The 72089-nt window shown below is 37.8% G+C and overlaps 3 long non-coding RNA genes across 3 annotated transcripts in view; all 3 read right to left on the reverse strand.

Annotated features, from left to right (window-relative positions):
- Positions 1-9981: 9981 nt before the first annotated feature.
- On the reverse strand, positions 9982-30880 carry LOC136560872 (uncharacterized). The gene is made up of 4 exons (XR_010784211.1): positions 30783-30880; positions 25138-25225; positions 23884-23978; positions 9982-10165 (listed from the first exon to the last, which is right to left on the reverse strand). It is a non-coding gene; the product is annotated as an uncharacterized lncRNA (long non-coding RNA).
- A 2399-nt stretch (positions 30881-33279) lies between these two features.
- On the reverse strand, positions 33280-36975 carry LOC136560873 (uncharacterized). Its single transcript, XR_010784212.1, has 3 exons — positions 36763-36975; positions 33499-33559; positions 33280-33389 (listed from the first exon to the last, which is right to left on the reverse strand). It is a non-coding gene; the product is annotated as an uncharacterized lncRNA (long non-coding RNA).
- A 23910-nt stretch (positions 36976-60885) lies between these two features.
- Positions 60886-72089, reverse strand: part of LOC136560898 (uncharacterized) — a 14354-nt gene continuing 3150 nt past the window's right edge. The window contains exons 2-4 of the long non-coding RNA XR_010784217.1: positions 68207-68357; positions 66767-66850; positions 60886-61020 (exon numbers count right to left, since the gene is read on the reverse strand). This is a non-coding gene — a long non-coding RNA (uncharacterized lncRNA). The remainder of the gene's footprint in view (positions 61021-66766; positions 66851-68206; positions 68358-72089) is intronic.

Below are 72089 nucleotides of genomic sequence, written 5' to 3' on the forward strand. Positions count from 1 at the left end.
GGACAACTGAAAAAGATTTTTTTTCCCTAATAAAACTTGTGCCAAGTAACACTGGTTTTAATGGTGTAATCTCATTTCTTTAAAAAATGTAGTGCCTCCTCTGAACATTTTTTTCTGAATAAAAATGTTTTATCTTTTCCTTAAAAATTGCTGTATTTTAAAGAACATCTTTTCCCCCAGCACCTGCTTAATCTTTTGTTCCACAGATAATTTCTCATTACCCAGGTGTCCTCTTATGGACCCACAGAAAGATTGGGCCTAGTTTAAGTGTGAAATAATCCTGTTGCTTCTATCTGAGAATGAATGAGCCCAGGATTAGATCAGATAAAACACACTTGAGATAAAGTGCACAAGGTGGATTATATGAGAAAAGAGGATTTAGTGAAGAACATATCCACAACTTTTTGTTAACATAGAGAATGGTAGCTTTTGTAAGCAACATTTATGGAAACTCAACTGGAGGTTTAAAAGCTATGTCTTTTGTTGTACATTTCTCTGCATACATTTGCTTTGTAGCTGGTAGCTTTAACTTTGGAAGCCATGCTGGGCCTTGACTCATGCTCATTTTGCTTAATGAAAAGCTAAGGATGTACTTTTACTCATAGATTCTTGTTTTGTTTTCTTTGAAGTTTATTAAGCTATCCAGAAAGATGGGAGGTTCATTAGGTTGTTATTATCACGGCCGCAAATTAAGCATCTGTTCCCTGGGGAGTTATAACCTTCAAGTGGATATCAGAGCCATACTTATTACAATATTTACTTAATTACCAAGTTAGTGCTCTTGTCATATAAAATACAAACATGGACTCTGCTGTCCATATTAGCCATATACTCTCCACCTGTTAAATTTTCAAGATACACTCATTTCATTGAAGTACTCTTTTAAAATATGTACCAATTTTTTTTGGAAAACAATTATTGAAAAAGTTAAACCAAAAATGATGAAGCACAGTTATGAATTTAAGGTATCATCAAGAATATTCAAAAATGCTAAGGTATCTGACAGTACGAATGACTTTCCTTTCCCATCTAGAAAAAATGTAGTTTCCAGTACCAACAAATGAATCAAAACATTAGCAAATCATGATTTGCCAAAGCATCTCAAAAGTCAACATCAAGATATGTTTTGTCAAGTAGTTGGTTGGATATCACTGGACTTGATAGTACCACTCAGACAAATACAAAGCTGGAGCACAAATCTTTAATGAAAACTCTGGGAATTTCACCTAAGAGGCAAATTGCCAGCACTAATATCTGAAAGTCATTCTTCATCATAATTTTGTGGGTTTTTTTCCTCCTCTTCAGTGCTTCAATTAACTAATGTTGTAAATTACAGAATTACCAGATCTTCCCTCTTTAGTTTTCTGACAGTGTCAAGCTTTATAAGCTCAAAAATATTATTCCCTCTTCTCAGGCATGACTTGTGTGGACAGATAGGACTCTTGGGAGGATGTCAACACCACATGACAATGTCTCTATGTTTTGAAAACTCATGTCCATTTTTACTTCAGAAATGGCATTTGGACTTTATAGGGTTGCTTTGTTTTTACTCTGACAAACCCATCATTGTCTTGCCATCTACTACATAATACAAAATATTCACATTATTCATATTTTTCACAAATAACTGTTGGTCTGTTAGCAATGCACTGTGTGACATGGTGCATTCTTGCCCTTTTCACTGTAAAGAAACCCTGTAATTATTTAACTTTGATGAACCTTTTCCTGGAGATCTTTGTGTCTACCCCAGCTATAGAGGGAATGTAGGCTTCTAAATCCAGGTCCCTTCAAATCACATGGCATGGGAACACCTTCCATTGTTTCTATAAACTCTAGTAATATAAGTACCCTCCTTAAATGAAGGTTTATAAAATCCCCAGTTTTGAAGAACTAATGGTTACATCCAAGTCTGGAATCTTTCTTCATTCTCCCATAAGAAAGAAAGGCCAACTTAACTAAGCAGCCACCTACCAATGAACAAGAATTCTGAAATACAAATCATTCCTGGCTTGCTTTGAATTTTTCAGCAAACATGTTAAATATTTCAGCTCAATAAAAAAGGGATTTTCCAGCCTAAGTACTTCAAGAAAACTTGCAATTGTTTATTAGTAGTTCCTTATATACCATTTTGTAGTGAAATACTGAGATTCTGAGGTCCAGGGTAAGTGATGAAAAAGTTGTACTGTCTCTCTTTAGTAGAAAATATCATAGAAATAAATCTTTTCCTATGAAACTCTGTATACTAAATATAAACTCAAGTGCTTAAGTTCTTGCTGTGCATTTTTGGTAAGTTTATACTAATTAACAAAGAATCTTGAAGTTTTTCCTAAGAAAAATAAAAAGAAATATCAGTGCCTTAAAATATGATGATATGAACATTTTGGTGACCACTGAATCTCAATTACTATAGATGAGTGTAAAATTCAAGCTATCATCCAACACAATCCCAACTCAGCCTCTACATATCTTAATTTTGGTCTTTTTTTTGAACTTGACTTCTTGAAAATTCATAGCTCATACTCTTTGCAAAGATGGACTTAATTTGTTTTTCATTTAGTTCTGTTAAAAAAGATCACAAAACATTAAAAAAATCCAACTTTGCAAAAGCATTAAAAATTTGCTAATAATTTGAGTCTTTTTTGGAAGGATGAAATAATTTGAAAAATTTAAATTAACTGATTAGTTTCCATCTTGTCATCTAACAATAATTAAAAGCAAAAAACCCAACAATATCAGTTATAACTTCATCCATAAGGGACTCCTTTACAATTTTGCAGAGGGCAGACCGCACTAATGTTATTTATAGTTATATAAATGTCAACAGAATATGACTCTTACTTTGAAGTGTCTGGAGTTTCTCAAATGCACTAAAATACTGGAAAAATAGAACAACATTTTACATAATGTGTAATAATTTGGAAAAATAATAATGAGAATATTATCTGATGAATTTTTTTCCTCTACATTTCTTTAAAAATAGATTTGTGATTAAAAATAATTCTCTGTAGTTTTATCCACAGAGCAGTTTAAGCTTTTTTATCACTGTTAATGAAAATATGGTTATACTTTCTATGAAAAGTATATTTCTCAATATGATGTGCTGTAAACAACATGTCTTTAGGCTATTTTTGACCTTTAACCAATGGGAAAGGTCTGTCTAGTTGATCTCATCTAACTACACAGCAGGTACAAGGAATTAAAATAATTTAGGTTAAGTCCTGGTACAATATCAAGTATCAGACAATGTTTTCCAAAAGGAAATACTTAACAAGTTTGCAATTCACTATGATATTAATCTTATGAAAGAGGTAAAAGAGAAAAAAAATTTGAGCGTGTTCAACAGTGTGGAATCCCAAGTAAAAATCTATGATATCATTGTTTGTAAAAGTTGGCAAAGAAGATTGTTATAAGCAAATTAAAAGAAAACAATCTACTCTGGATCAACACTGTGTCAGACTTCTTGTAAGGTCACACAAAAAAAGCAAACATTAAATATGGGGCTCCAAAAGCCCTAAGATATTTGCCAGGGTTTCAAACTGAGCTGTGTTTTTCAGTGGGAGAGCACAGTACATAAGAGCTTAACAATAAAGATTTTTTTTTACTTGAGTTTTTTACACTCAATTTAATTAGGTCCTTAACAGCACATGCATAATCTAAGGGGAGATCATTGCTTTTGGTAACTTTACAGGCCCCAATTTCATAATTCTGGCTCTACTTCTTTGCTGAGATGGAGCCTGACCCTTCTCCAAGGACTGGGAACTCAGGATAAATACATTATTTTGTTAGCAAGTGGGAAAACCAGCAAAAGTATTCAGGAAGTTATGGTGCTATCATGTGAGGAATGGGTGTTCCAGAGGTTTTGTGAGAATAAGCCAGTTATTTGCTCTGAATTCTTGCAAATCCTATTCTAGAAACAAGAGGACAGTCCAGAGGGAATGGGATCCAGAGGGATCATCAACTTCCAGTGTCCAAATCTAATCTATATATATATTCAGCTGCTGTTCATTAAAAAGGTACAAGGACAAATCCTTTAAAATGTGCAATTAGGATAAAAGTTTTCAGACACCTTAGTTCCTCCTTCTGGTGTGATGTGGGAGAACCATGATCCCCATAAATACCCAGGTTTCATCAATTGACCAAAACTGAAATAGAGCTTAAATTTTGTATAGTTTTGAACATTTCTGCTCATCACAAAAAACCCAAAAAACTCCTGGAATTTTTCCTTGTTGCCTTTAACCATTTTCTTCTTCTGATGTTTTTTCTTGGATAAGAATCACCTTAGGCAGCCTAAATATTTATTTGAAACTTTTTTTAAAGGAGATACCTTGTACTGTGATTGTTTATTGGTGTATATCCTTAGAGAATATTCAAATGCTTAAAACTGGAAATGGAGCATAATGCAAGGCACTATAGAGCAGATGCTAAGCTTGAAGTGCTTTTAGGAATACATATACCACATTTTAATTTCAACTCCTATTATTATACTAACTAGTCACAAAATGGCTTCCTATTTATGCAATGTGTTATCTGTAATGTCACTTAAATTGAATAGATGAGTGCCTTCTAATAATGTATGTTTACTTCATGAACTTGTGGGCAATTACATTGTAATTATGTCTTTTGTAGGTCCTTTTTTGCTGACACATAGTGCACCAGTGCATTTTAAGTGTAATTGCAGTTCTCCCTACCATTTAGGAAAGCTGAACATTGTTAAAGGTTTGTAAATTACCTACACTTAGACCATAGCAAGCAGGCAAATTAAATGGCAGTGTCAGTAATATTACAATGTAAATTGGTGCCAAGTATAATCCAAGGTAGAAGCATTTTTACAGAATAATGTTTACGTAGCACCTCAAATGCAACAGAAAACATAGATACTCCCAAACTTGTAAAATTACATCATTTTTATCCCTGAGAAAAGACATAGAGGATACAATTTACATAGCTATCAACTATCCAAAGAATCAAATACATATTTACAGAAATTTTGTTCTACTGGGCTACACAGTCATCCTACAGAAGAGAAAGGTATGCCCAAATGCCAGTATGTCAGAATGCCATTCTTCCATGCATTGGGAATAATGCTTCACCAGAGAAGCAAGAAAATATATTCCCAGCAGCCTGAAAAGCTCTGGAGAGAATCAGGGAAGGAGGGAAGAAGAGAGGGAGACCCTCCTTGCAGTGAAAAGTGGATCTTTCCTGCTCGTTTTTCACAAGACCTTGAACTCACCAGAAGGAAGCAACCAACCTCATTGACCACGCTCATTCCTCCTTTTTTCCTTAGGGTAAAGGTATATGCAGGAACATGGGGCAGTGTGTCCTCATCATGCTTTCAGCTTCTCAACCAACCCATGGAGTAGATCCCCAAGTGAACTTGAGTTTGGAACCCCACAGTTGATCACGATCCTCACAGAAGGAGGGAACGTTAAAGCCAAGCAAAGAGAGGAATCCTTTATCCCTGTCCTTATTCCTGCTAAGCAGTGAGCTGAATCTCCCAGGCAACTAGAAGAGCAAAGGTAGGAAAAACCCATCCCTTGTCGATGGCATGAGGCCTTATCTTCCACAGCTGGGACTCCAGGACTGTTTGATTGGTGCTTGGAATTATAAAATCAGGTTAATACATTTTCAGCCTGATGCTTTAAACCTGTTGTCTGTGTGCCGTATTATTATTCACCTCAACATCTGGATCACAAGATGGCATTTCACTTTAATTTTTTAACCACCTTGAGGGTAAAAGAGAAATTTCAAAACAGAGAATATTTTTATTTGCCCAAATTTTTCAATGCTCATGAGGCACAATTACAAAAGTACAACTTTTTTTACTACAGACTTGATATATTGGTGCTTTTTTTCAAGAACTGAAATTTGGAATGTTGATGCTGTTTTTGCTATAGGAATTTAAACTATCATTTGCATGGACATGTCACTACAGAATTTTTTTTAAGTAGATTTATGTCGCCCTATGGGGCTTAAGGGGATAGTGATTATTATACACTGAGAAATGTGCATTTAGCTTACAAAACCAATGTCCCACAGAGGTGACCACTCTAGAAAGACCAGCAACATCACTTAAGTAAATTAAATTTGAAGTACTGTCCTGTCACTTCATGCCTCTAGGCCAATCACTCACTGGTGGAAACATCCTAGTTTTGGATTAAACCAGCTCAACCATGCAAACTGTAGCCACTGCATGGGAATGAGCATCTGGGATTGACAGATCACAGATCATGGCAATAGAGGCCACAAGTCCAATGACATAATTTTTATTTAGAGCAAAATCCTAGTGGCATTTTGGTAGAATTCAATCTTCAGTAAATATTTATCAGAATAAACCCAGGGGGATGTATGCTGATCTCATTTGCCTTCCTTGCAACTTGGAAGTAGCAATGGAATTCTACTCATGAAAATCAGAGTGATTTCCTATGGCTGAATGCAAAAATTGGTATGATAAAATGAAAACAATCACATTGCCAGGCTCAGCACAAGTAGGCATAGTAAACTCTCAAATTTTGTGTATTCAGAGCTCCTGGGGATTTAGAATTCCTCTTTCTATTGGTGTTTCTAACTAAAAGTGAGAAATGAAGCAAATCCATTAAGTGGCTAGTGGTCATTTCTCCATGACTGGTGGGAATGAGAGAGGTTTGCAGAACACTGGCACAACATGGACACAGAGATGTTAATTGTGCCTGGCCTTCCAAGGGTCAGCATGGAAAAGGCACAACACTCAGAGTTTGAGCGACTCCGTTCTCTTCTTTTTGGTTTCGTTAAAGCATGAAAATCAGCAGGACACAGTGCTTAAATTGAAGGCTTCTTACTATAGCCTTACTAGGAGCTTTTTTGTGACCAGCTGAGATGGTTCAACCAACCCTAGCCCCATCTTTAGTAACTTCTGTTTGATTGGAATCTACCAATACATGCTATAATTTAAAGAAGTCGATTAGTAGTAGTTTGAAGTCTGACAGTTTGCACAGCCACAAAAATAATCTCATGTTCACAGGCCTCCCTGTACTTTTACACCAGTTTTGTTTTCACCTTTTTACACTAAACACAAAAAGATTTTCAGTAAACATCAGTGGTAAATGCTATTCAATTTAAATTGACATAAATTATTCAACTACCACAATTATTGCAAAAATGTAACTTTTAATTTGGGGAGGAAAAAACCCTTAATTGCTATATTCAGTAACTATTCTTCCATACTCACAATGGACTTAGAAGAGAACAGCAAAGCACTGAAGAATCCTGTTGCCAAACACAGCCCTTAAATTACCAGCTTGTCTGTGGAGCTTTTTACTTTAATGCACTTAGGGGGAATAGCTCATCACTAATGATTTGGAAACACAGATCACATAAATCCTCAACTCAAAGTTGAACAGTAACCCAAGTCTTAATACACAAGTTATGTCTCCTTCCTCTAATACATATACAGATTAAAAAAAATAATATTAATAACACCAAAATACCATGTCAAGTGCAATGGTTTCCCCACAAACTCTATCACCTGTTTATCTCTCACCCTCAGTACTAACGCTAAATTGGGCCTCATGAATTATTCATGAGGGGCCGTTTAATGGGATCATTTTTCCTGGCTAGCACTGACACTAATGCTAAGAAAAATCTCTTGACATTAATCTTGGGTTGAAGAAAGCCCCAAATACCTAGTTTTCTTCTGAATGTTCCCTTTCCTCCTATTTAACACATTGCAGAAACCAGTCATTCTACATCTCTGTTATGCAGGAGTGTGGGCATGGGAGGGTAGAAGGGATGATACAAGGTCGGAGTGGGAATTTGTTATATTATGATTTTCACATTGAGAACTCTGGGGTCTGGTCCAGCTCACATTAAATTTAAATGAAAGTTTCCCTCTTTTTAATTTTTTTTCTTTTGTAGATTCATGTTGTCTCTGAAGGAAATGAGAATATCTGTTGAAAAAGACAAGCAAACCATGGATCTCTAACTGCATTATTTATCTAAACTGCCCAGAATTGATTAAAGCCCTTCTTTTCTGCATTAGTTTATAGCTATTCTGATGATGAAGTGATTTAGGGTGTTTTCAGGGCTGATTACAAGAGTAAAGGGCTCTGGTCTTGCAATTGCAAATATGACTGATTTCAAAGCCATAAAAAGTCAGAAGCGTGTTTTGGCACATCCTAAAGACAAAGTTGGTTTTAGTTTATGCACTAAGAAGACTCCTGCAAAATATTATCCAAATTACAATCCCTCCCCTGAAGAAAAATCTCTTTAAATGTCCTAGAGAATAGTGAATTGCAGTCTAAAACGTAGCTTGTTGGCAAGTGCTGTATAATAGGAATCCCTCCACACACACTCTTTGGTCATATCATAAAACTACTGACTTGCCTCATTTTTCTAAACCAAAATACCTAAAACGCAATACATTTCTTTTTTTTTCAGTTGTAGCTTTCTGACATCTATAATGGTTTTGTGTCTAAATCTGACAACATTTGTAACAAACTGAAGTGACTGTTACTGCTGGAATGTCCTGGAGGCTTTTTCTGTCGGAGGAGATGACAGTAACTTTTCCCATGCAGATTAAGCTGGTGTTTACAGATTTGCCCTGGGTGTGCATTTTTATCCAGCTGTGATCAAGTAACACTGCCTGATGAGTGCCAGACAGATCTCCTGATACGAAGGGCTTACATGCCCATCACTTCTGTGCAGAACATGGTTCTAATCTGGACACCACAGCAAAGTTCAGTTATTGTTTGATTTTTATTTTCCCTTCATTTGTACACTCAGGCAGAATACTCAAATGAGAATGCAAAAAGCTTTACCATTTGAAAGTCTCCTTGCCGTTTGACAGAAGCTAGCATTATGTGGATTTAAAGTTATTTTTGTTCAGCCTTTCAGTTCCCCACACTGAGCTCTAACATGATTTAAAAACAATTAGAAGTGGAGTGGGTGGTTTAACAATTGAGAATTTAGGATTTCATTAATTCTTTTTTCTTTTTTTTTCTCAATGGATATGTTTCTTTTGTATGTTGTAATAATCTGAAATATGGTAAAATATAGGCTCAATAACTTTTTCCCATCAATGAAAGTGTGAGGTCAAGAGGTTGTTTGCCTTTGTGGGACCTGAAGCTATACATGCATTATAGTGTGATACTTTGAAAGTAGCGGTGGTTGCATTTTGCTTTCTCAGAATTCCTTGCTACTGAAGATGGAAGAAGTTCTGTTTCCCAATATCTGATTCCCTATTTGGAACCTCTAATACATGAAAGGATAAGAGAAATCATCCTTTGAATTTGAACTTTAAACATATTTCTAAACATTAGCAATATTAACATTGCCTAAAGTACTAGCAACTTACTTCACATCTGTTGTGTGGTTTAAAGCTGCAAAAGCAGTACTTAAACTTGTGGGGCAAATTCAGCTTTTTCTTAAATCAGAATTTCCACTGCTTTCCAAGCCAAATTGATCCATATTCATATCAGTGTATGTTAACAACATTTGCCATTCAGTTTCCTGTTTACATTAAAATCCCATACAATTTGCAGATCTTTCCTGCTCTAATATTAATTTCAGTACAGGAAAGTACTAGGATCCCTCATCCAATCCATAGCCAGTTCTGTATAAATTTATTATCCTCATAAATTGCAAGGCAGCTTTTTCCAGAAGCCAGTATGAGGAGGTACACTTAAAAAAAAAATCTAGAAAATCAAAGGTTTCTCCCAAGAGCTGTTGTAGAACATCTTTGTATTTGTTATACAACTTGCATTTGTGCTGAGGGCATCGAAGGTGCAGCAAGCACAGTTGAAACAGTGATTCCAGAATGTGGTGCATAAAATCAGTACAGTCTGAGGAGTGCTTTTCTTTTCAGACTGTGAAATGGTCAGATACCGGTACACCCAGGGAAAGGCTGAGCTGGAAAACCTTTCACTTCTGTGATACAAGTTCAAATCTGGACAGGTCCTTGGGGACATCACATTACCATGGGATGGATTCCTGGTGACTTACCTGGAACAGATTGGCGGGCTGCTCCAGAGCCAGTGGGCAGATGTCCACATCACAAAAGACCCCACTTCAGGTTGCTCTCTCGGCAGCTGTACCAGAGGAACCAAGGAATAAATGGGCATAACTCTCCTCTCTCCCAGCCCTTCCTTTCATTAAACAGGCAGGCTATTACTGAGAAATCTGCACTTAGAAACTGCAAGAATAGAGAATACACAACAATTTTACTCACCACTGAGTTAATAAATTACAATATAAGCAGTTTGCCATGCCAGTTTCAAGTTGCTCTTTTGAAGGCACAGTTTGAAGCCAGGCCATCCCAGGGGGGTGAGAAGAGGCGTGCAGCCTCCCAGATTACTTCCCTGTGCAGAGGAAAAGTGCTCTCAGTAGTGCTGTAAATGCAAGCAGCCAGCTCTGAGGCCACTAACTAAGGATGGAGCCCATGGCTCTTCCCCCATCACTAACTCATCCCTGGGGTCCCTCCTGTGCTTTGTAGAGTGCAGAACAAGCAGGGCACAGGGATGAGAGGTTCAGTGCATTGCAGTGCACCCATGCAACAGGATGGGATAAACAGGTACAGCCCCAGAAACCTCTTGGAGCCTTTCTCCATAACCAGATAAACTCAGCCTGTGTGAATGCATCACACATGTTCATATATATGTGTTTATATGGAGATATGTGGTATCTCATTGGCTGACAACAATTTGGCTGTTTTATAAAACTTGAAACTAAGTTATTGTATTTTTAAAAGTTTATTAATTTTAATATATCAGCCAACGATTAGCTCATGGAAAGCCTATAGATTTTTGATACTCAGCTTTAACTTGCCAAGTTCTAATAATCATTAAACTTCAAGGAAAAAAAAATAATTGTAACCAGATTTTGAAAAAAGCTAAGCTGTTCTTAAGCTACATTTAGAGAATACAAAAAGCTGGAAGACTGCTTTCCAAGGGCTTGTTTTTTGGGGTGTACTGAAATTAGGTATCAGACAACCACAGCTGTAATTCTTGAAACAGAAAATAACACTAATAGGCCAGATTTTGAATGACCTGTGGCTAGTTACATAAATACATTAAAAGATGGCTTTAAATTGCATCAGTATCAAATTTTATTCTACCTGACAGTAACAAATTCAAGAAAGTTGCTCAAGCAGCCTTACATTTTCTACACAACTTTTTTTTTCTACTGCAATGTTAGCAATTCGGATCCCAATTCATATTAAAATGTAGATGAACATTTTTGTGCTACTTTCTCAGCTGATGTAATACACAAAGCTCAAATAATGGCAGATTTAGCTCTGAAAATTTGTTATATAGTTATATACTGCTATCTGATTTACACAAAATCTGGCTATTGGAGCTAATCAGGTGTACCATTCAGCTAAGGATCTGCTTCAGAATCATTATTTTTTTTTAAAGTGTCAGGAGCATGACAGAAGAGCATATATTTAATTCATTTATTTCATCCATTTCAATGAACATTGGATTTTATCCTTTTGTGCACAAAAATAAATCTCCACAGAGATTTTTATAGCACTTATTGATTTAGAAGGATTTGCTATACAATTTAATTTTGATTTGCTGGGGAAGATGTGTTTTTTAGCAATAACCTGTCTATTATTCACTTAGCTATGTGCCTGTATGAGCTTTGCACTTTTGAAAATCCCTTTCAGGAGACTTAATTTTCACCTGCACGTGCACTAGTTGACAGCTCCCTGTTCTTCTTCACTGTCCTGACAATAAACCAAGAATACCGGTACTAATTTCATTATAAACATTTTGTAAGCATCCCATAAATATTACTTCTGAGCACAACAGTCAGGGCTAGATATGAGCTTCTTTTCCCTGCAATGAAAGGCTGGTGTCCGATCAAATGAGCCATCCAGGCCCTAAAAAGGCTTTTAAAAAATAGTTTTAATCTCTTCATTGTCTGACTTCACGGCATGGTAGTGCTGCCCTTAAATAAAACTTACATAAAAATGGTTAGTACAGCTGGTCAGAAAATGTGCTTGAAGTTTAGAACCACATATCATTGTTTATACAGATGACTATTTGGGATAGACTTCAATAGAATCTGACTTTACTAGCAAAGGAGAAGGCTTTGGCAATAGCATAGGGTGATGAGCAACAGCAACTCATATTTTCCAACTGAGATCAATGTGGACTTTAATCCATTAATGCAGACCTAAATATCACCAGACAGATATGAATAGATGACAGTGAAAATGTGAGAAAGAAAAGTCTGGAGTAGTCAGATTTAAGAGAGTTGTTTCATATTTGAATTCATTTTAGTACTCTACAGGAAAGCAGCCTGTTTCGAGATTTTCAATTAACATACCCTAGATATGAACTGAAAACACTTCTTTTCTACTAACACAGATGCTTTTTTGTTCACCCATTTTGAGCCCTTGCTCACAGAATTGGGTTTTTACAAAATCCTTGGAAACATGTTAGCAATACATTTTTTGAAATGTCAAGGAACTGGTTTGTTTGGAATGGAAAGCTGCTGACAAACCTGCCAAGTCACTTAGATGCTAAGTTAGATATTTAGATACTCATGGCTGGCTGGGGAGAGAGGAGAGGAAAACCCCAAGACAACAAAAAAACACCACCCAAATTGAAAAAGCTCGCAGCTCTGTGCTATTAAATTAAACTAAAAATAAAGATGATGGCAGTATCTGCAAGCAATTTGGGTGGTCAAAAAACAATGGTGCCCTCTGGTTTGAAAACAGTGTTTGGAGTTTGCACTGTTCTTACTTGTCACAATAAATTTGGACAGGGTTCCTATTTCCTGAATTGACTGAAGCATTTCATTCTTTAAATTTCTAATGTGTTATGTCACATCTTATTGTATTTCATGGTGTCACTTTGCATTATTTTGCATCGTCTCCAAAGCTGATGAAACACAACACAACAGCACATGACAAAAGGAAATAAGCTGTTGGTTATACAGACTAAGTGTTATAATTCAGTATTTGTCAGATGCAGCAATCATTACAAACTATCTCAAACTTTCAATAGCTGTAACTCCTTAGTCAGTGATAAACCTGTTTAATTTACTAGTTTATCATAAAGGAAGGATCCTTTCCTGGTAATCACAGGAATCAGAATCAGAATGTGCTGCTGCTGCTTCTCAACCCCTGCATTGCTAATTTATAACACTGGAATGAGATTTGAGATATACTACGGAGAGAATTTCTCAGGATGAAATAAGAGATCCATTTGAGATGGCATTAATGGTGCAATATGACTGTTTTGATTTTATACCACAAGTACAGTACAGAACCTTGGGACAATTTCCACTTGTTATGACTAAGTCACATCACTCAACAGAGAGAGAACTGAGGGCTCCCTCCTCCCCCAGTTATTCTCATTGATAGCAATGACATCAAACTGGGGAATTATAACCTCACAATTGTGGCCTGGTTGAGATAAGAAAGTATGTATATTCTGAGAAATTAACCAACTTATTGTTATGAAATATAGAGTCTGTAATCCTCACAAGATTCCTATCAATATCGCAAGTATAATTCTTCTCTAAGAAGGAACTACATGAATATAAGAACTTAGAACCATAATATTAAGTCATGTAAAAATGGTTTAATTTAGTTTTAAATTTGAAATGTACTTGAGGAACATACAAAAATATGTACATATATTGAATGGGAACAAAAAGGCAAAATTAGATACTGTCTTTCAGTGAAGTTCTTAATTCTAAATGTGTTTTCCGGAGTGGATGGGACTCAAGTGCTTACTTTCTGTATGCATATATTTTTATTTTAGATTTTTTGCTTCAATACAACAAATTTTTTTGTAGAGAAACAGCCATTCTATTTCTGCTTCATTCCATTGTTCTGGTCATTGCAAGACATGGGTTGTTATTGCTGTTTTCCTCTCAAGAAAGAAGAGAATGGACAGCTAAAGATATCATCTAATATTTGTGTTATATCAAGGAGGTTATGCTATAAAATATATTCCCACAAGTACAACCAAGAATGCCACAGAAAATATAGCCAGCCAAGGAAAGGACTGTAAGCAAGGCTGCCTGACAAATAGGGCACAGGGCTGACCAGGAGTCATCAGGTTCAAGCCTGTGCCGGGACATGAATCACATCACATAAGCCCAGCAAATAAACCTGTCTCGCTCTGTGTTTACTCCCACACTCCTTTCCTCCATTTCTTGTCCAAATGTATTCACAGCCACTTTAAGGCCATTTGTTCTCATGTCAAAATTATTGCGTGAATTCAAGAGCTTTTTCTTCTCCCTGGTGTTTACCTCTTTGTATACTTAGAGATAGCAATTTTTACCTCTCCAACCTCTGTTTTGCTGGGCACAGCTTCTTTTCAGACAGGCCATCCTTTCCTCTGATCATCATACTAGTCAGCATACCTTTGCAGCTGTTAAAAAACCCAGAACATTTGCACCTTAACCATAGGGATTTGGAATTTAAGGCGATGTCTAACAAGCACCTTGGTCACTGACATAAATACTCTCCTTGCTTCATTAAAAATATTTTACTCAATATATCTCCAAATTGTGTTCTCCTTTTCTGTGCACTGGTAGTTCATAGTAATTCTGTGATTGACTGTTACAACTAGGTGGTTTTTCTTTCTGTCACTTCCCACTGATGAGCCTACAGTTCATAGCTGGTTCTTTTCATTAGTCCTTAAGTGCATGACCTGGGAGCGCACGACCTTAAATTCCATCCCATTTCTACTACCCCAGTCTTCAAGGTCATTTAATTCTTCCTGTATAATATTCCAATCCTCCTCTGTATTCATGACATCTCCCAGTTTTGTATCATCAGCAAATTAATTAGTACACTCCTACTTTTTCTGCCTAGGCCATTAAGGAAAATATTAAATAAAATTAATCCCCAGACCAATCCTAAAGGAACTCTACAAGCAACTTTCCTCCAGGGAGAGAGAGAAATCCTTTCAACATAACTCACTCTTGTCTCTTGTTCAGTCACTTTTTTACTTATCTTACAGTCCTGATACTTGCTCTTATCTTTTTCAATTTAACTAATAATTCCCCATGTAGTAATGTATCAAATGCTTTACTGAAGAGCAGAAAGGTTGAATCTATTGCATTTGCTTTATCTCAACAATCGAGTTGTCATCAAAATAAAAGGCATGAGATAACAAATTTATCTGAATGACTTCTAAAAAAATAAATTCAATGTTTTACTTAATCTCATTTTCCCATTTTGATCTTTTTTTTTTGTTATTGAAATCTTAATTTAGATTTTGGGTCACACCTAGATTACATTTAATTTCTATTCAGTCCTCAGTGCACAGCGATTCTCTTGGTTATTTTCTCCTCATATGACTGAGAAAGCTTTTGCCATCTGTTTAATTTGATTTGCAAGGTCTGATTCTGCTAAGAAGCACCTTTCTTTGCTAAACTGTACTTACCCTGCCTTCATTTCTTGTCAGGCTTCTATTATTTCTCATACACTGTCTGAAGTTGTAATTTATCTGCTAAGGCATATGGTCGGTCTCATGTGTTAGTCCTCCTGGTTTGAGGCACATTCCTCTTTTCTTGTCCAGATTCCAGAAATGAATGTCCTAGAACACTGCCATATCAGATATTAGGAGCCTGCTTTATCCAATTACTTGTCTGTGGCTCACATTAGGATTTTGGCTGTGACCACTATATTACCATAAGCTGTTACAGTTCCTAGGTTGAACACTCCTTATCTGTATTCTGCAAACAAAGCAGAGCTTTCTCTGAAGGCTGTCAGTTGATGTAACTTGTCCTTGCAAAGAGAAACACATCTACCTGGACAGGCAAAAGCTCAGAACAATCCCAGATGGCAGGAAACATGTAGCAGGCATGTCAGGGAAAGATTACTTCATAAAGCCTTCCTAGTGGCATTTGATTTGACATAAACCCTGTAGAGCTCACTCAGCGAGCCACATTGCAAAGATGCTTCCTTCAGCACATCCTGGAATGTACTAGAATTGGGCTTAACTGCTTTGTACAAGTATGAATAAGCTCTAGGTGCCTTTTCTTGGGTGGAAAAGGCAGTGAGGGATCAATAAGAGGGGCAAGCCAAGTATTTCAGGGCAGTGTGGAAATGTGTTTGCATGGGGATTGCCAACCAGAAATAGGAGTACTAGAATCAACCACTAGTAGCTCTGGTCATTAAAATCCATGAGGATTTTGACCTTTGGAATTGTTTGTTCTGTGTTTCTGTTTCTCCCCATTGTGGTACTATCCCTACTCTCTTAACTAACTCATACAAGTCTGAATTCAGCATGTGCACCTACCACTCTCCAGAATTTCCCTTACACAGCTGCTATCCTGATTGGTTATGTAAAGTTTCTGTGACTCCTCAAAGGTTGTTCTCTTCCAGCAGTTTCTCTAACTCAGTGATGATTTCGGGCTGTTTCTGTTGTTAGAACTGTCAGCATAAGGAGTATTATGAATATTCTATGATTCAGAGTTAATACAGCCAAATATGAGAAAATGAAATTTTTTTGAAGGAATCTCCTGAAGGGTTCTTTTGTTTCTCTTAGCATATTATGATTTTCAAAAAATTTATTCTTGGCTTTCAGTGGTATACATGTTGAAGAAGAGACCCTGCCTATTTACTCAATTTATGCTACAGAAAAGCCAGTGCACTACAGGTCAAAAGGAAGGATCTCATAATAAAAATGCAGAATCAGTCTGGTTATGCAGGTTAGACCAAATTTTCCATAGTTGCTCCTTGGCTCTAGCATTGGTCATTGGCTAGAAAGAAGCAGAGAGAGTGGCATGCATAAAGCCATTTTTCCTCCTGCATTCTAGAAAAGCAGGACTTATAAAGTTACTCAGCTTAGTGTTGCCTCCAGGTCATCTTGTTTAAGAACCACTCATGGACCAAAACTACATTACTTTCCCTTATTGTTTTTTTCAGTCCATCTATACTTTCAACCTCCATAGTTTTCTATAGAAATGAAGTCCACAACTGGCAGCATTTTCTCCATTTTAAACCTTAAAAGCTCATTTGCTCTGGGAGCCTTGCATCTCATACTGTGAGAAATAGTGAATGATGATTCCCTGCTCACATTCTGACATAATTCATGTTTTTTCATAGTTTTCTGTCATATCTCTTTTCTGACATGGCTTTTGCAAGATGAAGACTCCTAATGTACTTGAGCTTATATGAAAGCAGTTACATTCTTCCCATCTCCCTTGTAATCCTTTCCCAGCTCTCTTATATCTTTTTAGAGGTTCAAAGATCAGTACTGAACAGTGTTCTGTTTTATGCAGGAGTATACCCCTTTTAATTTTTTTAAAATAATGCTTAACAATCAATTTTGACTATTGCTGATGTTTTCAGAGAACCATACATACTGATTTCAAAACCTCTTAACTGAATATTTTGCAAGTCCCTTTTACATATGCCTAAGACTATTTTTCTCCATAAGTTAGAAGATATCAGTTTCCCAAACATAGACATGCAATTTCACATCCAGGCACTGGCTATGTGTGTGGCTTCTGCCATCATATGGACATGTCCCACTTCAGATGACTCTAGGTGCTTATTTGCTAGAAAATATGTTGAATCACATGCTGAATGTCCTATACTATGTTGTTCCCCATTTGGCTAGAAAATACTATTCCAAACTTTCACAGTCAGCTGTAGATATGTCAACCTTAAATAATTTTGTATCATCTGTAAACAATGGGGGCTTCTGAATCATCCCCCTCCCTCAAGAAATGGTATTTATGAATATAAGAAGTGCACAAATCCTCTGTGCTTTATGAGCAACCACTCATTGCTGTGAAAACAATTATTTTATTTTTACCTGTTGTGTCCTGTTTTTTTTATTTGGTTATTAATCCAAGCTGGTTTCTCTTATTTCTTAAAAAGTTAGATCTTTTGGGTTAGGGATCCTTTATAAGGCCTTTAAAAAAGACAGATGTAGTACCTTGATCACACAATCTTATCTCACATTGTTCATTGAGCTCCTACAAAATTATATCTGTTCTCACAGAACCTGAATTCATACTTAATTATCTTACCTGGTATCAGAGTTAAAATTCAGCAATTTCCCTGCTGAATTCTGTCTGGAGACACATAATCTGATACTTATAATTAGATCCTGTTTATTTTCTCTAATTTGTTGCAGAATCTCTTCCATTGACTCTTCAATCTAAAATAGTGTCTTATATTCATGTCCTGTGAGGGTAAACCTGGAGGAGCCTCCTGATAGCCTTGTGCTGAAGGCTCCTTCTAAAGTTGAATTTTTATTTCCTACTGTGACCTGACATTACTTAAGTGCTCCATTTATACTTTCAACACTGAGCTCCAGGAACTCCTTTCAGGACTTTCAGCAGACTCTGCTGCACCCATTGTATTGATTTCGAAGATGAACAGCTAAAAAACCACATTTAATGCATCTACCCAAAAACACAGTCAGGTCACAACCCATCAGACAGAGATTTCTTCTTTGCAAACCACTCCCAGCACACACATATTATCAGTATTAAATTTGTTTTAAGAACATGATAACAAGGGAATATATTTTAATGGATTGAGAAGCCTACTTAGTCTTAATATGAAACATAATCTTGAGAATATCACCAACCTTACTGTCTTTGCTCTAACTCTGTAAAAGATCTTTTTTCTTACATGTGTAGCACTATGATTTTGATAGATATTCAGTGCCAGTTATCCACTGCCTGTATCACAAATTAAAAAAACCCAAAAGACTACTGTACATATGCTCTTCAGAAGGATGCAAAATGCCTATTAATTATATATCAACCATGCGTATGCAACCACAGACATGGAGTTAGAAAGCAGTTTTATGATAGACGTACCACTTACTGAACTGAATGGATATTTAAATCCCAGTTGTCTGAAGAAGGGGGAATTGAATGTCTAGTCTCTGTCTGTAATATCTTATTGAAATGAACAATACCATGCACTTTCAGAAGGAAAAAGAAAATTGCTTGGACAGGTGATACGAATTCCAGACATGTCAGTGATTGCTTTGCTTTGCCATTCCTGAAGTGTCAAGTTTTCAAATCAGTATTATTCACCTCTAATTCATATCAATACCCTGGATCCAAATCTTTCTGTAATTGCTTTTTCATGTGTATTTTCCATATGTTCTCACCCTAAGACAGTATGTAGGCTTGAGAGGCCTAAACCATTTATAGATCAGCAAAGACCTTAAGCTGTGCTTTTCAAGTTTTATTAACAACAAGTTCCAGTTCCATACTGATTTTCCTGCTGTGCATACAAAAATGCCACGAGCATTTTTGGTGGATATTAACAAATGTCAACAGTACAAAACCAATCCTACATTTTTCCAGATAATTAGACCATCTGAAATAATTTTGAAAAGGTGGTTTAATTTGTGATCTGTGAGTAATTCACTTTCATGGACACATATTCTTTCTTAAACTGGCTAAGATAATTTACACATTACAAGGCTTCTAGACATAGTTGGCCACTTATCCAGTACTAATAAATTGAAAATGTGTGTGCATGATTTAACAGAAAAAGGAAGATGTGAATGTAATGCAGGTAATTGCTGAACTACAGTTCTACTTCTGACAGCTAAAGAATACATGAATAGACCTGTCTGGAGAACACAGGTTGATTCGCATCATCTTTCAAAATGTTGATTTTTCTTCTAAATATTTGAAAACAATTATATGACTATTTTTGAGAAAATTCTTAGCATCAAAATGCTGGATTTCAGGCAAAGTGATCCTAGAGGTTAAAATGTGAGTTTGCATGTGGGGAGGGATTGCAGGACCACATTCTTCTTCCTTAAGCATCCAAAGTGGACATAAGAGGAAAAGCAAGCTTCCTGTTAAAACAAACAAAAAACCAACAAATCCCAAACCAAAAAACAAAAAAACCCCAAAACATTTATCTTTCAGCAAAATACTGATTTATTTTATAAATAATTTCTGCTATAGCTCATTTCTGCCAGACTTTTCATGTCACCTGCTATTGGCAATATTGGTGTATCCCTTCCAGTGTCTGATTATCAAGTTAACCTTCCATATTCAGGTTCTGGTTACTAGGAATGGACCTCTGCAGATCCATAAAGATCTTTAGTTTTGAAGAGCTCTCTACTTCCAAGGATAACCCTTCCAAGGATAACCCTTTATCTAGGTCTTTTTCCTGCCTCTGCCAGCACCAGGCATTTTGCAAGGTTTGTTACAAAGTCTATGGGGAATTCAAGAAGCCTGAGAACTCTTAAAACAGGTAGAATTTTGTAAGGCAAAAAATGTGGTTGAATACAGGAGTGCTGTGTGCCCTGCATATTGGTGGTGCAGCAAAATTTCCTCATTTTTTCATAAACACTTTTTCTTTGTTCTTGAAACCCTTCTGTTTGGCTTTTTTGTTTCTGGTTTTGTATTTTTGTTTGATTGGTTTTGGGGTTCTTTTTAACTTTTTGATGTTGGATTTCTCCCATCCCAATGAGATTTTAAACAGACATGTATGAAAAATAAAAACCTAGACTTAAAACTCTCAAGCAGGAAAACAGAAAGAAATTGAGCTGTGAAGGGCAAATGTGACATTTAAAGTAGCAGAATCTGTAGCAGTGAAATCCACTTGCAATTGTGCCACAGTGCAGAAATTAAGTTGTAATTACTGAAAGGCTCAGCAAATACAAGCATTGCAACTCTTATTAAAACAAGCAATGTTAGCCACAGTAAAGAGAAATAGGTAAAAAAAAATAGCCACAGTGCATAGACATTCTTATCTCTACAGGGTTTTTTAGATAAGGTATGTCTTTTAGTATGAGCTCAGGATTTAGGGTCTTCTCAAATTATGGACATCAGGAGAAACATCCATGAGGCTGGGTCATGCTACAAAGGCATGAAACAGCTGTAAAGAGAGTTAACTCAGTAGATTATATATCCCCATTGAAAGGAAAATACTTATCAGAAGGAACACTTTTTATGGTTTTGTTTGCTGGCTAAACCCACTCTTCCTAAGACTTGTAAAACTAAAATTTTGTTTTAGTAGTTCATTTTCATTTTTGAGGCACTAGTATCTACACTCTCTACAATTACTTGTAACTGAGCTGACAAGGTATTTCAAACACAGCTCAGCCTCTCCTGCCTTCCTTCTTAATTCAGATATTCTGGAAATGGTGTCACTCTTACCACTCCTCCTATTATTTCTGCTCCACATCTCTGGTGGCTTCAGATCTTCCTGCCACCCATCCAACATGATCTTTTAATATCCCTCAACGACTCACACCAGCCACTGGCATCAGAATCAGCCCTCAGCAGCCCAGCACTACCTTGCAAAGGGAATGTCATTATTGCCATTGATCGCCAGTGGAGCAGGGGATCTGTGTCAGCTGAAAAAGCGCTCAACTCTTCAGTATTGCCTCAGTTCACGGCGGTTCCTTTTCTGTCTCCTGATATTTTATTACAGCAGAATCATTTTAATTGGCACATGCTGGTGGAAACAAAACTGCATCTGTTGAGGGCCAGATTCTAGCACTCCTGCTCAGGTGGTACAAGTCCCTTGTTCTGGAGTGTGTCCATTGAAATCAAGAAACCTGCCCAATTGTTAGAGGTTCAGAGGAACACATTGTTCTCATAGGTATTCACTTTTATTCCATAATATGCTTTAAAAATACGCACTGTACAAACCATTAAAAAAAACTCCTATTAAAGTAAGTTTTGCCATAATAGAGCAGGGAAGCAGCAGGAGGGGAACAAAGGGCTACCCAGCACGACACTTATGCTAGCAAACACCAATTCACACCTGTTAACTACTGTGAATAAAATCTTTGGAATCAGTTCCTCAAAAAAGTCAAAGAAAGAAAGAAAGAAAAACTGTTCACCATGAAAGAAAATGGGAACCTCAGGTGTGCTGCTGAAAGCTTACAGAGTCAGATCAGCATTTATAATCAGTGACTTCTGAGACTACCTGAAGGAATGGAAGGCGAGGACTTGGCAGGTACACAAAGTATACACAAGCACAGAAGAATCCATCCTCATAATTTTGAAGTGAAATGGAGGATAACCCCACGAGGTCCCAGGAAAGACACAATGTTCTGAACTAAAAGTTCAGCCAGAGCTTTGGTCCTGGGAGATAATTATAAGGCTGCCTGACCTAACTGACCCAACTTAATGAAACGAGTATGTCTGAACTGAGGAGAAAAGAAAAATATGCAGTGAGCATCAAAATGGGGTTCCTGATCTGTCACTGCTATTCAGATTCTCACGAAAAGAGATGTGTTATTGTCAAAGGCTTTTCCATTAATAGATGTCAGCCTTGGCAGCTACACACACGACCAAGCAGAGTACAGGAATTCTGATCTCATTCCTATCTCAGGTGATGGCTACCTGAAAACTGTTGCTAAAGACTGAAGTGATTGAATTCAGGAAATTTGCTTAAGATTGGGCATTTAATCATTAGTGTAACTTGTCAATCTAAAATCCAATTACACATCCTTACCTTTGTGAGGACTTGGGCAATATTGCATCAATATGAACAAGCAGAAAAAATCTGTCTTTTCATTATTAATATTAATATCTCATTCTATGTAATAGAATGCTATTGGAGAGAGACCCAAGATTACTGAAGAACCTATAGGCATACATCTTACATATTTTAAATCAGCTTTACATTAGCCCTGGTTCCAAAGTAAGCTTAAACTAGAAAAATCCAGCTGTGGAAGTCTGGCTTGGTGAATTTTCTATTGGTATGACTGTCTTCCACTGCATACCACTGAGAATGGATGATAGGGCTTCTGTATCCACAACCCAGCAACTCTTGGCTCACCATGCAACCAAACAGCCTCTTCATAGATGACACAGCATAAATCCTGAGGCTGTATTCCATTTTCCTTTATTTACACACACATGTAGTCTTAAGGGATGCTTCAGCAGGAAAGAGCAAGGTACAGTACTTAATGTGCAAGTTCAGTTCAGCAGAACTCCGACTAAAGCATGTCAGCCTCAAGGGCTTTTCTCTCAAACAGTGAGCCTAAGTTCTCCACAGAAGGAAACTTGCTGAACTACATTTTTCTGAACTTTAAAGAAAAAAAGTCCTGATTCTAAACTGAATGAGGGAGTAAATGAATGAGCAACTTCACTGAAAGCAGGAGTGGCCCTGGTCTATTCTAGGAGAGCTATAGAGAATCCAGGTAACGAAGCCATGACAAGAAAATGTTCCCACTTTTTTTTTAAACTCTTTTGTTGTAAGAACATTATCCATCTCAGTAGCTTTATTCTCAGCAGCAAACCTTAGACTGGTCTTTGAGGACTCTTAAATAACCTCAAGTATGGATGTAAAAAGGAAGCAAACCAGAACAATCAAACCTAAGGTTTACTTTTTACCATATTTCTAAGATACCTTTTTGATTCTCAGGCTCCTGCCTTCAGCCGTTCCCAAGTCAGTTCCATTCCCATCTTTTTCTCCCTGGATGATTCCCTCACAGCAGGCAGAGAGGCACCAATTCCAGGCAACCCCCGCTGTGCATCAGTTGTTCCACTGTAGTCTTTTTCTTGAGGCTCCTTTACAGGGATCAGTCTCCCCAGCGACTTTGGCCTCAATTTCCACGCTTCTGTGTCATTTAGTGGTTGGCTACAGTGAAATCTTATTTGGTTGGAAGCTGACCTGCTGCCTATTCTGAATAATTTTATATTTAGTCCTGGGATCTGACTGGGATTTTTGTTTTAAGAGTCGCTCCTTTCTTTCCTGGGGTTCAATGAACCTTTTCAAATCGTCTTATTTGGTATAACATCACAAAGTGCCTTTGTTTTGCCAAAAAATATCCAAAATAATTATTATTTAGCTCTTAAATATCTCCTGTTTTCCTTATTCATTGAAACTATGACCACCCAGAAAATTATGATGCTCCCATTCTGGCATAGCAGAACCCTGATGGACAGACACATGCAATCTTACAGACTTTGGTCCAGACTTACCTTCAAATTTGAAATAAGTAAAAAATTCTGTAGAAAACTCCTGGTCTTTTTAGAACTTCTCTGTCACTACACATATCTGTAAATGACTTGGAGATCTGCAAATGAGTAAGGAAATGAAGTTCAGAGGAGAGTTTTCAGGCTCAAGGCTGTTTTTACTGGATATTCTAGACTAGAAGATTAGTCATGGATTCACTCTAAGTCTTTAAGACTAAATAACTTTTATTCTCTGCCTCATCCAGCTCCTCATCCCCCCTGGCTACATCCACATGCTTTTCACTTGTTCAGACTTTTGCTGGGGGAGAAATAAAGTCTGAAGGTTTGTGGAAGAAAATCTGGGATAATGTGAGACAGCAGAGGAGCAGAAGTCTCAATCTGAATGAGGCCAAAAGGATGACTAGTCGCTCATTTGTGACAGCAGAGGAGTACATCCAGTACTGATGGTAGGAATTGGATGGAGTTGTCCTAGGTTCTACTTGGATTTAATGCACATACTTTTTTCCCTAAGACAAGGGCCCATCAACAGCTTATCATGTTCTTGGTGTTACTGCGAGACAGAACTGCACTGTCTTTGACCTTGAGGTAATCAGGATTCTGTCTTTAGGTAAGATCTATCAACATCACCTTCTTTCATTTGCCAGGCCCACATTCCTCCTAATATCCATGGAGAACATTTCTGTCTTACCCAACTCCCTTTAGTTGAGTGTGCTTAAACTTCTAAGGGCAGAATCTTACAATGTTTCTAGGCAGGCTGCTTTTTCTTTGGTCTTCACAACACTTCTTTTGTGGGTATTAAACTTTTTTTTTCAGGAAATCTTAAAAAAAACCCCAGTTACTAAATTGTATAAAATAAATTAATTGCAAAAATTAAGATAAAGCAATTTAAGAAAGAATATAAAAAATTATCTCCAAGAACATTTTCAAAAGTATTTCTTTCCTGACTAAATGTCTGAGAAAAACATCAGTATTTCCTTTTTTTATTGGAAGATTCAAAAGGCAAATATAACCATAGTAAACTTTGGTAATATAAACAACAAAGCTGAATATCCTACTTCGTTGTCTCTATTAATGGTATCTTGTGATATTAATTTAAAAAAGAAAGAAAATTAACATCACATATTTATTAGCAGATTACTCAAATGATTTATCATCTCAGAGGTTCCTGTAAGTACTGCTGAAAATGTTACCATTCATTTCACTGGACATAACAACATAAAATGACACAAAGTGCTTCTCTTGTTTACTTATACTTCTCACCAAGTTATGTTATCTCTTCATTCTGCCACCAGATATATCTTCTTTCTTTTGCCCTAAGGAGTCTTCTACACAATTTCAATATGCTTATCTGAGGGAGAAAAAGGGAAAAAAAATTATTCAGTTCAAATTTTGAAAATATCTTATGCTTACAATTCTTTCCTTTCACATAAAAAAATATTGGTTTGGTAATTTTTTTGGTAAATCTCTCAAAAAGAAGACCTTCCAGGCTCAAGGACTAAAGACAAGACACCCTCACAGTGCAGAGATTCAGCTGAAAATTTTAAACAGGACTGGAAGTGGAGCTGGCAGATTGATTTAAATTAGGCAGGCCTGGCTCTATATTGGGAAGTCTATGCTTGCATATCCATTTTTTTTTACTCCAGTTCTTCTTTTGGATTCTCAGATAAAAGAGAATAAAGTGGGCATTCTCCACTTGATGCAATTTCACTATACAGTGATTCCCATCAATGTATAATTAAAAGTGGATTTCCTTTTCCCTGAGATGGGGGAGGGTCTGCATAAACCTGGTTGATGTGAAGTGAACAAAGAGAACTTTCATGAGTTCTCCTGCAAACAGTCTATCAGTTACAATTCCTAGTGTTCACACTGCTGCACTGTTCAAAAGGAGCTCTAAAAAAAAGTCAAGCAGGGGGTCCAAGAAAAATTCAACCCGCATGCCAACTAAGGGAAAGAAAGAGAAGGCAGGAAAAAAAACCTAGCTTTTGTTGTAAAAAGAACTAATGAAGCTGCTCTTAGAACTGTCCACGGTGACACAACAAGCCTGTGCACCCACACACATTGTGAGAGTGCCAGTCACCCTCGGTAATGAGAAAAGGAAACACTGTGGGCAAAGGAAATATATGAATACATTGCTTTTATGGTTTAACTGTAGGAAATCACAACGCTGGCCCACAATATCTTGTGCCAACTGCCAAAAGTGGTAAAGTAATACATAAGGTTGTCTACTTAAATTTTTCTTACAGACAAGATGGACTGGTGGGGGGTAAAATCCCATTATCATTATAAATTGCTAATTAAATAATTATCAATTAGATGGGCAGACAGAACTCATTCCAATGAATTCCTTAGAGGGCTTTCAGTAAAGAAAAACAGTAATTTTGATTATTTTTTTTATCCATACTTCCTGCCTAGGGGCTCTAAATAGAGATGATATATGGTGTATCCCATGTTAGACTTTCACACAGTATATCTTGTGTTAGAGCTCAGGGACAAACACTGAACTTTGGTGCATATATAGATCTTTTTTCAGTTTTTCAGATAAATGGCCTTAATTTCATGATATTAATTAGATACCCAGGGTTATTTCCTAAGGAATAAAAAGAATACTTTCCAGACTTTTACATGGCTTTGAGAAATCACTTTTTCCCAAGTAACTGATAATATTTTCTAATATGTCATTGCATTTTCTTTTTCCTTTTTGCATAATTCAGAATTTACTTTTAAATAAAATGTTAAAATATGTAACACAGATATGTATACAGACGATAGGCAGGATTGAACACAGTGCCAGGAGCATTTTTAATGAACTTTGTTCTATGCATCAACACCAAAACCATTGCAAAATTAAACCCTTTGCTTTCAGGTTTTGCAGTCAAGTTTTCAGATCAGAGTCCTGGGCAAAGTTGTAATAGTACTGAGCAACAGAAAAGATACTGTCCCATCCTGTACCCCTGACTCATATAAGTAATTTTTCTGAGGAGAAGGGTCCCTCTGGCCCCTTAAACAACTTACTCAGCTACAATCAGCCATTACTCACGTGTGCACAGAGTGGTTGCACCCACACTTTTCTTGCCCTAAATCAGTTTTGCAAGACAATTATAAGCTACAATGATTTGCAAGTGCTGTTCAAGAAATCTTCAGCTGTCCGTGATAAGGAATATTTTCTAAGGATACAGGTTATGCAGACTGAACCGAAGAGTCACATTAATGTTTGGGACAGAGTTTTCATTGCCAGCAAACACCAACAAAAAGTGAGGAACGGAAATGGGAACATGAAAGATGGACTTTTAATTCCAAAGCCAGGAACATTTAAATATGAATGGGGCTTGCTGCCGCCCTCTATCTTTTGTCAGGAAATATGAAGCTCTGGAAGTCCTTTTGTTGCCTTCTTTGTTAACTGTATGAGGCTGAAAGGAGTTGGCTTGTTTCATTTTCAAACCCTGTCACAATGAGGGTCTCAAAAATGAATGCTTATAAATACATGAAAATGCTGAAGGGTTCATAAAGGAAAGAAAACTTTCTTTTTCATAATCATCTGTCATCGGATGACTTACCAGGGACAATCGTAATGAAAAACAAACAGCAAGGAAAAATTTTTAATGTTTAGAAAGGGGAACAGAGTTGTAGAATAAAATTAAAATATCATGACATAAAGATAGATATTTGAGAACAAGATCAAGAGATATAAAGTATATTCAGCAACGTTGCCTTCCTATTTTCCCTGTTGGTTTCTGGGAGATCATAGAATCCCAAGGTAAGGTCCTCACAGTGATGTTCTCTAATGTGATTTACTTTGAGGAATACTTAATGGAGAAAGGTGCCTACTACATTTAGTTATTGAGTTTTTGTTCATGGTTCAGGATTGATCCACTTGAGTCTTTCAGCAGGGAGTAGTTTTCCAGTGTGGCACAGCATGACTCCAAATCAATAAGGTTAATAGATGTGGTGGCCACACAGTCAGAGGTGATGTGCCTGGCATTTTCCATGCCAATGAAGAAAATTTCTGATGACGAGATGTCATTTTTGTGCCGGCAGTAATGTCACCCTGATTACCTAGAGCACATAGCCAGTTAGTAAGTTAGCAAGACTGTAAATGGCCCATTAATCTGAATTATCTTTACAGGAACTGTTTCAAAAATTTTGCTTGCACCCAAATTACTGGTGCCTCTGTGATTCTTGAAATGCCAACAGCAGACTTGCTATATAAAAACAATATTGCTGTGTAAAAGGGACTAAATGGGAATTGCTAGCCTGGGACTTCACTCTACATTTTTAAACTCTCAACAGCCCACTATAAAACATGAAATTCCAGCCTTAAAAAAAAGAAAAAAAAAAGTTGCATGTTGTCTTAAAAATAAACACATGAGCAAAGGGGAAAAAAATACAACGCAAGATATCACTGGAAAAAAGTAATAATGTAGATGACAGATCTACTTATGTAATGAGAATGTGATATGTTGGTGTTCCTGCAGTTCTAATTTTCTCTGACTTTTTAAAATATGCAAACTCTTAACAGTGCCTCCCAGATCATTAATGGGTACACATTCCCAGATGGCCTGCATTGTGAACAAAGTGTTGGACCGGACTGGAAAGAGAAATCTGTTTAATATTCCAATATCTAAATGTCAGGAAGGTGTAATTCAGAGTGCCACTGAAAGATGAGCTGAACAGAATACAATTTATGGTGACTTTAGTTAACAAATGGCATTAAGGGAAGAATTTCCATAATTAAATCATTAACTAATATGAAATATTGATTTCCTCTCTGATGTTACTGGATTATCACTTGTCAGACTTGCAGATAAGCGAAGAGCACTCAGTGCAGTCCCTACCAGGAACAACAATAATTTGCATTATGATAACACTGTCGAGCACTATCAAGCACAGAAAACAGAGCAAGGTGCCATGTGTGCCAAGCCATCCTTGCCCTAAAGAGCTTGCAGATAACATTTTGATGAAAAATAATAGGATGGTTGCAAGGGATGTCTGTGCAAACAGACTGGATGAAATGATCATTTGTACTGGGAGGCTGTTCCCACACGGGCTTCTTCACACTCTCTATTGCGTGGTGACTTATTCAGAGCTTCTCCTGGCCATCTCTGTCTCTACAAGGCTTCTAGACAGCTGCTTGTCTGAAGAGATAAATTCTGTTGCAGTTAATATCAAGAACTTCCATTTTCTAACTGTGAATTTTTGGGGTTTTTTGGCTGCTCTTTATATACTCTTGTTGCCCAAGGGAAGTTGTGTACATACCATGGAAGCGGTACAGCACGTTAAATAACGATTTTACTTATATTCCAGTATGCTCATTAAACATGTTAAATAGTGGAACGTATTAGGTTAACTTGAAAATGCAGAAGGACTAGAAGAGGCAAGATTAAAAAAAATTTACACTGAGAGGATCCTCCTTAATTGAGTTGTAATCAGTTAGTATTGATCATTAGTCCTTTTATCAGCATGATGAAGATAATGATGATAATGATGACGATGATGCAATGTGCAGCACTTGGATCATAAAGAGAGGATGGAAAATTGTTTAAATATTTGATAATAATTCTTCCTTGTAGGTGAGACAGACTGCAAAACATTGTATATTACTCTCAGATTCATGACAAGCTTGAAAAAAAAATTGAATAAGCAATTTTTAATATAAGTTCCTTGACCCGCTTTTAAAGAAATGTCCACTCTTTGCTAAAATGGAAAGAGACTATATTTTTGAGAAATGCTTTAAAAGAAAATTGTTATTTTCTACTTCAGTCTTTCAGCAGGAAATCAGTTCTTTTGCCAGTCAAACATTCAAAAATCATGTCTCATTTGAATAAATTAACATATTTTGTGGCAAAAATTAATTCCAAGGAAGGAACAATAAATACGAAAGCAATTTAAATTGTGTATTTTACAGGGGAGGGGGGAAAAAAAAAGAAAACGCAACATTGTCATGCGTATGACAGCTCAGCTAATTTGATGGCCTTTGATGTTAATTTAGGGTTTACTTTAATTTCAAAACATATTTTTTCACTTAATAAGGGAAACAAAAGAAACTTTCAACCAGTTTGTTATCTGGGAATGTTTTGGCTTCTCAAATGTGAGAACATGATTGTTTTTATTTCCAGGAGGAGATAATAACACTGAAGCAATAAAAAAGAGTCAAGGCAGCTTGCACAGCACAGGAAGTTCACAGCCAGAGACTTAATTTCCCACACAATGTACTGTGCAATGGGCCCATTAACATAGATGAATAGGCTCTTTAAAGGTTTTTTTTTTCCAGATATGCAGCTGCCGCTGAATGGTGCTATGTTAATAAGGTACTCACTTGCCTATTCTTCAGGTACTCTGGCATTCTCTACCTAGGTAATCTCCATATAGGAAAAGCTATTAGGGGTTGTATCTCCTACCACACCTTCAATTATTTTAACACCTGCACTGATAATCCTGGCAAGGTAAACTGGTAGGGGGCCAAGGGTCTAAGTCCATCCTCTTCTTCCCCCAGAAGTCACATCTCAGGGGGAGGGGCTGAAGGAGAGCAGGGAAGGAAAAAAAGTAAAGTCACTTTTATTACACATCAGTGGGAACATTCTGAAAAAGCTTTCATGCCTAGGAAATTGTTATTTCTTCAAACAACTGACAGCCTGCAGAGGAAACTCTAATGGAAATCCAGCTCATGCATTGTTATGCATGGCCCTCATGTAGATACATGGGGGTGGATTAAGTTAGCTTCCAAAGGGTCTATTGTGTGCAGCATTAATTTGCAGTGCTCTTGATATTTGAGTTTGAAGGTTTTACAACCTTTGTGTTTACTTAGATGCACTATATCCTACATTTGTTTATTTCCTTCCACAATCTCTTATTACCCAGTAAATGTTACATTTATCTTTATTAACTTTCAATATGTTGCTGTAACTTACAGAGAAGGAAATAATTACGACCTCCTTCAAATGTTGTACTTTTAGTGAAGAGTTTTGGCTTTTTTTTTCTTCCTGGTCAGTTCTGACTTTTCCATCTGTTAAAACAGTGGAGTAATAGCATAAAAATGGTGTCTTTTATTATTATTATTATTATTATTATATGAATACTAGCCTATAACAAAATATATTTCCATTGTCATATATGACAAATAATTAAACAAACCAACCAATAGTCTGCTAAGAGAATCTGACACTGGTTTGATTGCCTCTTACTACAAAGAGATATAAGAAGAAAAAATGTACCACTCTCCATCATCACAAACTTTCCACTGTTTTCTCAGAATCCATCACAAATTTGTTGTTATAACCTACAGGTCTTCTTCTCCCAATATTAAGATGCAAAGCACAAACAAGACTTTCCCCCTGCTACCTTAGCTTGTTCCCTTATTTTTCTGTAAAGATTCATATACAATGCAGACAGGCACCTTTGCAAGTTGAGCTTTTCAGTGAGGTTTATATTCAGAAGTTTCTAAGTGTTAGTTTTTCAACACTGAACTAAGAACTCAAAGTAACTTGTACATTCAAAGGAAGCTATGATCCTAATCTGAACTAAAGGGCTCAATTGAATAAAAATACCTTATGCTCGAGTAACTCAAGTTATGTGTGGCTCCTTCCCCTCCCCCTTTATATGGAAGTCAGTCAGTTAGGCATTTTTGTATTTTAATAGTACAAAAGGGTTTCTCCTGGAAAGAAATACATGCCTGACTTACAGTAATTAGGCTCTGAGTAGTATCAGGGGCACAGTTTACTCAGGAAAACCCCCTGACACTGAAGGAAGACTTCTTTAAACTGCAGAAAGTTTTCAATTCAGGTTTTGATGCTACATAATGGATAAGAGAAATCTCCTTCTTTAGGGCTCAGTCATTCACTCATTATGGCACAACAGCAAAAACAGCTGCCTCTGGACCTGCCTGCTTGTTAGAACAGGGGAGACTGTTTGTAACCTCTCCCAGACTGACCAAGAACTGCAAACCCAATGACAGAAGACAGCAAACTCAGCTGTTGGAGAAGTGGACATCTTAATCCAAATTTTTGGGCTTAGGATCTTTTCTAATATCCTGGAAAATTATAACAGCAGGGATAGAAGGAACTGCATTTCACAGACCTGTCTGAAGTGCTGTGGTACCACTGGCATTGTATAAAACAACAGCACAGCTTATTCTAGAATGTGATAGAAAAGTGTGTGAAAGTATGGCTGGTCCAAAAAATACAGATCCAGAGCTTCTGTTCTCCTTGATTTATAACACAAGGAAAAGGAATGATAATAGAGAGATGCAAATTCAAAACTAATAAAAAGGAAACCCTTTTTTCCTCACTTTGGATATTTAGGCTGTCAATATGCAATATCACATTATTTCACCAAAGTCAGATTAAATCCAACAGAATAAGCAGAAATCCGATGCTACAAGGATCTCCAGCATGACAATACTTAATGTGAATTAAGAGACCTGGGTCTAAGGCAGTGTTGTCCTCATTTGCTGTCACAAAATTCTGTGATGTGTCTCCAACTGAGTATGTAGACCGTGGTTCCTGCCATAGATATGGTGCTGCAATAAATAGGCCACTTCCTTCATAAAATGAAACAATTATCACCTTGGACTGGATTCAGAGATTTTTTAAAAAATGAAACTACAAGAACTAGAAAGCAGAAAATGTTTGTGGTTTTCTTTTTTTTTTTCCTTTGGTTGTTTGTGTGTGGTGTGATTTTATGCCAATTTTTAATTTTTAAAAAAAATTTTAAGACAAATAACTCTAAAGTTTTTTCCAAAACAGAGCAAAGAACTAAGTAAATGTCATATAGCCTATTTTGCTCTTATAAAAGCTGGTAAAGGCCTTGTGGTCAGGTATACTTCTCTAGCAGAGCTGCTGTTTATTTAATAGATGGTGTATGAGCACACAACTTACTGTATTGCTAATTTTGTGTAGTTTTTTACATCCTCCCCCTATTCCACAAGAGGAGTTATGTAAAAAGAATGTATCATACTCCTTCATTTTCATCTAAGCCATCTTTAAGCAATCATTCCAAGGAATATGCGCCCTGAAATTTGGTAATGAATGCTCAGTGTATTAAAGAAGGGTCTGATTTGCCCTTGGTTTCAAAGTGTGCACAGTACTTTGACTTGGTCTCACCAAGCCCTTGACAAGGCAGGGAAGGAAATCTGCTCCAGTGCTCACAGAAACTCAGATGTTCACTGCCCTCAGTGCATCATGGAGAGGTGAAGAAAGGCCAGAGCAATCCTCTCTTATTACTGAAACCTTCCAAGTAGGTATGGAACTGTCTGTATCTCCATTTTCTCATCTCCTTGGAGCCAATCAGGAGTAAGCAAAATGAAAAGCTTTTACCATTTTGTGCACCTTTTAAACACAAGAAGCAGTCTATCTCATAATCTCCTTCTGATTACAATATTGAATATTGAATAAATACCTGGAGTTATCGGTGGTAGTGAGGAGAGAAAAGTCTACAGTTTCCCATTCAGGAAAGGAGCAGGCACCATGAGTCTTCAGGGTAGGTCACCCTTCCAGAACCTCTGAACATGAACAGTTGACCTGAGGAAACCAGGAAGAGTGATCAAAGGAACTGTACTGTATGGTGGAAGAAGATGAAGACAAATTAAGCTACACAATTTGTACATCTGAGACAGTGAAGGATACTCACCAAAGCTGAGGAGTCGTCAATCAGAAGCTTGGTACTAGCCCAGGAAAATTATAGGTGCTCTCTAGAGAGTGAAAACAATCAGAAAGGAGTTAGTCAAGTGGAAGAAAAAGTTTGATGAGAAGCATTGTTAGGAAAAAGTAAACATAAAGAGAAGGAAACAGATAAAATCAGATCTCAAAGCAGTGGAAACAATTTGAGAATATTAAATACCTGTGCAAACTAAAACACAGATTGTGGGAACAGGGTGCATGGGTGGCAATGAAAAGTGTATGGAGGGCAATAAAAGGATGCCTGCCACATTTGGATAATGATATTACACTGTCAAAAAAAAAAAAAAAAGAAAAGAAAAAGCCCTAAGTTCTTTAGGCTTATATGAACTATAAAACCCATGTAATTTTCTCACTGATTACTCCCTTCTGTGTTCATATACCCATTGCTCAGGGTTCTGAGCACTTTGTTAACCAGGAGACATCACCGCTGAAGGCCATCAGACACAGATCTGCTGAGCATCTGCTGGGTGCATCTGCTGCACCCACACCATCCTAGAGGCTGGGACTCCTTGTGATTCCACCAAAAAACCCAGAGGAAAACGACAGCAGTAACAGCCAAGCCAGGGGAACGCTAGAAAGGACTGTCTGCAAGGATGCTGAGGCTGTCTCAGTTCTGCTTTGGAGTCTGCATATCACAACACACCCACAGAAAGGACCAGACTCTTTTTCTCTTTCTTTTCCCTGTTTGCCTGGTGTGTACACCTCCAGGCTTAACTTTGGTCCTGCCTTCTCCAATCTTTAGAACAGCATGCTCTGAAGCACAACTTGTTATTAGTCAGATGGGAAAGAGAAGGGACCAGATTCCCTAATTATTTTTAATGGCCTTTCCTGGTACACTGCAGAGCCCAGCACCCCTCTACGAGGGGTGGGCTGTCTTGTGGCTCATGTTGTATAGCATGGGACTGATAAACCACCCCTATTTTAGATTATTTATTGTTTGGTTAATGGAAAGCTGTCAAGCTGTCTTTATAAATAATGTTGAAGCTAATTGATTATCAAACCCTGTGTTTTAAATTTTTTTAACAGAAAGTGTTTACTGGTGTTTTACAGGGCAAAAAATATATCTCAGACTTGGAGCACTGGCAGTTTTTGGGATGTATTCTGATAGGAAAACTCAATAAATCACTGCTAATTTTGCACCCCAAAAATTTGGTGTCTGTAAGTGCAAAACAGGCCCCAGTTTCTTTCCAGTCAGGACTGCCTGCACAGACACAGCAGAACCAGTTACCTTCAAATGAAAGCTCATTTCCCTATCACTTTGCTTCATATAATGGAATATTGACCCCAATTAGCCTCGGTTTCTAATTGTACCTGACACAGCAAAGGCCCCTGGTGAGGGACATCCCAGAACCATGCACTTTAAAATGCAATATGGGCAAAAATCATACAAAATCCTTGCATAGGAAGAGGAAACTAGATAACTCGTTTTCATCCCTTCCAAAGAATACTTAAATAATTTCATTTGTTGGGGACTAGTGAAAATTACAGGACCATGGGTGGGTATTTTTTTTTACTTTGTTCCTCTGTAAATACAGACTGAGTCATTAACAGGAGAAGGAAGAGAGTGATCCCCACAGTCTGCCTCTTTAACACTGGAGTCTGTATCTCTCTCTCTGCTGCTCCTGGAGGCAGCTCTTACCAGCCACCTCCAGGATGATGCGGCTCAGAGACAACCAGCCTCGTTGCTGAGCATTGTGATTTTTTTCAGCAACCAGGCAGCTTGTTTAAACCACCACAGAGCGGGGGCAGAGCCTGCAAGGAGCTGAGGTAATCATTTTTACATTAACTATCTGGCAAAGAGGTGGGCTGCAGACAGGGAGAAGGGATACAAGGGGAGGGAGGAGATGTGGAAAATGACAGTGAAAAAATGAAGATACAGTCTTTTAAAAGAAATCCAGTGTTCCTTGGAAAGGTATGACACTGTAGGAAGACTGAAGGCAGAGAAGGGAAGGTAGAAAGGCTGCACATCTGCATTCTGCACATTTATTTAGCTCTAATGTACCATTTTGCCTTTATCTTTTTTGTTGCTGTTTTTCAGGCCAGCTGCAAAAGTTTTGCAAAAGACTCTCACTTCCAAAGCAAACCAAAAATTCAGGGTACAGTGGTGGTGCGTCTTATCTATGGATATTTTTTTTCTATTTTGTTTTTCTGAGATCAGCTGCTGAGGAAATAAAACCCCATGCAATTTCCAGCAATGAAAAATGGATCAGTTCTTTTGCTTAGAAAAAACCCAACCTCATTTTCATATTTCCATATTTAATTTTTGCACTTGCATGTACGTTTCTGTTATCTTCCAGCCACATGTTGCTATTTGTCTCTGTAGTGAAAGATTTTTTTCCTTTTTTTTTTTTTTAGACTGTGGGCTATGTGAAGCCTGACTTGAATGTAAAAGATCCACAGGGAAAAAAATCTTCCAGTCCTTACTGTATTAAAGCTGGCAGGCCACAGGTTTTGTGGGAGCACTCCACACTGAGCACCACCTTGGGTGGCACAAGGAGCACCATGCACCTACACACCAATATCTCGTGGCCATTGCAAAGCCCCACCCCAGATCTACAGCCATGGCTAATGGAAGGTGGAAAAAAATTAGCAGCCACTCACTTTTCCAAAAATCAGCCAGTTTTGGCCAACTAAACACTGTTTAACGCAGCTGGTAACTCTGCAGCTTCCACAACTACCCAAACTCCAGCAGAAGGAGAGCTCTGAGGCTTCTGAGACCATCCCAGGCAATTTCGCTGCATTTAGGCTTTTGTTGATGTTAGTCACCCCTCAGCTATCTGCCTTTCAGTGAGATTCAGGCTTGTAAGATATTTGGGTGCTTTTGAAAAGGTTACATGCAGTCAAAAGCAGGCAGCCAAGGCTCCTGCACTCAGCCAGAGCTGGTCAGGCAGCTCAGCCTTATGTCTTAACCCAGCAGCAGCAGTGCTTGGACAGACATCATTTCTGTTGAGCTTCTTGGCAGACAAGATTTCAGACAGAATCTGGTTATGATTTAGTTTTGGTCTACATGTTCAATGCTCAGTGAAAATTCTTGTGCAGCCAACACAACACAGAAACTGCCTTCAATAGGAGAGAGTAAATGCAATGTTTTCAGTTTGAACAATATTTCAGTTGTTTTGTCAGTGGACCACAGCCAGTCATGAAGTGCTCCAGTTTGGTCCCAGACTGCAGACAGCTCTGGTTTGCCCACATAAAGTGTATTCAATGAACTCACACTGCAAGTTGGCAGAAGGGACACACCTCCAGCTCCTGTGTGTCACTGTTGCTTCTGGTGCCATCATGGGACTGCCAAACCCTTCCTGCTCTCTGACAGGGAAGCTCTGCATCTGCAGCAGAAAAAAATGTTTAACACAAGGGTTTTCCCAGCCCTGATGACAAAGTTGGAACTCAAAAAACACAACAGTGCATATTGTGTTGGTGTTGACCTCCCTCCCCTCTCATTCTTAGCTTTCTGTATCTCCATATTTAGAAGTCTCCCCTCCATGGCACCCAGGTGCCAACTGCAGTTCCCAGTGTTTGGAAGTGATTATTGATAAGGTATGAAGACTGTGATATCTTGTATGGGAATTGACAGGTTTTGAAATTAAAGAAGCCACAAGTAAAATGGTGTGTAAGTAAGACTCTGGAAAGCATTTGAAAATTAAGGACAATGTAATGGGCTTTCATGCAGTTTCTTCCAAATATACCTGCAACTAATACTGAATTATCACCACAAGTATTAAACATTATAAAGACACTAGATTACTATTTCTAATTTAAGGAGGGGGAAAAAACATTTTTTTTTCTTCTGGGCGGAGGTCGTTTGTGTGTCATTTGGCAGTTTGAAGGTTTAGCTAGCCTTTCCCTATCAAAATCTTGAAATTCAGCCAAAGACATCCTGGTATTACACACTTTTCTCCCAAATCTCTTCATGTTCTATGGCAAATGTAGCATTTTCCTCCTGGAGCAGTTAACATAAAAGGTCTTGGTTAAGAGACGCTTTCCCTTTGGAAAAGATAATCTGCCTTCAAAGTTATAAGTTAAACAACTGAGTGGTCTAATTGATTGAACATCTACAAATTATAATTGAATTTGTGCCAAACTATGTGAAAAAGATTTATGTTCCGCTTCCCATACTGTTTATCCCTCATTTTTTTGTGTGTGTGTGCATGTGTGAACTGAATCTTTGGGAACTCCTTTCACTTGATGCATCACTGAGGTGGTTAAACACATTGCATTATGGCAGTCTGTCACATCAGTGTTTCAAACTGAAATACTGGATTTGACACATCCCTGGAAAAGGAAGTCAGACCATCCAAAATCCAGAGTTATGTTTCTTTTGAAACTTGAGATTCTGAAGACAGAATTTTCACTTACTTGACTCCAACTGCAAGGCAGTAAAAAAAGGAAGAGAAAAATAAGTTTTAAGTAATTAATTATAATGCATCTTTTTTAAGATTTAAAAAGAATTTTCATGAAAATAATAGTGTCTTGATTGCCCTGCTTGTGAGTGGAGACAGCCAGCTCTCTGTAAATATTTATTTTTGCTGAACCTCTGTGAAGTGATTATGGAAGAACAATAAAGGGGAGAGAATCTGAGTCTCCAGCAAAAAAAAATGCAACACATTGCCATATTTCTATGCAATAATTTCTTGAATATGAGGAGTCCAAAAGCACAAGAACTCTTATCTGAGCCCTCGATGATGGTGAAAATGTGCCAATGAACATTCTTGAGAATGTTTCTTTCCACAGGATGTGATCTAAGATGAAGAGCTGTAGTAATTTTGGGGCTGTATATGGTATTTCCAAAGGAAGAATTGCAAGTCCATTGAAATGCAAAATTTAACTTCTGGAGTTGTATAGAATATGCTCCAAAACAATGGCATCATCAACAAAGGGAGAGTTTTTTAAAATCTTGTCTTCCTATGTATAAACCCCAAAGTAATTTAAAAATCTTTTACCACATTCTTCAGCTTAACCCATTTCCATACTGTAACCTGCCCCATTGCCCAGACAGATTCACTGATCATACACAAGACTGGATGTGATCACCTTCTACTCTTACCAGAGAATATAAAAAATTCTTTTTGGTGATTTCAATAATTAAAAAATCCTCAAGATTATGAGCAGCCATGTTTCAATATTGTAGTGCAAAAGGGTAGAAATAGGACCAGGAAATTCTTGTGTTCGAACTTCAATCAGCATACAACAATGTGCTCGAGTAATTAGTATGGAAACAAGAGTGAAAATGGATTATCAGATTTGAAAGAAAATTACTGCCTTCTGGACAATATTGCAGTCTTAAGATTATATCTAAGTCTCAGTTATTCAGTCTTTTTCTGTTACAATGGAGGATATAATATATATTAAGTCTAACAATAAAAAGACCAGGTATATAACCCTTAATATCAGAGACTGCTTGAAAATGTGCCACATTATCACAAAAATGCATTCCATGTATTGTTTCTATTATGTTAAATTTATAGAGCTTTTTTTGAAATTTAATTAATGACTTTTAAGCACTTTGGAGTTAACAATAACATTTGTTGAAATTCCTCAAATATTTTATTGTTTAGCATTCAGTGCACTGTAAAGAATGTATGTTACTTGAATACCCCATGGCATCTAGGATCCAAATTACATTATATTCTCCCCTTCCTTCCATCTCAGAATCATCTGTAAACAACTCTCCCTTTCTATCAACAGTTTCCTTGTGACAAAGTCCTGCCTCCTCCAACGCCCACCTCGGAGCTCCTGAGTTTATAATACGCGCTCGAGGCCTCATGGGATTCTCTAACATTTACACAGCTGTGGCAAACACTTCAAAATTAACCACCTGACCTTCCCCAAAAAGCTCAAAGAGCTCAAATTCCTTATTGCACACAAAAGAATCAAACACATTTGGAGGGCCTAGGGCCATCGTTTTTTTTAGCTATCAGGCATAAAAACACCTCCATCCACTTTTTCAGAGGACTCTGTTTCACCAGTGCTTTTTTTATCTGCTCTCCACATTCTACCCTATCTTCTATCTCCACAAAGAAGCCCTCTCTACCACGGGGACAATAAATTACCATTGAAGAAAGAATGCAAAAGAGGTGCTAAATCAATACCAAATTCACAGCTGAGACCTAGTCTTAGCCTTTGCAGAGTGCAGACTACAGTCTTTACTGAGCTCCCACGAAGGGGCTCATACCCCCTGTTGTCCTCCTAACTTCAGTCTGATTTCAAACCCACTGCAGGATAAGGCCTTAACTTTTACAATACTTTTTTTTTTCTATTTTGATTTATAATTAATTATTACCACAAATACCTTCCTTTACTTTCTATCACATCTCAGGATTCATTTTGCATGAATGAAACTCCTATGAAAAAAGCAGTTTTACCACAGAAATTTGCTCCCAAGACAGCTGTTGGACTGAAGAACAGGATAAACACTCTTGATGCTCACTGAGGAGCAGCTCTAGGGCTGTTCTGGGTACACTCCTCTCCCTGGAAGAGGAGAGCCTGGTGAGCACCCAGGTTAGATCCTTGTCACCTTAGACATGTTACACATAGGTTAAAATACAAAATTAAATAAAAAAATTGATACAGTGGGGCTTTGTCCCTTAGCAGGGATGCAGCCATTGTCCAGCTCGCAGTGTCTCAGTGACACAGCACTGCCTTCTTTTCCAAATTGCCTGATAAGGCCACAGCAGGCTCTGGATTTAGCCATTACCACAGGGTTTAATGACCTTAAGCGCAACACTGAATTACACCTCCAATTGTTATTTCCATCTGATTAACACTGAAAAATGCAGAAGGCTGGGTACATACACACAACACTGGTAAATGGAATAACACATTGAGCCATAACATGCAGCATTTAATCCTCATTCAACACTTAACTCATGATTATTTACTGAGCCTTTCAGAAAGGGATGTGACACTGCAAAATACAGAACTAAAAAGTTGGTCTGTTTAAAAAAAAATTAATAAATGTTTGAAGCACTTGGCAATAAACTTTTAGGAAATCTGTCACTGAAGGGATCTTGTGTAGCCACTGCTCCCACTACCCATACCAAGGTTCACCAAAGTCATGATTTTGCAAATAACTGCTTAGGAATAGGAGAAATGGGTTCAAAGCTTTGCTCTTGGCTGCAATAAATGTAGGAAAATAAATGTAAAAATCACAGAGATAATTTTGCAAAATAATTGTCTGTTTTACCATCGTGGCACATGCAGTTCTTCCAAATGCTCATCAGCCAGTCTAGAAGTTTATCTCAACTGGGCATCACAGTCATTAAGAAACTCGGTGAAAGGTAGGTTATGGATGTAGAACAATACTACCATTTTTAAATTACTAAAGTAGAGCTTTGAGTTATAATAAGAACCAGAGCTAAAAGTTGAATGCCAGCTTTTTTTTTTGTTTTGTTTTAGGCTTTCATGTTGACCTCTGCTCTACACAAACTTAAATCTGTTTTACATCAGAAGCTGCAGGGACGGAAGAGTACATGGGAAAAGAACATGTCTGGGAGTTTAGAGAGGACCAGCTAAATTTTTTGAGCTCCAGTGGGATTGGTGACATAACTAAAAAGCAACAAACAGCAGGTGAGAGGGAGGATTTAAATATAAATAAGAACACTTTGAAGCCATAAGTTTTTATTGATCACATTCACATTTACAAATCAAAGTCTCTGCTCTTAGAAAAATATTTAACTAAGAAAGAATCCAAAAGTCGTAAAATACCAAGCAGGGAAAGAAAATATATTAGAAAAAAGTAAAAGCATGGAATCATGTTGATAAATATTCCCCAGACTAAAAAAAATCAACTAAATACCCTATTTTCTTTAATTAAAAATCACTGAATTATTTAAGGATATCTGCCCAGATTAATTATTGAAGACACATCAAGATCTGCCTAGTGGTGTGATTACTGGTTTATATGGCTATTAAGATCTGCCTATTTGGACTTGAATTCAACCTCCAATTAAACAAGTTATTAGAAATTCAATCCCACAAACAACTTAGCACATCCACACTCCATGCTTTAAAATGGTCAAATATTTTAATTCACATCATTCATCCATTAATAAAAAAGCAGAGCTTAGTTTCTTTTTTTCACTTGTCAATGTATACAAAGAAACAATGCTCATTTTATGGCCATGGTTTAGCAGACAAAATTTGCCATCCTACTAAAGGTGCTGCTCACAATCTATCCATGGGATCAGAGTTCAATAGCAGCACATTCAGTCTGGAAAAAAGTGGTGGTTACAATAGCATAGTAATAACAGTTGCAGAAAACAATCCGAAAAGCTGAGACCACTGAAACATGATGGTTTGCAGTTAGAAAATATTTGTGTGTTTTACTAGAATTTAGCCCAGTACACTGCCAACTAGGAGGAATAAAAATCTGCTGGAAAGACACAAAATTAGATCATAGCTCCCTCAAATGAAAAGAAATCCAGTCTTGCTGAACTGAAATGTGATCATTGGGATAGCATTTCTATCAGCTCATTCATTTCAAATGCAATTTAATGCTGTATTAGAAACTTCATTTTAACAAATGCTATTGCATAGGTGGAACTTGGCTGCCAGAGCAGGCCCAGGAGTAGGTCCCCACAGAGACCCCATAACCACACTTTGTGAACTGAGACAGATTCCCTCCACCAAATGAAGGCAGCTGAGGTACTGAATATGATAAAATAGGTCTTACCAGCTTCTGCAAGATGTGTTCAGCCCTGTTGGCCTTAACAGTGACCACAGGGTTGCCTGGGAATTGATACAAACAAGGAACAAAGATTTAGTGATACTTAGCCACAAAACTTTGCCAGCCTCCAGAAATTTGCAGCTTAGAAGCTTCCCACTAGCAGACCTTGCTGGATTTCTCTTCCATGAACTTTTCCAGTTGCCTCCTGCCCTGCCCCATAAAGGATCAATAATCACAGCATGCAGGCTCACACTGTGTAGAACCATTGTGGTTCCTTCTGGGGCTGTGCATGCTGCCTTCATTTAATCCCCACACTTCTGGTCTCAGAAAAAATAGGGACACTTGTTCATTTCCATGGCAGTCAGGATCTTCAGACCCTTTCTCTTATCTCCTCTGCATTACCTTTTTGGCATGCTGAAGAATATGATATATGTGGATGTTCCTTCTGCAAAGGATGTGAAGTCAGGACTCCAGGGGTCTGTGTCAGCTCCTCTACTCCATGGAGAGTTTTCACATATCTTCACCTTGTATTTAGTGATTCGCCTTGTATGGACTGAATTATTTTCCAAATATTTCTGTTTTCCCCTAGAGTAAAGAGTCTTGATGACAGTTCCAATCTAAGACCTAATTTAGGTACCAGGCTGGTGTTTTGAAGGAGACAGATCAAATTACACTAAATTTTTCAGGTGGAGATCTAAGTGTTTCTGTTTAGAGAGATGCAGAAATTTGTGCCATTAATGTTAGCTATTTGACAGCGGTTTCTTTTCATTACATGAAATGAGAAAATGGAGCCAGTTCATTATGAAGATAGTGAAAGTTTTAATAAGGCAAATACAGGCTGAATCCCACAAGTGCATGTGGGGAAAGTAATGTAAAAAATGCAACATCAAAGAAAGATGAGCAGGGAATGGAGAGCAGAGAAACATGTAATGAGCAGAGTCAGACTGAAGTCTAAGATAATTGCTTAAAGATTGCAGCACTTGGGAGTTGCTATCCTATGGCAGGATTAGAAAATGGGTTGAAATGAATGGGACCCAGTCAATCTGTAACCACATTGTAAGGGCCAAGATAATTTCCTCCATTTTCAGGTGTAGAAGCTGAGGCTCTTAACGGAGCTGGCAGTGATGGTCTCACCTGGAACAGATATGCTCAATCTGGGATCAGATCTGACCAAACTTGTTCTTTGCCCAAAAACCTCTTCTGAATATTTTTTGTTTTAACTCTGGGGCTAGAGAGAACTTAATAACCTGTCAGTGTGAAATAATTAACTTTCCTAACTGCAAAGAGTGGGGCTTGTGGCTGTTCTTGCTGTTTGTACAGTGTTAAATAAGCCAGTTGATCAATGGGGCTCTGATGATTTATTAACATCATGCTGCCAATGAGAACACACGCTGGAACTTAGGATGGCTCAAGCTTAATTTTAAAATACTGAAGGAAGTCTCAAATAGTTCAAGGACTTACAGCACTGGTTGTATATTTGTCATATATTAACACAGAAAGCAAAATATATCTGAATAATAAGGAATGCATCTTCAACCAGTTCAAAGTAGTGCCAACAACAGTAAGAGCAAATTGTGTTTCATCATGTTTTCTTGCAATTCCACAAAAATGACTTGATATCCCAGTGTACTAAGCAATTCCTATGTTGTCTAAGTACTTCTGTTTTTTCAAAACGAGGAAAAAAACAACCTAAATCTATTTTCTTTTGGATAGGAATACTTTAGTTTTTAATTTCAATGAAAACAATCCAACTGACCTGAAATTCTCACTGAAAAAAAATTGAGCATTATTAGGACAGCTGAAACAAAACACTACATGTTTTTGCTTTCGTGTTTTTGTTTTCTCACTAAACATTCACAGCACCAAACTAGCCTAGTTAAGGTCATAATTCCTAAAATTTGATTCATTATTTATGCCTCATTTGGGGTGACAGTGCACCTACCTAGTAGAGATTTATTTAGCAGTTGTCTGCTACCTCAAGAGAGGCTGCTGGTCTCCTTCACCTTTCTAAACACACACACAAACAGCATTTCAGTGGAAACTGATCCATGAACAATTAACCAGGCATTAAAAATTATATGGGAAACCAACAAGAGCTTATATTAAGAGGATTTGGTTATGTGCACTGCCATCAACTTGGGTGTATTTTTACAGTTCAGATAAGCAACTTTAAAATATATGTATATAGTACAGAAAATTGTAGGAGGATCCTGGAGATTGTAGCAACAGATAAAATATTACTACACTTTGGACTTGCTTAGGCTTTAATCTGAGATGTGTGCAGTTTGATAAAGATGGTTAGTATTATCCTCCCCATTTCACACTTTAAGGAAACAAACCACAGATTGAACAATTTCTGAAACCATCAGAAAGATCTTTCTACACTGGGAAAAAAAGCTCAGCTGAGCCTTAAGGCTACATCCACTGGCAAACAATGCAGACCAGAGGAAGATTTTTAGAGCAAAAGAATTGAAAGTGAGGACCAGAAAGCTGCATTACAAGAAATTTTAGTTTAAATCATTTTCTTTTTACTTTGGAGGATCTTTTGTTTTACCTCATAGACCAAGTACCTATTTCTCTCTGGAGTGCATCAGATCAGATTTACTTTTGTCCAAATTAAATTCCAGTTTAAGTTCATGCACTTGAGACAGTTCCTCAACGTGAGCAAAAGCATAAACAATGGAAATGATCACAAGACCTACTTTAGAAGTTCCCATCTGATCCAAGCTAAAATTCAAGGGCAGACTCAGCCTTTGCAATGCCCACTGGATAGAGCCTGATTCAAAGCAGTGTGGAGCCAGTAGTGAGGTGAGAATAAGGGACACTTGCAGAAGCTCCAGTGGAACCAGGTTTTGGGGCACCAGGAGGCAATTTTTTTTTTTACCCCTTAGCTGTTTTTGCAAAGATATGCTCTGAAGATCTTGGGTTGGCACTCTTGCTGAAAACACACAGAACTTGTTTCATACCACACACCACATTGTGCATGAAAGCTATCCACATGACAGGCAGTCCTCCAGAGATAACAGTAATCTTCTGGTGATGCCAACAATTTTTACTGCCTGACTGTGTGCGGTGCTCTGCAGAGCCCAGCCACTCAACACAGTCTGCTGAGCAACAAGAAAAAGTCTCCAGCTTTGCTATGCTCTGTCAGCTTTCCTTACTGCTTCCAGAAATTAGTTCTGGGGACTTTGCTGATACATTTACATGAAAAAACAATGTACCCCTCAGCTCCCTGATACACATATTAGATTATGGTCACATATTGTGTTCCATGAGAGTCCATGCACATCTGTAGTGTCAGGGAGTTTTCCATACTTCCAGAATACAGAATTCTATGAAGGCAGCAATGTGTTGACTTCCCAAGTTGCTTCAGTGGATTTTTGTGCCTGTGTAATGAAAATGAACACTGAGATATTGCTTGTCATCAGAGACCTGCTGCATCTGTGATGCAAATAATAATAATTGTTGGATAATTGCTCCTTTGTTAGTCCTGCTTTGAATAGATAGACAAGGAGAAAAGATATTTAAAGGTAGAGAAAGCGAGGTGGAAACATACCAGCAAAATTCAAGAAAAATTTCTGGAAGAATATAGCTTTTATATAAAAGATTTGAAGGAGCAATTAGTTTGTTTACACTCATTTAGCTTGAGGGATTGTCCATCATGTGAACACAGCATGCCCTTGTTTAGGATTTTGGACCCAGCTAATTTTCAAGTGTAATGTAGACCGTGAGAACTCTGGCCTTGAGCACTGTCCCAGTATCCTGGAATTCCCAAAGTCTGGAGAAATTCTGAGTGGTCTACAGAGGTTTGCATGTGGAAGCAAGGCTTTTTATATGGAGATCCATTCCAAAGCAGGTTAAGGTACACACTTAATATGTAGACACAGCTGTTAAAGCTGTTTTTTAAAAAAATCAAAGAATACAGATGTATCACTTAAAAGTTGAAGAGGATTTAGCACCAAATCTTTAGTCCCTTATGCAACCAATTGCTACCTTGTACTTCATAAAATATAGTAGAGCAGTTGAACTGTGGGCACCATAACTTGTACTTTGAATCTACCTAAATGTAAAAAGTAATAAATTACAGCGAGTGATCCTAGCTTTTTAACTGGCATTCCAAGTCCATTTGCCTTTCTAATGCATTTTGAAAAAGATAAATGCCAAACACTTAAGCTGCATGTAAGCTTCTTGCTCCTTTATATTATTTCCTATAAATAAAAATATAAATGCTTGCAGTCATGCAATTTGATCTTTGAGCACATGGTACTATAAATCTAGTCATGATACATTTCCCCTGAAAATAAATATGATCTTTTCTTTTAAGATGCAGGACAAAAAGGTTCTTTCTTAAGGACAAAAACACTTAATAATCCAAGCAGCCACTGAGCCCACAAAGTAGAAACATTGCTCCTGGGCACAGGTACCCACTGGATACATGGTCTCCATGCCAGGCAAAAAAGCAAGCACTTTGACAAGATTTTTTTGGGACAGAACTGTGCTATTGTCAGCCCTTTTCTCTCATATGAGAAAGATTTTTCATGAACAGGATTAAATAGATGTTATATAAAGAAATGTCTGTATTCTGTGTCAGGTACTTACTTTGAACTTATGTTCTCTGCTTCACAATTGAAACTATTCTTTCCCTTTAACTGAAGTTGCCAGAATACAGTCTTCATCAACATTGATTCAACACATCATTATCTAAAACCAGGTGATAAAGCTGGTGTTTATATCTGTCAGGGGACTGATTACAGATGATGGCAACAACCATCTCAAATGGTATAATTCTCTGCCACAGTGTATATCAGTATTTTTCTTAATTATTTTTGACATTTTACCTATTACTCCAAGGACTTTCTCAGAGGGCGGAAATAAAGGGGAAAAATGGGTTTTGTGCCACAGATGAAGAAATACATCTTCTGTAAGTAATTCCCAGAAGAAATCTTGGAAATCTTATGGGGTCAGGAAAGAGGCAAGAAAGTAGCATTTGTCACCCTTGCTGAATTGGTCATCTAAACTTACAGTAACACTAAAGCTAAGTGACTTATCTGCCACCCCTTAGGGAGGAAGAAAAGTGAGACTAAAGAAGTAAAGAGTGGGGGGAAGCACACTGTGAAAGTAGCATGTAAAATACTGCCTAAAGATCCTGATTTTTCAGCCACTTAGCTCCTATTTCCCTATAGCAGATGTGGACATCACTTCTGTTTTTAGACAGCACACACAGCAAAAATAAAGAACTGTACAGCTGAGGTTATGGCAAGAATAACAGTTCACCAGGTTTAGGACAAGCAAATAATGTCTGAAAGTGGCTCAGAGAAAAACATCCAGCAAGAGAAATAGACAATGATCACCATCTACAGGGAATATTAAGGTAGGATGAATGACAGGCAACCCACAAAACCAAAAGAAACCTTGAAAAAAGCATGTGAAGAAGCTTGTTACAAGTCACTGTTTTTGACATGAGCTTGATGCAGGATGGACAACATACTACAAAAAGCAACTTGTCATATACCTCTAGAAAAATTTCAAGCACAATTGGCTGCTCAGTTTAATAACACCATTATTAAACTCAAAATAGGTAAAATAGGCTATAACAGACATGAACTTTCTGTTTTTATGTTAAAAATCTATGAACACTGCAGCCATTCCAGAGTTATACAACTCATCATTTGGTTTCCAGCCTTGGAGTTAGTTTTTGTACAGAGTCTTGTCTCATCCTCTGAATCTTCCAACATTCCCTGTTGATGACACACCAGCATGAGCATGGTTAGAAAAACATGAGTTTTACATAGCTATTGGGTCTTCTTTAGCTTGCATTACACAAATACAAATAAAACTAACAGCACTCCATGGAAGCTCCTACGTGTGGAAATGGATTGTTAGGTACAGGGTTTGTAACGTGGGCCACTTAAGTCATGCCAAGACCATGTAAATTATTCTCTATTTAACAGAGTGAAACATCTAGCTTTCAGATATTTGCTAGTTATGTTAAGGTGGTCTGTCCTTAATTTATGCCTTTTTTCCTCTACAACTAGTGTTGGCTGCATGGTGGCCGGCCTTTAAGAAGGCATTTACTGCCTACCTCTCAGAGATAGTAGAGGAAGGGTGAGTGATTTTCATGCTCTGGCACTCATTGTAGGCTGTTTAATTTGTCAGGACTACTAGGCCATGGTTTTGTGCTTTGACAGGTTTTTGTTATTCCTGCTAATCCCATTTCTGTTGTGTAATGTGCGTGGCAGCATCTGGTGACAACAGAATAGAACACCTAATTGTGAATGAATACAGAGAGCCCTGTTCTGCCACATTGCCTGTTGCACTATTTTTGCATTTTTATGGCTGAGGGTGGGCTTCCAGGAGCTGCAAAGCAGACAGCCCATCGTTGTAATCAAATTTGCCATTTGCATGTGTGTGTTCTCAGCAGCCTTCCTGTTTCCACAGTCCCCAGGATTCTCTGAGTTTGTTTTTCTGGTTCCCTCTTCTGAATGGAGAGTATGATCTTAAGTATTTATTAAACAAGTTCTCTTTAACTTTTAAGTCACAATGTGGAACTGATGGTTTTAAGTGCATTTGGGTGTCACAAAAAGGAGCAGTATGTGAGAAGAGCCAATGCAGTACCTGCACAGATGTTACTGCCTCTCCCCCTTGTATGGCTTAATTCACTTGCTGGACACAAGAACCCAGCCTTTCCTGGTGCCTGGGGTTAATATTCTCCAGGTGTAGGACCCTGCATTTGCCTTTGTTGAGTTTCAGATGCTTACTCTCTGCCCATCTCCTAAGCCTCTCAAGCACCCTCTGAAGGGCTACACAGCCCTCTGGGGTATTGGCCACTCCTCCAAGCTTGGTGTCACCAGTAAACTTGCTGAGAAGGCATCTGGCCCTTCATCCAAGTCATTGATGGATAAGCTAAACAGTACTGGGTGCAGAATTGAACCTTGGGGGACACCACTATTGCCAGGCATCCAACTAGACCCCATGGCAGTGATTAAAATCCTCTGGGATCTGCCACTCAGCCAGGTCTTAATCTGCCTCACTGTCCACTCATCCAGTCCACACTTCCACTGAGTTTGCCTACAGTGACATTGTAAGAAACAGTGTCTAAAGCCCTGTCAAGGTAGACAACATCCTCTACTCTCCCTCATGCCCCCTGGAAGTTCTATCATAGAAGGCAATCAAGTTGCACAAGCAGGATTTACCTTCAGTGATTCCATGACGACTACTCCCAATCAACTTCTTGTCACCTATGTGGATAGACATGGCCTCCAGAATGAGACATTCCATAAACTTTCCAGGGATTGGTGAAGGTGACTGGCCAGTAGTTCCCTGGGCCCTCCTTCTTGCCCTTTTGGAGCTCCAGGGATACATTTGCATTCTTCCAGTCCTTGGGCACCTCTCCTGATGGCCACGACCTTTCAAACATGATTGTGAGTGGCCCTGCTGTGCATGGGTACAGCCTGTCAGGGCCCATGGGCTTTTGGATCTCAAGTCTGCCTACAAGTTCTCTAACCCAATCCTCCTAGACCAAAGAATTCCACGTATTTTCAGCTTAGATTCTTCTCAGTCACAAGCATTAGCATTGCAAGACAAGACTGACAAAATTCACTGCCCACATCAATCTTGCAAGAACTTTCAAAAGATTAATTAAAACAAAGCTCTAAAACCCAAGAGATCTGAAGTATATGAATGACAACATCAAAAAGAAAAACTTTAAGGAGAGCGCTCAGAATTTTAAATTAAAGTGCAAGCTTAAATTTTCTCTTGTTACCACTTGGTGCAATTTTCCTCCCAGTAAACAGCTCTTCTGTTTTTACCACAACAATATAGAATCAAAACACAAAATCTGTTGGATGCAGAAACCAAGAAAAGATCTAAAGCTGGCATAAAAATATAACATATTACTCATAAATTTTTTCTAACTCTTCTGTATTATAAGATGTTGAATTTACGAAGTTTTAAAAAGGTGGTCAAGCAATACAGTAAATATGAAAGCTGTTTCAGGAGTGAAGCATGAGGCAGCATACAATCCACACATAAAAATAAGATCTTGTCTTATGCTTCCTCTTATCAGCTACAGTTCAATTCTAAACCGAGTTCTAAGAAACGTAAGATAGTGAAAGCAAAAATATTTATGTACGCTATGCATACAGAATAGACAACCAAGGGAGAAACGTTCCTCCTTATCAAAGACTTGTATTAGATGTATCCTTCTTCTAAGCATCTGTGGACAAGTTCCCCAGAAAAGATGCCTTTCATCAACTATGGGAGCTGTTATTCGTTATCATCATCTGTTTATAATCAATGAGAACAGTTGGATGCTCAGCAGTCTTGAAAATTGAACCAATTATTTAGGTCAGTAGTTTTTAACCTTTTTCTATTTGTGGACTCTTAAGCATTTTCCAGTGGATGTGAGGCACTGTTAGAAATTTTGCTCATGTAGATAGCTGTCACTTTCTTTGGCACTTACAACAAACTGTCTAGAATTTATCCCTTCCCTTTCATCTCCTTATGAATATACCCCCAGACTCTGTGCTCAAAAAACCCCAACCACATTAGCTAAGTATATACATTTTTTGTTAATTAAAAAAAAAAGTGACCTGAATCCACATGTTTTTAAGCACCTTGACAAACGATGCAAACAAAACTTTCTTGGTTTGAATCTGTTATTTTGATTACAACCCAGGGAAGGTGCAGACATTATTCTCCACTGGCACAAGCAGCTGCTACTCAGCTCCAGCCCCATGAAATGCTCCCTTTCCCTGGCTGCCAGGCACTGGCCTCCATCATGTGCCAGCCAGTGTTTTTTTTCTAATCCATGAGCTGTACTGTGAGACCAAGAGTGACCACGTAGGGACTCAGAACTGCTACCAAAAGTCCTTAAGTGACACAGTAACCTTTACTTTTGTGCTTTTTTTTACTTTACAACCCTCAAAAAACTTATGAACATAGTTTTGAATGGAGAGTGAGGGAGAAGAGCAGACACAAGCAAGGGATGAGCACCCTAATTCTCCCATAGCAACACAAATTAAAATGTCCCAGATTTGACTTTGCATTCCCAAGCATGCATTATAGCCAAGCAGAAGGGCCCCCCTTTCCAAGGGGCTGCCTTGGGAAGGAGCTCTGACTGAGGTCTAACCACAGGAATCTTCTGGAGTCCCACCTGAAGGTGCTTCCACCACATCTGGTGAGCAGCCACAGCAGGAACTGCTTCTGGCACTCACACCACTTGTGAATACTGTTCTGCCCACATATATCACTGTGTCAAAGGAGAGTCACTACAGCCAATCCAACCAAATCCAACAATCACACACTGAGAGGCTTCTTCATAAAATATTTCTGATGTCATTTTGCTATTTAATTATTATAGTTACTGGGATACATAGCAATTACATATATTTGATCTGATCTCCATTAGATTATTATTCTGCAGATAAATGTGTACAGCCAGTGAGGAGAACACAGAAAGAGGCAAATTAAACAGAACAGTCTCTTAAGGCTCCAAAGCTCAATCTCTACCCTCAGTTTAGGCAATGAAACAGTGTGCCTAGGTCAGCTCTGAAGAGAATTTGGTAATGCCTGATGCAAACGCTTTGGGAAATGCTCTGAACCAACAACTGACAAAACACAAAAAAGTAACTGCTCAAAAGTTGCCTAAAATAAAGAAGGGTTTGGGAGGAGGTGAGACCCTCACTGGTTTTAATGAAAAAAACCTGTAGTCCTGACTACTGTATTTAAATTAAATCTATTTGCTTTTTGCACAGTTCGAATAGATGCTTTTTAATTATTGCTAATTGTTTAAGATATTGTTGTATCCCCCTGAAGATTTAAACTGAATAAATTTAATTCCTTTAAAATATCCTTCAGCTACAGGCAATAAAGTAAGAAGCCCCATAGGTATGGCAGTAAAAATAACCATAAAGGCATAAGCATTTAAATGAGGAGAGCATGGAATACTTCCCACTAGACCAAAAAAAAAAAAAAAAAAAAAAAAAAAAAGTGAGAGTAAAGAGAAAGAAAAGAAAAGAAAGAAAGGGCTGGGGGGGGTGGGGGAAGCTATGTGTTTTGGAGACACAAGAACCAAACCATGAAACACACAGTTGAAACATTTAGGATGACTATGAAAAAGGTCTATGTTCACTTGTTAAGGAATGCGCTAAGGCAGACTAAAGCATATGAATGGCCCTTTCACAGGTCACAGATTCCATTCAGTTCTTGGACATTGTTATTATCCGACAGAAATAGATGGGCCTAATTAATATTCTGGACATACCTGAGAGAACATTCTTAAGGAAATCATCCTATGGTGGTTTGGGTTTGTTGTGTTTTGGGGATTTTGTTTTTTGTTGCGTTTTCTTGGGTGCTCTGTGCTTTTTGTTTTTGTTTTTAACAAACAGGAAATGTTACAAGTAGCATCTGGTTAAAAAACTGTGAGCATAATTTTGGTGTTAAAAATTCAATAAAGAGTCTACTTCTAATATACTTGTTTATGCAAAGACTTGGAAGGGGTTTTTTTTTTTTATTTTAGTAAACAATTTTGCCATGTAGATTAAAGCTGAACTGCACAGTCATTTTGCAAGCAATTATATTCTTGGCACTTTTCTGAACATAGTATAACAATTACCACAGCAACTGCATTTTATCAGAACACTCCAAGCATGCAGCAGGTTAATATCAGTTTTCAGCAACTTCAGATAATATTTCTAAGATGCTAATGTTAGGCAGTTTCACATGACCAAACAGCTTCTGATATGAACTGAGCTCTGGTCTTTTAAGATAATGTGGTTATATAGGCCCCAATTTATGGGGACTACTGTCCCCCCCTTATAAAATACTGTTAAACTTAATGGGAGCCTGTGCAAACAAACCCAAGTGCAAAGCCTGTTTCATGGCAAGAAAGATAGACTGATTGAAAGGTCAACTTTCCTAAGAAACTTGGGTTGGGATCTTGGTGCTCCCACTGCCTGATGTGGGACAAGCTGCCCCCTCATACAGCTTCTCCATTTACCTCATAACCTTTGCAAGAATCAGCTACTCACTGAGTGTCCTGATACTATTCACTTCTCTAAAATGATTTTGTTCTTAGTCCAATCTACGCCATATTTTAAAGATATGCGGTTTGATTTCAGCTATTTGACTCCTGCTGAAAAAGCCCCAAAAGAATAACCTCTTTTTTTTGTGTCCCAGTTCCTCTCACTGCTGACCCTTGTGACAGTTTTGCTGTTGACTTCATAGAGAGCAGAAGTAGGCCCCAAAAATGTATAATCCTCCAACGTCATCCAAGCTCTATCACTGCAATTTGAATTCAGGACACCGCCTCAATACAGTGACTTGTTGTTCTCAAATGTCTGGATGGCATACAAATATAGATAAAAGTAGTTACTAATTATCACATCTATTCTCAAGGCATGCATGGAGGGAGGCAATAAAGAGGAGGGGAAGTTTGTGGGTTACTCCCACACATAAATCCTCTATGTGTCAATGGGTGAATAGACACTACTTTAGCCTATTGTGCAAAGCTGTTTTATAACAACAAAAAGCTGAAACAGAGAAGAAACTATATTAGAAAGGCAAATATCAAAATACATCACTACTAAAATGCCTACAGGTAATCAAGCGATTCAGTTCTGTAGTACATCCAGAAACAGGAGTCAAGATTTTTGTACTCAAACCTTAATATGGCATATGTGGAAAAAAAAATCCCATTGAAATAAATAGACCTATTCATTTCAAAGACAGTGAAAAAGAGAAGAACTTTCTTTGTCTCACCACTTTAGAGCCCCTTGATAGCATTTTCCTTTTTTATTGTCTTTTAGATATAGATGCCCCTCTGCTTAAGTATCACCAAAGCTACTAGTAACAAATACCTAAATATATAACAGATGCATAAGTGCATCTTGGGATAAATACATTATGGACAATTAACTGTCATCATACCCCTCAATTACATTTTCACCCGCTCCTGTAGTGTACACCTGTGGCTTGTTAGTACTGCAATAAGTGTTGGAAAGCAACTCTAAGGTTCAAAGGTAGCGCCGCTAAAATCTGTTTTCCTCTTTTTTCCTAAATGTGTATTATATAAATGTGAAAACAGAGAAACAAACACAAGAAAAAAGAACAGTGCCTTTTCGTTTACTGGCTGACACTGTTGATTGAGTGAAAATGTTTCACTTTCCTGTTACATCACACAGGAAAGACCATTTGCATGGAATATTGGGCCTGATTCTGAATTCAGAGTAATGTAGAAATCTATTAATCTCTGAATAATGTAGAAATTAACCCAGAGAAACAGCAATCAAAATTCACTTTAGCACTGTTTGCAACATTATTTTAAATGCCACTTTCTCGTCTGTGAGAGAATAATATAAGGGCCACAAGTACAATTTCAGAATATTTTGTAATGCACATTGTTTTTAGTAAAATGCAAAAGAACTTGTTAGAAGCATAGCTAAAAATGATACATAGCTAGGTTACATTATAATCAAGTCTGCAAGTTTGAAAAATGGATATTTGTGTAAGTTTAAGTAGCTATTGGATATCCTTACTATAACCATACTTAGATTCATAATGGCTATAACCATACTTAGATTCATAATGGCTCCTGGAAATATTATTTATTATTAAACATGAAGTGGCATAATTCAGTAAGCTTTGTATATGACATTAATGGATTGCCTGTAAAGAAAATTATTAAACAAAGATATACTGTAAAAATAATCTTATAACTGTACCTGAAGGCAAATCCAGCACAGAACTACCTCTCTCAGAGCATATCCCAATGTCATTAACACATTTTTGTGGCATCCATATTTGTTTATGTATTAAATAGTCAGTGATAGAAACTTTTAATCTGATCCTGTACTTTTCCAACCTTACTTATCTTTGGACTACTACTTGGTTAGGGAGGCAGCATGGAAAACCAGAGGCTTTCCTGTGCTTCAGGATGAACATGATGGGGTGATATTTGAAAAGGTGGAAGTGGCTGCTCCACTGATCTCCATGCATTGCCTGGTCAACTTGCAAGGATCCCCCCCAAAATCTCACATGCTGGAGTGCAGGTGGCCCACTGCAGGACCAGACTGGCTGAAGCACCCAGCTGGGACAGGCTGGGACACCTGTCCAGGTGTTGCAGGCCCCACCTGCCACACACTGCTGCATCCCTTCTGGATGATGCATCCAGCAAGTCCCAGCCATGGTCCCCTGAGCTAAGCTACTCCCACAGAATTACCCATGGACCAGGAGAAGGAAATACCATAATCCTTTGTTGTTCATGGCTTTGTGTAGACAGGACGTAACTGGTCATACCTCTGGTGCTGATCCAAGAAAAACAACAGGCTGTTAGGACTTGCCAGCTACACTGTCACTGCTTTTCATCTGCCTTTAGTACAGATAAGTTAATCAGCTGAGAAAAGCTAATCTTCCCCATTGACTCAGGTACAGTGAGATGTTTACCTACTCACCAATAAATTTCAGCAGTGGTTCTTAATAATTTGCTTTTTCCTTTTGTCAATAAAAAGTATTTTTTTTCAAGTCTTCACATAACTTTTTCTCAGATCATATATATATGTAAAAGTCAATAACTTTTTCTGTATAATGAACAGTGGTGCCAGACGACACCTCTACAGCTTTTTGGCAGCTTCCTTTTATTATATTGTTTTTTCTTTGCTTGTCTTTTAAAAATTCTGTGAAGGTGAGCTGAAGGACAGGACACCCAGGTACTCATAGGCCTGGAGCTGCATTTTATTCTACATCCCTTGTGACTTACCTGAGAGACACTCAGAGGCTGGAAGTTAGTTCTCAGAATTAATGAAGAATATTGCAGATGCTTATTTATAGGCAAGAATCAAACACACCTAGTTTGACCAACAGTGAGTCAGGGATTATCTAACAGCAACATTTCAACATGTTCAAGCAGCCCTCTGAAGAACTGGGTTCCTTCACTAAATGACAACAGTGACTGGCCAGTCAGCATAAGCTGTGATGAGTTATATCATCTTACTTTGCTAAACCCATGGTCTCAAAAGAGTTTAATCACAGTTGGATGACACAAAGCCAATGCTTCGCAATGACTGTCAGCTAACTTGCCTTTTGCAACCACATATGAACAAAATATCATTAAGTGGACCCTAGAACGAGCAAGAGAAGAGACATAACCAAAAATATTTGAAAACTGTTAGCATTAGCTATGGGGAAAATACTTAGCAGAAACAGGAGAGGAAATACTTGTTAAACTGAAAAAAACCTTTCTGATACATGCTATGTGCAAATCCTCTGATGTTTGGGTGCTTCATTGCATGTCTGGAAAAAATCTAGAGACAATTAAACAGCAGAAATATGCACTAAAAAGAGCTATCCTGCATGATTCAGGAACTGGACAACATGATCTAACAGGACACTCATTTCTAGCAATTTTTCCTTGGAAGTGTTATTACTTTTGCTAAAAAGCTGGCACCATTAAAAACAATAATAAAAGCCTGTCTTTCCTGTGTCATGGTTTGTTTTTTTTTAATGCTATTTTTATAATTAGGAATCAAAAAGCATCCTTAGGATTTTAACTTCCTAAATGATGATAGGAAACACCCTAATTTCTATTGTCTAAGAATTTTCATTGACTAGCCAGGGAAAAATTAGTATCAGTAGCATTTACATTGTTCTATAAATGGCCTGAACAAAATCTCATAACAAATCTGCAGTGTAGTCGGAACTCATCTGTTCTTTGCACTTCCTACTTTGCAGATGAGACAGTCTCAAAAGACTGGGTAGGCTGAAGACTGGTTGGACAACTCTATAAGTGAAGTCTCAAGACTCTTGTCATTCTAGCTGTCTAAATTACTTAAACAGGACTCAGAGGGATTTAAAGGGGAGAAACGACATGACAAACAATTATATTCTAACACACTATTTATAACAATGCCCTTTCAGATTATTGTTCCACTCAGACTGACACATTACTGTAATCCCAGGGATGAATCAAGGGACTTAGAGTTAGATCGTGCACAGCTTGTAGGCATAAAAAAAATACGAATACAGAACTGACATTCAGGAAATATAGAGCGACTCAAGGATAAATTCTGCTGGGATGAGCTTAATTTATCAATGTCAATAACAACGGTGAACACATCGCAAGAATACATGCATATTAATTGAAAATAACTCAGATTAAATCACTGCAGTTTGACATTTTGAGATAGGCACTTTATCTTTTCAAGAAAGAGAGCACTATAAAATCTTTAATCTGAAAACACATCTTAATTGCATGTTATCACCTCCTAATTGCTTCTATATTATATTAAACATTTTGCTAATTACTAGCCTGATCATGGTGTAAATAGCTTGAGGCTAGAGCTCATAACCAGCTGAAGACAACTGGGCACAATGAGGGCCACAAAGAAGTTTATCACTTCGGTGTATTATCGCGGACTTCCATCATTATCAGTGTCTATCACTCTTTATCTCTGCTTCCCCTGTGAGATAAAGAAGAGAGACAATAATGTAGATCAGAGGTTGGGTTGCATTTCAGTTAATCCATCTATTTCTAGCTCTAGATTTCTAATATTCCCTGGGGACAAAAGTTGTCTGCCTACTGCTGTCACTAATCTAGTGCTGGAGGACTGAGGCCAGAATGCTATTTGCTCTGCCCCGAGCCCAGGTAATGGAGGTGCTCCGGGACAGCTGGAAGTGCACGCTGCACCCCAAACCAAAGGACGTGGATGAAATGCACTGCTGTGAGCAATCTACCCACTTAGCTTCAGACACTGGGTAACACACAGATGATACATGGGGAGACTCTGAGGCAGCAGCTTGTGAATTCATCAGGAAAGAAAATTATTTGTGTATAGGCAATGAAAATGCTCATACAGAACTGCCAGGTGACCCAGAAATGCAGGCAGCCACTGGGGCAGCAACTCATCATTTAGGTACAGCACTTGTTTAAACAATTATTGCTGTATTAAATGAGCTGACCAAAAGAATTGTTGCGAGTTTTTTTGAAAGAAAAAAACTGTCCAACATCACATTCAAGAATTAAGAGGCTTTTGGGGTTCCAAACTGCAAGGAAATACACATCTTTATAAAAAATTACTTGCACTTCTCAAAGAAACCAACCTTAAGTTGGAATAAATCTTCACAATGGCAAGCAGCTTTTCTCACTGTTCCCTTGGCAGAACATAATTCAAGCCAGTTCAAAGAGAATGTCATGATGTGCAGCCTATGAATTTTGATCTCTGTGTTCAAAATTAAATTTTGACTACATCTACTTCGTCAGGGCCTTCTGTAAGATGTCAGAGGCCCAAGTTAATCTCTGTTAATAAAAGCTTACTTTTTCGTCTTGGCTACAACAAAGAATTTATGCCTTGAGCTTCATTTTCTAGATGGATAAACCCCACAACTTTCACTGAGTAGAAAGGTAACAAGTCAGGCAGGAAGAAAGCAGACTGTAAATGAGGGAATATAAAATATGGATGAATTTAGGCCTGAGATATGAGGAGCAAAAGAAAAAACATTCTCAGCTCCAAACTGTTCTTTATTGGATGACCATATTTAATGAAATTGTACATAATTAGTTAATCAGAAAGTAATGCTTAAATCTGTGGAAATTTTCTACCCTCCCCACAGAAATGGAAGCTTCATTGATGGATAAGTGACACTTTCTCCAGTGAGACAAGAGGTGCTGTCTCTGCTTCACCCTTTACCTTCAAGGTTCCCCTGCTCACAACTCCTTGACTCAGCTGTGGGGATTTTTTTCCCCACTCCAAGGATGATATCACTCTCTCTTTACCTAGGTTTCTATTTGTCAGAAGCAACATAAAACATGAGATGTGGATGGTGGCCCTGACCCTGGCTAAGGGGTTGGAACTAGACGATGTTTAAGATTCTTTCTAACCTAAACCATGTTATGATTCTATGAAATAGGAAGTGCTACCAGCAGCCCTTTGCACTACCTGCGTCCCCCTCCCAGGTGCTGCCCACCTCCCAGGGTCTGTCCCTCTCCTCCCCTGCGCCCCCTGCATCCCCTTGGCTGTCCCATTCTGCACTACTCTCCTGTGGCAGCACGATGGATTGCTTCAGTCACTTGAGCTCCAGCGTGACATTGACAGGGATCCAGGGCTCTGAAAGACTTTATGTCAAAGCTTGAGAAACTGGGCTCCTTGTTAAAAAAAAAAGAAGAATGAAATACAGCACAGCTATCCTGAAGGAAGCAATGATGCACAGCTGTTTTATTGCCTGGTACAGGTAAGACATTTTAGGGAATATATTCTGTCTTTTAATGAGCCCACAGCAGAAGGCCCTGGATTTATCTCAGCTGCCAGGATCCTCTCACTCTTTCAGGTTCCCATTATCTTCCTCTATTTCCATCTTTCTTTGTTTCTAGGCTGTGTCTATTTAAAGTGCCTCAGCCTTTCTCTTCAGCTCCTAAGCAGTTTTTATAGGTGCCTGTGCTCTCCCCAAGAATTCCTTAATTTGCCATCTCCACTTCGTTTTATGGCTACAGGAAAGCCATGCTGGATTCTTGTCTTTCTTTGCATCCCAAGTGAGGAGAGGGAGACATTTCCCAGTGGGATAAATATTCTGCCATGACAGCTTGGTGCAAGGCTGGGCCCCCTATGTGGTGGTAAGTGGTTCAAGAGTATCTTGTACACAGGGATGCACACAGCTCAAAGGAAAGTCTGTACCACACAACACACAACTCTTCCAAGGGCTCATTTCTGCAGCTGTATTTTAAGCCCATGCTACAGATGAATTTTATGATATTTGCTTGTTTGTGTTTTCTCCTCTGTGTTAGCGTATATTATCTCCACAGACACTAATTCTTGATATAAATGATGCTAAGCAGTAAAGTATGGTCCATTAACTTGATTTTTAAAAGTATCTAAAATTTACGCAGTGATTTAAATAATAATATAAATTATATTAAGCATGTGTAGCAGCAGAGGGTACGGCCTCCTAAACAGAATGAATTTCTCCTTGGAGAGCACTGATTAGTTCATTTTTCCTAATGAATCTTTTGTTATAGTCAGAAGTTCCTTTTTTTCCCCCTCACTGTCTCACTTATGAAGCATGCATATGTATATATGTATGTTCCATTTATATATTTGATAGCTAGATTAAGTAGTATCCTACTTCACCTCCAGAAAGGGCACAGCACTTCCCAAGGAGGCAGCTGCATTTCTTTGGTGAGGGAAACTGAGGCCAAGGCATCTCACCCACAGGTCCTTGACCTCTTCAATCCATGGGCCAGCCACAGATTGCTGGCCTTCAGAGCATGAAATTCATGGCTAAAATCCATTCTGCAGAAAAGTGGTTGAATACTGCTGCTTCTCACCACAAAATTTATCATTGAGGCCAATCAGAAAGTGTTACCTGTTAAGACTGATGGAGTTGTTGTGATTGCTTCTGCCCTGTCAAAAAAGTGCAGCAGATGGTTTTGCACTGCCTCCTCCAGTGCCCAGCAATGCCCCCCTGCTCCAGCTCTCCCCTCACTCTGCGTATTCACACTGCTCTTCCCCAGGGCAGGGTGAAGAAGAGAGAAGTCCCCCCATTCCCTCAGAAGTGCTCTACGTGCTCCTGGAAGACAGGCTGCCATCTGGCCTAATGAGCTTTGGAACAAACTGCTTTTAAGACAACTTTCCTTTACCTGTGGCGATGTTCCTTTGGTGGCTGTTTACCAGCACCCCAGTCATTTAGGCTGTAGTTTAAGATGCATCACAGTTGTTGGTTTTTTCCCCTAGAAATATCCGTGTAGGTAGTGCTTTCCAATAAATGGACATTAATTCATGCTGAATTACAGTGGGATTCCCAAGAAACTACATATGAATACTGAAAGAAATCATTATGATTAATGATATAATTTATATGTGCATGTTGATGAAAGAATCATAATCTAGAGTAAATTAGTAGAGATTTATGTACTAATAATTTTGTTGTGCTCTAAGGTCCAGATGAAAACCAACTAAATGATGTTGTATTGACAGAAGTTCATATTAGCATATCTTAAAGGGATAGCATAACAGTATCAAAGAAACAATTTCTAATGCATATTAACTCCATTTCACTTCCCCTCCCCCCTCAATCTATATTTATGGCATTGATAGGAATAAGGCTTCATCTCTTTCATCTTCACCTATGTGCCAAAGAGTCAATGTGGATGACATGACTGAAAACATTTAAACAGAAATAATGGACTTTTAAGAGAGAAAAGTAAATGAACGGACCTGATCCATCCATGCGCTCTTGCAGTGCATGAAGGCCATGTGGCTGCATTCAGGGAAGAGGAATTCCATGCCTTCCAGGACAGCTGGTGCAGCTCTCCCCAGGGCCCCTGGTGCCCCAGGTGAGCAGCACCCCACACACCCCCGGGCACCCCATGTGCTGCAGACTTGGCACCTCCCCATGCACGGCACAGCACAGCCATCATTATCCCAAATGCTGCCTTTATTGCTCACTGCACACAATGCAGCCATGGCACTGGGGAGAACAGAGGCCATGGAGAGAATTCATATTTGGTTTCCACGCAGGAAAACACCGGGAGAAGCATCTGTTTTATTGGCAATAATTTTTCAAGTGCTTATTGCATAAGCTGGAGCACACCTGAAGCTCAGGGTAGCGTGGGCCTTTTCAGAACCCTGTGTGGCAGCGGCCATGCACCAATGTCACAGAGTCACCTTGTGGGGTTTGAAATGTCAGCTGATGGTAAACATGTAAAGTAAAGGGCATTACTTGATAATCTAAAGAGGTGGCTGTGAATTGTTGTACATTAATCACTACAGCAAATGTTTATAAAATGCATCTCTGAATAATTACTAACTGATCTTGCCTCTGAAATTCTTATGGAAAATAAGAAGTGGAATGTGGGTGAAATTTTCCATTCCAATTTATTTTTAAAAACAAAGGATAAATCGCTGATCTAGCAAAATCAGCAATATTTTTTTTCTAGGGTGCTCTTAGTAGATAATACTAATTTTCAAAAAAATTTTTTAAAGAACTGGTAAAATCTAGTCAAAATAGTTGTCCTCCCCAAGCAGTTTAGAGCTTAAACTGTTTGGAATTTCCAAGAAGAAAACATCCCCTGAGCTACGTATGTAAGACTGTAGTGATGTGATCTAACAGCAGCACCACTACTGTATAATAGCAATTTAAACAAGATCCAGAAAATTCCCTCCTGTACCTTCCCTTTTAAGTTAGATATTTTAACTTTTTTTCTGCCGGGGACATACTTTTTTTGTAGCACAAAACCGAATACCAGAGGCAATGATTAAATTTTATATAATCTTGGATATATTTGTTTGTAACAAAGCTTTTTGGAGTAAGTAATTCTCCTCTACAGGGCACCAATGTCAATTTACAAAGGAGAAACTACTAACAACAATATTTATAATAAAAACCAGACTATGTCTTTGCATTTTACCTAGCTATGGAACCTGTAGCCACCACTAGACACCATGCACAATATCTAACTAATTTTCAAAATCCTCATTTAAACCTTAATTCAAGGGAAAGACCTCTTGATCTTACAAAAGGCATTATTGCCGGAGATTAAACTTCTTGATGCTATGTATTGTTCTAGCTGTAGTCAAGAGGGAATATTAATTGAGATGTTCCATGGATTACAGTGTGTATTCCACAGTGGTTCACATGTTTCCTGGTGGTCCTTACAACAGGAATAGCACAAATGAGGGGAATAAGACAGATCATTTGGAACTTTAGTTGTTAAGCCATTGTTCTGTTGTGCACAAAAGGTAATGCTTGGTTGATTTGCTTTATTTCTGAGCTGTTCTGATTTTTTCCCTGTGCACCTAATCTCTGCCACTTCCTCTGTGAGTCATCAGCAGCTGGACCCAGTGAAACCGCAGGAACTAGCTCCTGGTAAAGAGCTCTAATGGTGCTATTACTCAAGTTCAATTCTCTTTAAGCCTGGTAAAGAAGCATCATGAGTCATATGGTACAGACAAGAGTTCTTTTGCATTTGCTTCTTTAGGAAAATCAAAACCCATGCCTTGCTTTTTGAGAGTGATTACAATGGGTGTCTCTTATACCTATGTCACTCTGCCTGTCCTTTGCAGGAAGGATGGAGTGTCATTTTCTTTTCAAGTCCTCATTATTTCTTCTTGCACTTAGCAGTTGCACTGCCTAAAATTTAAAAGCAAGATCTTAAAAATAAAACAAAACAAAAATTCCCCACTGTTTAGCTCTGTCCTTTCTGCTCATTTTCACTGCACAGAAGTGCAATGTGGTTCACACCTCCAATTCAGCTGATTTGATTAGTTGTTGCTGCCATACACCTGCTGCTGTCACTGCAGTAGTCTGTATTTGTGGCAAACATTCCTGCTGTCTGACAGAACAGGTGGATATTGTATAGGAGATTGAAAAGAATGGATGAATGGTAATTATTCTGCATCCCTGCTTACACAAACTCAGCAAAAGTTGGGTCTATGAAATGAGTCTCATGATTTGCCTTCAGTAAATAGAGTGGTCAGGTATCTCATTTTAAACTAAAGCAAAATTTTTAACGGTTGAATAAAATAACCTCCTCAGATGAACTTTACAGTGAGATGGCTGGAAAGATTTTTTTAACCTTCGTTCATTTCTGATACTCAGGCATTTCTATACAAGACAATTTGAAGACTTCAGAGAGCTCTGGGGGATCTCTTTGACTCTTGGTAGGAGTTCCTTTCCTCTCCTTCAATTAAAACAAGTCATTCTTAACATTTAAAAATGGTCCTCATTAAAAGAATGTCTCAGTTATTATCCTCTCAGACTAGCGTTCTGCCCTCTGATGAAGGCTTGCATGCTGGTTGAAGGAGGTTTACTTGAATTGTAATGCAATGCTGCTCAGGGATGGAGGGTCTGTGACTGTAACACTGGGCAGCAGGAAAAGAAATGGAGTTTATTGTTCCACTTCTTGAATGGACTGAACTATATCTATGGCAGACAACAAAGATCCTCTTGCAAAGTGGACAGGCACCTCTGAGCATACAAAGGTCCCTGAATTATTCTTAAAATATGAAACAGGGAAGACCCTAAAATCCCACATGCTTTCCAAGGCAAAACTATTTCAGTGAAAAACCAAGGGACAGTGCAAGTAGCATTTAATGGGTAGGCAGAAATGGAGAAAGCAAATACAGAAAATATGAAACCTCCCAAAGAGAGGTAAAATGACACTGTCGTCCCTAAATCGGATTGCTTATTAGCACAGTTGCATTTTAATGGATTAAGAGCTTCAACACAGCACTCCCAAGCTGCAATCCACATACCACAAGTGATATGCAAGGGTCTGCTCCCTGACATGTGAGCCTGTGCAGAGCTGCAGGCTGAGGCTGCTGTCACCACGGCTCTGGTGGCAGCACTTGGCAAGAACAAGCTTGAAAATTGTAGTCCTGGGGACTAAACAGTATTCCTTTTCATTCAAGATAATTTTTAGGCAAATAGTGTGCCTCATTTAAAGCACACATTATTCCTCCAGTTTGAACTAAACCAAATATTTTGATGTTTTCATACAATAAATGTCATCTAAATACCAATTTGGCAGCAGCACCAAGATTTAAAATTGTTTACTTCTGCCTATTTCTCCATCTAGCTATTAAATTTGTAGCAGATTGTAAATCATGGTTCTGTAGAAGAAAAAGCCAACAAATATTTGAAGACAATATTATGTACATTTTTAATGTGCACTTTTTTTCAAATATGCACATCTGAACTGCTGTGTGGTGGAAGAAGGTATTTTTCTAAAGGCAGGGAAAAAACACAATGAGATAAAATTTTAGACAGACTGTGATTCAACATTTTGAAAGTTTCCACAAACTTTTATGGCATCCACTTCAGATTAATATTTCATTAAAATACTTTCATGTGCTATCTTTAGAATGATTAATTTGATACTTTACTTCAGATTTTACCTTTTACCTTTTATACAGCCCACATCAGTGTTTTGGAATCATGCTACCGATGATTTTTCAGCTCTCAGGTACATAAGAGGATAGGATGGAAGCAAAGAGCTTTCAATTTTCATCCAGTTCTAGCAGATGTATTTGATTTATAGTAGAAGCTGGTTTCACATTCTTAAAAATGTTGTAAACAATTTGCAGCTGCTTGATTTTTTGATGCCATCATAAATATTCATGATCATTTTCAAAGATCTACAAAGATAAGGTGACCTTAGACAAAAAAAATCAGACTTGGGTGGTACAGAGTGTTAAGTCATTACTTTTTCACCTTTCTAAGAAGTACAGAGACAGCTGCAAAGCCTGCACTCGACATCACAGGCATGGCTTCTGGAAAATGTTTTTCAATGTATTTTAAGCAGAACTGATGAAAAGCCACTGCACTAAAGCTGTGCTAGCAGAGAGTCTGATAACACAGTTTGGCATAAATATAGTGGTCTGGCAAGAAGTCACTGGATGAGTAATCAATAACTTTGAATGTGACTTTTAATCACCTAAGTAAACATTTTTCAGCACATGTCATAGCACAGTTCTCTGGCCATAAGGATGGAAGGGAAAGGGAATGACTGCAGGAAAATGTATGGAAGTATGAAAAAAAATAAGAAGCAAAGCTGTTAGAAAACCTAATCTGTTTGAAAACCTATTAATTGTTCAGCAAATAAAAATGACACTAAAGAATAGAAAAAACATTATATTGTGTGATATTTTATTACATGATAGGATACTGTATTATCATAACTGACTAACATTTTGCTCACCCCTCAGCAAAGTTCTGTTTTGTCCCCGGAGATTTTCTTCTTCAGGATTTTCACACACTATCTAAAACAGGTGTGCTTGTGTTTCAGGTGAATTTTTTCTATTTTTTAAGACTAAAAGTAGAGTGTATATGAAGACAGTAATTGCATCAGTGCCACAAGCCAGTCAGATAAGCCATGGGTGGGAAGGTAGGGGGTCCTGACTAAAATGAGATGTAAAAAAAAAAAAAACTTGAGTAGGTGAAATAATTCCACTCAGGAAGATGCAGGACTTTAAAGGGGGTTGATCTTCAGTGGCATAAATTGCTTAAAGAGATGCTGAATTACACCAGCTTGCCTTAAACACTTGGGTCATCTGATATGTAATTTAAACATGGCCTATGTGACTCAGATTTCTAATGATACAGCTCAGCAAGAAATGCCTAAAAATGACACATCAATGGCAAAACCCCAAGATTCGTCCCAAAATTCATAGCACACATTTCCTACTAACACACTGCATCCACAACACACCTTTTTCCTGGAGTATCCACAAAATTTAAATAAATTACAGGTAATATTTTCTTAAGTACACATATGATTTAGATCCATGCCCCATTTTTTAAATTGAAGAAAAATGTTTTAAGTGATTTCAAAGGGACTGAGGTGATGAAACACTATAAAAAGAATCCTACCAGGCTCCTCTTACATTCAGTATCTGACCATAAATGCTTAGATGTCCCTTTGAAGGTCAGTGAGATCTAATGTACTAAGCATCCAAGCTACTTTCAGAACTGTGAATTAGACCCCTAACATAAGTAATTTTGAAAATAGAATCTAGCAAAATTCTGTGGACATGTTTGGTTTAGTAAGAGTATCTGAAAGACTCACCTGTAAGTCTCAACAGCTTTAGGAACCCTTGAAAAAATCCCATGTTCTTAATGTATGAACATCAGATGTAAACTGAGTCCAGACCTATAAACAGAAAGAACAATGTAAATTATCTGGGTTTTAATGCTTATTCCTAAATTAGCATCCAGTCTGAAAGAAAAGGTAAGAAAATCCAAATAATTTCAGAATAATTCCCATACTCAGAGATGTCAATGTCAAATGGCTGGCTCAGAACTGAGCAGCACAGTGAAAACTGCACCACAACCAACTCCACAAACTTTGCCACTGCTCCTTTCAGGTTTCAGAAAACTTGTATTGAGACTAATGCCAAAACTTTCATACCAAAAAAGAGATGAAGGATAATCTTTTAAGAAGAACTAAAACAAGGTTATATTTTGATGTATTTCTATTTTTTTTCTGATATGAAGACTTTTAGGACAAGACAATGACATATGTGTTACACATCCAACTGATTAAGCATTTTTATGGGATGCAATACCCCAATGTGAAAAGTCTAATAATTTCTTTTTTCTCTCTGTGACTTTAATGCAATTTTTGTTATACCTATAAGGTCTGGAGAACTGCTGAAATAAATTAAAGAAACATATTTTCCAAGTAAATTTTTTGACTGTGTATATGGGAATTTTTCATGATAGTGAACAATATCTAGACAACAGAATGATCCAAAGGAAGTATTCATTATTGGTAGAAAATTAAAGGAGAGTCTCTGCTTGATTTTTCCATTCAAATATTAGGTCAGCCTTATTCATTTGAGGATGCTCTGGATGGATGGATATATTATTTGTTAATGCTTCCTCTACTAAGCAGCATGGGGCACTTGGGTAGATATGTGGTCACTAGGAAACCATGCCCAGGTACCTACATAATTTTTCCCCTTAAGAATCTAAACCATATGTCTATGAAAACTACTTTTGGAGCACAGAAAAGGATTTTATTTTAAAATTAAAAAAGAAATTCAAACCTGATTCACAGCAAGTCACATCCTTTCTACATTTCACAGACATGACATGTCATTAGGAAGTGGTGCTACTCTTGGTTACATTGGAATGTCATGTTACAGTTCATTAGAAAACATGATGTGCTGACATAACTGTGCAAGACCCTTATCCAAATGACAAATTAAACCCTGGCAGTTAAGAAAGAGGCACATTTAGATCTTAGCACAAATATTCTGTATATATCATAATCTGCACAAGCAAAGTGTAAAAGATTAGAAAAAACCACGAAGGAAATAGTGCAATTATGAAGTTAAATCATGCTTTATTCAGCATTTATCCAAATTCACATTTCAGTCTGTCCTTATGTACACACGTAATAGTGAGCACAGTCCTTAATTGATCATGTATGCAAAACAAACCTCAAAAATATATAAATAATTATTTTTAAATACTAGAAGAAAACAGAATCACTTTTTATTACCTCCATAGCTGTTAAAGTTGATCTTTATATTTCATTCTTTCTCAACTTTTGGTGTGCATTAACATCTGGGACTCATCACGCTGTCCAGCATTTCAACAGAGATGATGTCATTGGTGCCAAATACTTTGACAAACATGGCTACTGCATAAATCTGAAGAACAGAGAAACCAGACAAATTATGTTTATGATTAGAGGCAAAATGAGTTGTTTGTACCATGAGTTTAAGTATGTCAAACACAGACCTGCTTCCCAGAAGGAAGACATTGACTGAAAATTGTAAAAGCAAGCAATTCTTTTTTCTTCTCTCTTTGAGAGTCTGGAGGAGCTTTTGATCTTCCAGTGTCTGTTACAACCTTGGGAAGGTTAAATTAACCCTTTGAACAAACATTCCTACCAGCATCCAATTCACACAAAGTAACTTAATCACTAGCTAAATTGAATTCAAACTGCTCTAGAGAACATGAACTGACATAACTCAGCTCTGATGACAAGGAAATGAAAAGGGCTGACTTTGCTGCTGAGATGCACTGAGGGGCCCAAACCCTTGTTTCCAGCTTTGGAGACATCAGGCACTGTGATTTTGTTGCCCAGAGGTGCTGGTGCCAAGGCACAAGTTGTGTGCTGTGGTGCAGAGACCCTGGCTGAGACCCTCCCTGGCAGTGCTGCTTGGAGGGCAGCACAGGACAGGGGACAACTGTGGGCAAGTCTGTCCTTTCCCTCCCCACCAAAGGAGCAGAGGTGACAACTGCAGAAAGTGCTTCAAGTGCAGTCACTTCTCCCTTCTTTGGAGGACAAATTTCTTTCTCAGGCTTTTCTTCCCATGCACCTATCTGAAACCCAGCAGACCTTTTCTAGAATTGTGTTAAAAGACATAATTCAAAAAGAAATTATTCAATTCAGTATTGACCACTCCCACCAAGAATTCATAAAAGCAGCACAGCTTTACCAGTCTGACAGGGTAGGGATGCAGGAGACTTCAAGGACACAGGTTTATGAAGCAGAATAGCACAACAAGCTCTGCATTCCTCTGCTGCCAACGTGTACCTACTGTTACAGGAGTTGTGATCAGTGGCTTCTCCAAAAAGAGTGTAAACAAAAGAGGATGATTAAAGGAGGCACAGAAGCACCAGTTCTTGTTATCAGGCCTAAACCTGGCACTGCAGCATTTCCAAGGGGTGATAATTGCACGGGGAATTTCTGTGACATAGACACTAATTCACATTACAGCCAGCTTAATCATGTAACCTCCAAACAACTGCAAGCAATATGGGATGCATGTAGCAAGGTGTTTTTACTGCCCAAACAGACAGACAATGATTTTGGCTGAGACTTAGTAGTTTCTAAATAGAAAGTAAGACAGTCAAGAAAAAGATGTATTTCAGCTATCATACAAAAGGAAAGATGAGCCTCTAGATTATATGGCAAATAACCAAAATAAGACAGCGAAGATTTCAGATAAGGATTTGAGTCTTTTAATCACACCGCTAATAGAATTCAAATAAAATTAAGTCACCCATCATTTATTATGCCAGACAGAGTGCAAGTTCAAATATTAAGTCGAAGAATTATTAACTCAGCTTTCAGCTGGCTCCAAAGGCTTTCATCTGCACTTGATATTGGTGAATACTTTCACACCAGCTACTATTACTTTCAGCCCTCGGGTATAACATCTTGCACACAGAAGTAGCAGGAACACATAGATATTTTTTCCCACACACAGGACTATTAGCCCTGATACAAGTACAATATCTCTTTATGCTTAACTGTGCCAGTATTTCCCTTTTGCTTTCTACCACATGCCTTTGTGTAAAATCTCTGTGATAAAATTAAAAGGAAAAGGAGCTTTATAAAATAGAATAATCCTGCTGGACATGCAATCAATTAACAGAAACATGGAGATGGATATTTTCTGAAAGCTCCTTACAGGGTCTAGACAAACACAGTGAGATAACAATGGAAAATTGTTTGGCTTACTAATTGTAACCAAATGTATGCCATTCTATCAAAACATTCTCAGGAGGATGTCAGAGACTTTTTAAAGTAAACATCTTGTGTCATCCTTTTACTGAAGTGGAACAAGGATCTCCAATAAAAATCCTACATATCAAGGACCCTCCAAAAGGTTTATATATATGTTACTGATCTTTGAAAATGCAGCTTGAGAGGTACATTAATAATTTCAACCAGCTGGGCAATAAACATTCCTGCCAAAAGAATTATGTAAAATTACATAAACCCTTTTTAAAGAGAATAAAGTTTCAAGAAGACATAAAGTATAGATTTACTTCACTTTTTTTTTTTTTTTTTTTTTTACAGCTGTGTTTTACAGAAAGCATTTTAGCATGTAAAATACTCCAAAGAGAAGTGAAAATTCAAACCTGTATGTAAAGCAGAATTTTAAAATGTTGGAAAAGTTTAGCAGTGAGAAACAAACAAGCCTCAACCAAATAAAAAAGCTTTTCACAGCTGAAGTAATAAATAAAGTAGCAATGAACAGCTAAAGGCAAATACTTTCATCAAGGCTTACTTTAACCTTTGAATTCAATACATATCCAAGGGGAACTACCATACAGTTAAAGCATTTGGTCATTCTTAAAGTGTGGATTATAGGGATGGACTCCTATGCTGAAAAATTAAGACGAATTAAAACCTCACATTTTTCAAAAGAACCCAAGAATTGTAGCAATGGATGTAATCCTGGAACTTACATTAGCAAAACATTCAAGCATATTTCTATCCAAGCTTCACAGGAGGACATGGTACTTAACGAGCAAGCAAAAATTAAGAAAATTAAGGGGAAACAGAAGTATTTGAGAGATAATAAATAATTCAGTTTTTCAAGTTTGACCAGGATGACTAAAGATAGTTGATTTCACTCAACTAGGCAGCAAATTTTGCAGTCACAGAGAGTAAATATGTGACTAGAAAAGCATATGCTGCCATGGGGTCTTAGCAAGTGATAAACATAGAGATACAGGGAATTTCAGCCTTGTACAATGCTACAATAATTCTTGGCAGGGATTTCTGAGAATTCCCAGTACAAATACAACTTAAAAAAAAGAGTGCTCCTTTACAACTTCATTTTCAGAATCAGGAAGGATCTCCCTCAAACAGATTTTTAATGGAAATTCTTCTAATGAACTTGCAAAATATTTTCCATCTAATGTGGTCTAGAGAAACTGCGAGTTTCTCTAAAAAAGTTTAACGATCCTGGAATAAGTTATGAGAGATTGCTGGTTACCAACTAATCTGCCATGGTCCTCTGGCAGCTCTGACATTGGAGAGACAAGCCTGCAGAAAATATTCCTAAAGCTACTGGGGAAACTGAGCTATAAGAGGCTGAGATTGCAATTGGCTGGATTACCAGCCTCAGGAAAGCAAGGAATATTTGTTCTCCTCTTTGTTTTCTTTCCTTCTTCCAGGCAGTGAAGAGACTCTAAACTGAGAAGTAGACAAGTGTGAAAAAAGAACAGGGAACTTTCTTCTAGTCCTTTTATCCTTCAGTAATCTATCTATCTACAAAATAGAGAAGAAAAATCAAAGCATAAAATTCAAGCAAAGAACAACTGGATGAGAGCAAAGGTCTCTCTGGCAGAGTCGTATTTCATGCAGCAGCCAGTGGCAAAGGCTTGAGGAAGAGGTGAGGAACCAGACTTGTCTGTTGAGATTCCCGTGCTTGGCTCTACTTTTCCCACAACCAGTTGCCAAAGCACTGTAATGCAGTTCAAATCATAAAAAATTTAGTCAGTATTTTTTTAAAAATTCACTCTTTTATTATTACTTTTTTGAATCCAAATGCCTAGTGAGTTATTAGTCTTGATGAAGCATAGGCAGATGCAATTTCCACAGAAAACTGAGTAAAATGTAAAATGAGTAGCTCAAA

The sequence above is a fragment of the Molothrus aeneus genome, chromosome 10 (assembly GCF_037042795.1).
Source record: "Molothrus aeneus isolate 106 chromosome 10, BPBGC_Maene_1.0, whole genome shotgun sequence".
Taxonomy (NCBI): domain Eukaryota; kingdom Metazoa; phylum Chordata; class Aves; order Passeriformes; family Icteridae; genus Molothrus; species Molothrus aeneus.